The following is a 72,089-nucleotide window of genomic DNA, read 5'->3' as shown; positions in this document are numbered from 1 at the left end:
AAATTTTAATTTTTTTTATAGAATTTTAAATTTTATTCTTTACCATCCCACCGATTATGTGCCATCTCTAGCTGTGTCTTATAGTGCTGTAGAAAATGCAAGCCTTCAACAATTCACCCTCTCCCCAGTTAACTGCAAAATTTAAAATTTCGAAAAAATGTTCTCAAAGCAGAGTATTGTGTGATCTCACATGCAGAATTGAGGACAATGAGCACAAACTACAAATCGCTACACTCAATAGTGAATGTACATGCTGAATGTATGAAGAACACATGCTTCTCCAGTCCGAATTTTTATTGCACTCCATCTACAAAAGTGAAAGCAATCAGCAAATAAACTTGTTGACAATATGGATTTAAGAAGCCTTTTTTGAAGGTTCTTCTGCAAAAGTAAATTCCAAACAACCTGCACTGGCAAAAAACTTAAGTTACAGGCATGCATGCAAATGCACTGGTGTAAACTCACTGGAACCATCCACCCAGAAGGTTCTGCATAAAAATATTTTTTTATAACTTGCATAGATATATAAAATTATAATGCACACTGAAGGCATTGCCTGATGAGCTAAATTCAATGGCTTATCGTAAGCTCCAAGTACTGCCTTTCCCAGGGGTCTTTAAGACAGACAAGATTCCAGCAACCTGCAAAGACACAAAAAGCTCAAAATAATCAAACGAGCCAAAGGCAGTGGCAGTTCAGCTCCGTGCCTGGGTTTTGTGGGGTTTTTAAGAAAAGAAATATATGCACGGAAAAAGGAAACACTAAAATAAGGTGATACCACTAGCATCTATTCAAAATGCCCGGACCTACCATGAAAGCCATTGAAATCATTCACCAAGTAGGCCATGCATGAAAAAAAAATCCCTCATAGCTCGCACCACAAAACGAGGTCGAGGCAGTGGCCTTATGCTTCGGGCACTGACCTACCGTGAACTTAAAGAACAGCGTTTTCTAGTGTGTTAAAAGAGAAGAAAGCTTCATTCACCCTGTACATACACAGAAAACCTTAAAGTGAGCTGAGGGTATTGATTTGGAAACGGTACGGTACAAAGATGACAACAAAAACGAATAGGACCCCATATGCGCACAACTACAAACTATTTATTGGAAGAAAACACGAATATTCTACATCTGATGCCAGTGAAGTGCCGGAATTGTTTCGAATAGACTAATATAATTACACATCTTCAACACGATCATTAGCAACAAAATAACTCCTCGAGATATATTACTTCAGTTCTACTTTGCTACCACACCTACTTAGCACGCATCAGTGAAGTTAACAAAAGCCAATACAATACGCCTATGTTGCTTGTTGGGCGAGTTTGTTGGACAGTACGTTAAAACAGCGCTAGAAACATGGACAGATAGAAAGACGAACACGCAATGTGTGTTTGTCTTTCTATCTACCCGTGTTTCTAGCACGCTAGTCAGACACATCTGCGGCTCAGCTTAGGCGTGCTGCTTTCACCATACAAGAGAAGTGGAAAGTTACTCACTCTTGAGAAATATGAGCTCCATATCACAGCATTGCAGTGGTTATAAAATACAGTGCGGGAAAGCTGCAAAATCAGCGTAAATGTCCAAGCACGGGAAACAAAGACAGCACACCGAGCACACACCATCGAGAGCACGTCGAGTGACCGTTGAGCATGTCGAAAGACGAGAAAGGATGAGTTGAACAAACGGTGCGCGCGGGTAGCAAGCAGTCGCTAGCGACTGCAACGCCAAAATGCTAACAAAGCAATAACTGCCTACAAAACCCAACTATTACAAAAACAATTATGAGTTTATTTTTATATTTTTTTTCTCAATTTAAACTTTATGAATTTTGAAGAAACAAGAAAAAAGAGCCTGAATCAATGAAGCAATGTTGACAAATTGTAAATTGCATCGGTATCGAGCAAAGCGCCACCACGCTTTGCTAGGCACCAAGGTTGAACATGTGGAGAGCTGTAACTACCTGGGCATATGGATCAATGAAGGAAAAAATTACCTAGAAAAGCATGAAAGAATTACTATAGACAAAGGGAAAAGGAGTTCGGAGATTATGAAACACAGGGCCCTCTTGAATTGTAACAGGTAGGAGGTTGTTAGAAGGATATGGAAGGGTGTTATGGTACCAGCACTCACTTTTGGAAATGCAGTCCTGTGCATGAAATCAGAAGTACAGTCAGGCCTTGAAGTCAGACAGAGAAAGGTAGATAGATTGGCATTGGGAGCACATGGCAACACACCTAATGAAGGAGTCCAGGGAGATATGGGCTGGGCATCATTTGAGGTTAGAGAGGCAATTAGCAAACTAAAATATGATCAGGGACTAACCGAAATGGAGGAATCAAGGTGGGCACGAAAAATGTACAAGCACCTCTTCATGAAAAGCCTGAATACGAAATGGACTAACAGAACCCGAAAGCTCAGTTTTAAGTACCTAGAGTTTGGAGATGCACCGCAGCAAAACAGCAGCATTGAAAAGCAGGTAAAGGAGGCAGAAAGGAAAATGTGGGAGGAAAGAATGCACGGAAAATCAGCATTGGGTATGTATAGAACTCGAAAACAGGATATAAAGAAAGAAAGTTTATTCGACAACTCACGAGGGAGCTCATTGCTGTTTGAGGCTAGGACAGGGGCCCTCAGAACAAAAATGGACAGGAAAAAGTTTCAGGAAGTAGATATATTATGCGCGGCGTGCGGAACTGAGGCGGAAACAACGGAACATGTTGTTCTAAGGCGCCAAAAACTTCGTCCTGCCCTTCCTGCGGGAAAAGCGGCAGAGCTGGAGAGAGCGCTGGGATTTGCTGGGGAAGATGGACGAATGGATGAGGAACGCGTTTTGATAACAAAAGAGAGGTTAGAGGATTGGTGGAAAAAGTCAAGAGAATATAAAGAAGAAAAAAAGGGAGGGGGGCAGATACGGGCGAATTAGAAGCTAAAAATAGGGAAGAGATAAATATATTTCTTTTAATTTTTTGGCTAGGCGGCGCAAGCTGCCGTCCGATACAGAGGGCAGAGCCACTATCATTCATCCATCCATCCAGCAGTACGCTTCAGAGTGCGGAACGATGTTTGAGCGTACGATCGGCTCTCTTGCTGACTGCTCTCTTGCCCCAGCAATAAACAACAGTGCGGTGGTTTTCTCCTGCTCACAGGCAAGCCGGAGTAGAAGCATGTCATTCGCGTGCCTCCCGTCGCCTTTCAGGACCCGTATGCTACCCACGTGCGGCCTTACGAGCGGCAACACGGTGGTTTTCTGGTGTTGGCTAGGCAAGCTGGAATGAAGAGGCATTCGTAGCATGAAAAAAGTGTTGCCATTCGCGTGCCTCCCCTCGTCTTTCAGGACCGGTGTGCAATCCAGTGCAGCCTTACGAGCGGTAGGCTAGCTGGACCGTAAATGACGGGGCTTCGGTTCTCGCTAGAACGAACCGCAGTTTCAAAGTTCGAGATTATTTTAAAGCGGTCTCTTGTCTTCTGTTCCCGATTATCAAATAATCAAGTTGAGACATTGGAATAATGGAAAGCTGTCTAACAATTTATGTGCCATAATTATTGTTTAATTGCGTGGCTGCAATAAATCATACGTAGAAAATGTTTGCTGTGATTCGTGAACATTCTTTGAATAGGGATTCAACATTGTGAACAGATGGAACATGGAGTATTTTTTGCGGACGTTTAGAAGTTAGTAAACCCTTTCTACAATAGTATTTGTGGAAAGTCTGTGAATAAGCATCGCTGAGAAGACTTTGGAAAAATATCTAATTGACGTCTCCAAAAAACATATCTGAGATGTCTTTGAAAAGGCACCTTAGTATAGACATGCTAAAGAATTTTTCCAGGAAACTTCTTTCCATCGACGTCTGTGAGACATTTTGTTCTAGAACAAGATGTTTGTAGCCTTCCAGAGCTGTTTTAAGAAGTGTATTAGACGTTATGTGTTTCGTGGGAAAGATCTGGTACGGTCGACGCGGATATGATGGTCGCGCTTTTCAATGGCAAGTTCAATGGGCTTGACTTTACCTACGAAGTACCTGATAAAGGGATGATAAGGTTCCTCGATCTACAAATACAGGAGACCCCCATGCACACATGCTGGTGGTATCATACCAAAAACGAAAAAAGCCTCATGAGATTCGATTCGAGCCAGTCCAAGCTTGTTAAAAGGAGCGTTGCCCACTCGTGCATGTTGCAGAGCATTAAGAAGTCCTGCGATCACAAAATGACAGAAAGCATCGGCATGCAAATAACCCGGCTGAACGCCAGTGGTTTTCCAGATAGTGTCATTTCATCTGTGGCAGAAAAGCTGCTGAAAAACATAACGAAGAAAACGCAGGTGCAGAGAGAAGAGGGCAACAGAGAGCGATGTGTTGTAATTTCGTATATACGCAAAGTGTCACATGGATTAAAAATGGTAGCAAACAAACATAATGTGAAGGTGATATTTAGGGCGCCATAAAATTGATAAGCCTCTGTAACGCAGTAAATGAGAATGACAAGCGTGGCAAGGGGAAGGAATGTGAAATTGCACATCAAAAAAGGTTCATACCTTGTCAGGATGAAACCATTTACAAGATCCCGATTTCGTGCGGAAAACAATACATCGGACAAACGGGAAGATGTGTTAATAAGAGGCTCCTGAAACATCATAATCACTGTGGGAAAATCAGCCACCCTGGAAATGTTGCGCAACATTGCTCGCGGTGCGAAACTGGATGCAAACCATTATTCCGCAGGACTGAAATTATGGGCAAACAAAAGGAAAGAATTGAAAGAGAAATCGTACAAGCCTTCTTAATTGAGTCAGCAGAAAAAGATACGTGCGTTAGTACATCATCTGTGGCTTTCACAAAAGAGTAGCTAGATATGATAGCTGTGCAGATGCAGAGTTGTGGTCGAAGTGATAACGTGCGTGATCACATGCATGAATGATCTGTTTGTGATTTGACAAGAATGCTATATGTATATATGTACGTGTTTGTCGATAAAAATAAATAGTTGTAAGTTTGCGCTTCATTCGTTTGTCATCTTCCACTTGTCTCTGTCTATCAAGTAGCGCAGTATTCCCCAGTAAGTTCGTTTCACAATTTGCTTTTAGATCGTAAGATTAGCAATTGCCAGGTAAATGTAAATTCTGAATGTTTTTCAGAGAAGGCTTATGTTCTGGAGCCCTATCGTTCACACATCAGCTACTTCGCTAGATGCATACCTTTCCCCAGATTATGGGGATTTCATAAAAAGCCCCTAGCTGTGGCGCATTTGACTTAGGGATTGACGAGCTTTTTAGCATCGCCCGAGAGTCGTCCTCACATGCCAGCGAGTTTTTTCGGGGCGGAGGAGACCATTCCTGACACCGGGTTTGTTTGCGACCCTCTTCATATTATGTGATGTATATAAGGGGCAACAATAGGTCTGGATCACGACCTCCCTGTTATGGTGCCTTTCATGCAAACGTTTGTATCCCTTCATGTTCGGCAAAAAGGACTCCGTCACGTTCACCGCTAGGAATTCAGGATATCCAGCTGATAGAAGTCTCTTTATCTGTTACTTGAAGCTCTCTTTGATCATATGACGTCTAGATTCTTGCAAAGCACACTTTAACGCTTGCATCGTGATTGCTCGCTTAATAATCTAAGAGTGCGCCGAATCATAAGGCAGTAAATTCTTACAAACACTTGGGCGATAGCAACAGCAGCCAGCTTTTTCTGTTAACTTAAGATTAAGGTCAGGAAAATGTCGACGATGACTCTAGCTTCTAATGCAAATTTTGAGCCCAGCTCATCAGCTGTTTCAGATTTTCGATAGATTGAAGCAAAGAAATCGAGCAAGAGATGTATGTACAATTTCAGAGAACCTTTAGACAGGCGGTTCGCAGTGGCGAACGGCGGCGGCTATGTGTTTCGGATCGGGCGGTGCACATATCGAGATCAACCGCCACCGATCCGGGGCTCTGATTACCACCACACAGGGGTGACGGAGGAGGAGGAGAGATGAGAGCAATTAAGTTGTCGGAATGTCGCGGGAGGCAGTTCGACGCCGCTGACGCCGACAGCGAGTGATGTCAACGTGGCTCTTCGTTTCGGCTTTGGATGCACGCACCGCGATCCGCTGATGCCGAGCCGTCGCTTCGGCAGTTGGAGAACACCGTCGCGCCCCGTAGGAAGATGGGGGGGGAGGAGGGGGGGTACACGCAGCGGCAAGCGGTGGCGGCAGGAGCTCGCGCAGCAATCGGAGAACGGTATTTGTATTGGGTCATGGTGCTGCTCCCGTGTTATGCAGCATTTTTCTTGCGTGTATTGGCGCGTCTCTGTGTGTAACCTTAGACTCTGCGATAGCTTTCAAGGTCTTAGATATGTCGACGTCTCTTTAGCCATTTTGAAGAGACAGAGCAACGGGTCTTATAGGAAAACCGCTGCATAAATACTAGATGTTTTTCAGGATTGCGGGGAGGACTGCAAGTTCATGGCGGCAATGCCGGGGCATAATTGCTGCACTTGGTGCTTGCAGGAGCAATGCACCAACTAGCCCAGCAATCTCTGATCTCCTTTTAGATCATTTTTTCTTATTATTAATATCAACATGCGTAAATGTGAACATGTTTTGTAGAAATTACAAAATGTTCTCAAGTGCATTTTACTGGGTTACCAAATCTACGCTCCATTGTATCACTCTAAAATTTTTAAAAGCAAATATTTACTTAACCACTCCACTATGTTAAGGCTGGTAGTGCATATAAAGGACAAATGTACGCTTGTTTTCCGTCGTTTTAATTCATAGTTTTACAAACTGATAGCATCTAAATAAAATATTGATATGTGGCAAGGTAAGGCCAAGAGATTAGTCCAAGATGACTCCGCACACAGCACACAGAAACACAGCAGCGTTAACCGCGGGCACCAACCGACACTGCTCGCACGTCGTCTTCCCCAAAACTCACGAGCTTCTTCTTCTTCCATCCTTATGCAGATACCAGCGCATGCACCCCTAATGTAGCAATATGCTCGTTTTATCGCTACAAAACTCGCAAAGCCTGACTACTGCGGTAATAAATAGCAAAACGGAGTTGTAGCCTTCAGTGGTGGCTCTGTGGTTAGGGTCTTGCCTGCTGAGCCCGAAGACATAGGCTCGATCCCAGTAGTGACGCCCGTGCTTCCATGATTATCAAGCTGCAGCACATGTGCAGTGGCAATGTCAGAGCACGTCAACCCCAGGCAGTCAATATGTTCGAAGCGCTCTTTTAAGGCGTATCCCATAGCCAATTCCACTTGACGCTAGACTAGTTTTACCTTATGAAGACTGAGTTGTTAAGCTCCAGCTACCATTTACTTGCTTCTGCTTTTTGGAATGAGCGAGAATGTACAAGAAAGATATAAAAAGATGCATTATGCTTCACATGCAGACGCCACAGTTTGATAGGCGCTTTAGAGTTCCAGGGAAAAGAAGAAACTATTCTAATGCGGCGGTATTTATAGAGTGCAACAAAATTTGCCGGCCGTTAGCTTGTCAATTCAGACAAAACAAAGCAATAATTTGTTGATGTGACTAGCACACATCACGCAAACGACAACAAAGCATAATTGCTGAGGTTTGAAATTACTAGCCGATAGAAAGAACAGCGCATTGGAAGTTCGGAGATATGCGAGTCATACGCAAGAGTAAAGTTTGCAATTGTTCAGAAACTTTTGCAGCGGTGTGATGAGTAACTACAAAGTTAACGTGAACGTCAAACTAAACCCCATAAATAACAAGTCGATTTTAACTCAACGGCAATGGAATTAAAATTGATCCAACACAACCGAGCGGTGAAAATATTTCAGCCGATGTTCTCTAGCAACCGACGGTAGCTAAATGTGGCTACCATGCAGGCGCGGCTGTGGCAATACCACGACCTGCAGCCCACAAGGAAACGTCCGCGCGGCGGCTTGCTAGTCGGTAGAAAATGGTCGCATCCTGGAGAGGCTAAAATATCTGATCTATAAATATCGCTCGCCTACGTGCACTCTCCACGGCCAGCCCTTTGTGTGGCAGCAGTAATCCAGCATTTGTATCACGACTGTGACGCAAAAATTAGTAAAACTTCCCAAAGGTGATAGGTATTCTCATGGTGCCAAGAGAACAGTATAATAATAAAAGAAGAGTCTAGCTTGTGACAGGTATGCGATCCCGCAGAATATGCACAATTTATATCTGTTTAAATTGAGATTTCCGCGATTCTAGATGGCACCTTCGTGTCATCTTGAATCGTAAGGATAGTTTATTGATAGCTACATTCCCACTGTGCAGCGTTAGCTATGGCTATAAGTATCTCCCATTACTACCTGGAGTGCCAGTTTGAACGACGTCGCTAAACCTCTATACCTACGCATATCCTCCCTGTTTAAAATGCCCTCAACATATTCTCGTCTATGGCTATAAGTATCTCCCATTACTACCTGGAGTGCCAGTTTGAACGACGTCGCTAAACCTCTATACCTACGCATATCCTCCCTGTTTAAAATGCCCTCAACATATTCTCGTCATCTGGGCCCGGCTGTGGTGTCCATGAGATATACAGTTATTTACCTAAAAGTTACGCACTTTCCCTTTGTCTAATTAGCTTTAGCGATGTCAACTCTTCTTAATATTCTGCGTTCTATTTTACGTCATCTCAAGGAAACGCGTTACGGTCCCAGCATGACTTTAGGCCCCTGTTGTGTTTGCACGTATGTACTCTAGAGGCTTTTATTTAAATCAGTGGGCCGATATTGTCGGTCCTTTCTATTATCTATTCATAAGCTATGATCTAAACTGGATTCTTCGGCGCGCTGCTTTATCCAAAATGTCAACAGCACTTGATACCAAAGCCACTGTAGTCAGCCTACAAAAACCATTCGGGGCACACTTAAGATCTGCCGTTGAAGGTATGACCGGTAGTTTCACACTTCTCAATTCTTTATTTTTAAATTTTTAGGTTTTATGCATCTTTATAGGCCGATTCTTAGAACCAGCAACTAAATGCTTTCCGCTGTGAGCAGCCTAACGCCTTTTTTGTCATTTCAATAATTATTCAAATATACAAATAACTGCACTGATGCCACTACCTCATCGTCAGCTAGCAAACGTTTAAAAATCAATGACTGGTAGCAGAAATTACCATAATATGATTCTTTTGTGCGGCCCCAGATTATTCCCAAGTCGCCTTGGCGTAATCGTAACTACTATGACGGTGATGGCTTTTCTGCAGAAATGAGCTATACAAGCTATAGCTTAAGATTGCCAAGCTTCTTGGGTCGTGATAGATAGCACCGTTTATGGCAACGTAACAGCTTACCACATGGTGTTCATTGCAGCAAAAATGAATTGTGGACGCGCCGTTTTCATCTTAGGATTTCTCCCCTCCTTCCTCTTTCGGCGTGCCATTCGCCAAGCAGCCGCCACTCAGACAATACTTGTAAAACCTTGCTGGGCGGTAGAATAAATGACTATGGTTAGTGGGTCTAAGTGGGCTCCAAAGCTCATACACCCTATTGCCATCTCAACCTCCTACTCTACACGATTTACTCGATTTGCCAGTTTTCCTGACTAGGCTACATGACGTGTGATGCCATCCAGTCCGGCGACTAATCAGTCCCCGTTAATGCGTCATCAAAATTGTCACCTGCCAGAGTCCAGTTCTAAATTTCTATTTTCCCGACAAAACCGACACCTCTTGTTTAACTCAACAGGAGCCCCAAATCGGTGGCGTTAACAGTGTCGCCTATAGAAATGTTCACGCCACACGTAACAGTACTGAGGTCTTGGTGGCCGTTCAGTACGTTGCAGGGGATGCGAGATCTCGCTTCAAACAGTTGAGAATAGGGTTCAAGGACTTTCTTGCGCCTGCCATTATTGGAAATCCTGGGCGGGGTTGTATTTGTTTGGTTAAGTATCCCCTCTTCTGCTCGTTCCTTCGGTTATTGTTGCTTGTGAGTAACCTCTAGAGAAAATGATCGAAGTATTCACACCTAAAGCTTTTCCGCACACTCATCTAGTAACTGTCGAAATTAGAGCTCACAAATATTACGCATTTTTGTTAGGTTTAAAATAATATTCCTATTTGAAAGGATCACGCACCGAAAACGTGCACCGCCTTTATCTGTTCATATCAACTGTAAACACAACTTCATATTTTGGTTTGGTTTGGTTTGTGGGGTTTAACGTCCCAAAGCAACTCAGGCTATGAGAGACGCACTTCATATTTTCGTTTCAGAGGTTTTCAAATCAATGAAGCTGTTATTAAGGCAGTTAGTAAGTACTCTCTCATTTCCTCCATAAACATAACAATGCATGACAGTATTGTTTCACAGGTGTGAAGGACAGCACTTCTGGCCTCTCATTATTAGTGCAATATGAACAAAATTTAGCGGTAATTGTTTGAACATTTCTGTCAATGTACATAATAAGTATTTTTTATTTTGCTTTCAGAAGAAGGAAATGTAATACCCTAGAATCACATACGGAAAAAACTACAATCTCCGAAACATACACAACCTATGAATATATTTTTTTATAGGAATTACAATAATGGCCGGACACTTACCTCTATATAATAAACAACCTTCGTACAGAATACTTTCCGTGCCTGTTTGATGGAATATTTTATGATGGCAAGAAGATTGCCACGTCGTATGCTTCACTGTTTTCATAATATGTCTGTGTTAGAGAGGAAACAGATATGGATACGTCAGTGGAGAACGAGTATATAGCGCACATATCATCAAATACAAGCCTTTTGATACGTACGATGATGGTGAACGTTATTCTTGGTGACAAGTGTGAGGTGGAATGCTCAGGTTTCGTTACCCGTACCAATGCAATCCAAAAAAGGTGTCCTTTTTATCTCCATAAAGCTTTAAAAAATTCGCGGGAGGAGTAAACGCCTTGACATTCATAGCCGTCTGTGCGAATTCGCAGAAACGATCTTGCACACACCTTTCTACATTTTAACTTTTCTGTCAAACTCCTATGAGTATAGTGCTTCTAGAAACGCCAGTAACCAATATGCAGATTTTATCGATTGTGATCCTTAGAACTTACCTTTTTCCACTTTCGCGACTGTGTCATCAGAAATGGACGGTCTGCCGCTGCTTTATTCGTCATGTATTTCAGTGCGACCATCTGCGAATTTCATACACAACTCGCTGACATTGACTCTCTATACATTTCCGCCAACTGACGATGAATTTCGATTGGCTGAACGCCTTTTGCGCTCAAAAATTGAATAACTGCGCCAACTTCGCACGTGATGGTAGCGATAAAACGGAACTCCATTTCAATGGCTGCAATGCCAGGACTCACAGTGCCCTTAAAGCTGAGTCATGGCTTGTTTGGAACAATGGGAATAGTGAACATAGCTGTATGGCAATTGAAAGGCCTTTATGAGCTTCGAAGACTTGATTAGGCCTTATCAGAAACGTAATGACTCATGCCATTAGCATGATATGTGCCGCAGGGCGGTGTGAGAATACATAAGCATGCAATCCGATTAGCAATATGACAAAAAATGTGAGACACAGAGCGCCGTCGTATGGTACTATATATTCACGCCAAGTATCAAGACGACGATGTTCCAGGAGCCGAGCCTCTGCGATGCAATGCGCCATACGAACGCCTCCAGCTTCATTGTGAGCGCGTGAACATTTTCGCGGAGTTGCGATTTCAGTGTATGATGAATAACATGCGGTAGGACCTTCTCCAGCAGCAATCGTCGGAGAGACTGAGCGGGTTTCTGAGACGTGAGAAGCGTTCAAGTTGAAGACCAAGAACGACACCGGCAATTCGAAGCGGTTTGCCACAAAATGAGAGTGTAAAGTTGAATTGCTCCTCATACGCGCCGACGTCTTTCACATTCACTTATCAGAAACATTTGCCTGAAGGAACTAAAATGTGTATCCCTTGTTAATAGAACGTTGCAATGGAAAGCAATAAAGAAAGATTACTGTCTTGCTGTACAAAAAATGAAGCACAACAAAAAGGCAATTACCCTTTGATCCGAGCGTATCCTCAATACGTGCTTAGCAAGACTATACTTTGTGCTTTGTGAACAATAAGCAGTAGTGTAGCCTGCATGCATACCTGAGAAGAATTTTACACGAACATGTGCCAATCAAACATATGCTACGTGGGTACATGATAGATAAATTACTTTATCAAGAAATACAAATGCTCTTACTTTTTGTCCCAGTAAGGCCCTTAATCTAATAAACATTCCAGTAAGTTCAGTTTAGCCGTTCAGTCGTCTCCGACTCTTCGTGACCCTATGGACCATGTCACGCCACGCTTTCCGGTCTCTCACTATTTTCCTAACATCACATAACTTCATCTGCAGTGCCTCGAGGATGCCATCTAACCATCGCGTTCGCTGCCTACCCCTTCTCCGGCGACCCTCAACCTTTCCCAACATCAAATCTTTCTCCAGCGACTCCTCTCTTCTCATCAGATGACCAAAGTAGCTGAGCTTTAACTTTAAAATTTGACCCTCCAATGAGCAGTCAGGGTTTATGGTCGACAATATCGACTGATTTGATCTTCTGGCAGTCCAAGGAACTCTCAAGAGTCTTCGCCAGCACCACAATTCAAACGCGTCAATTCTTCGGCGGTCAGCCTTTTTCACAGTCCAACTCTCGCATCCATACATCACAACTGGAAAGACCATAGCACGAGTTATACGGATCTTGGTAGGCAGACTAATGTCTCTGCTCTTTACTAGGCGGTCAAGGCTAACCATTGCTCTCTTTCCCAGAAGCAGGCGTCTCCTAATTTTATGGCTGCAGTCTCCTTCCGAGGTAATCTTGGAGCCCAATAACAGAAAATCTGTCACAGCTTCCACTTCTTGTCCATTGATGCTCCAGGACTTGATAGGGCAAGATGCCATGATCTTTGTCTTTTTAATGTTCAGTTTAAGCCCAAACTTCTCACTCTCTTCGTGTACGCGGATCAGAAGGCTCTTGAGTTCCACTTCACTTTCTGCCATTAAAGTGGTATCATCCGCATATCTAAGGTTGTTGATACGTTTTCCAGCAATCTTCACTCCAGCTGAAGACTCGTCCAGACCGACCTTCCTCATGATGCACTCTGCATATAGGTTAAATAGGCAGGGCGACAGTATGCAGCCTTGCCTCACTCCTTTCTCGATCGGAAACCAATCAGTAAGACCATGCCCAGTTCTGACTGTGGCCTCTTGCCCTTCATACAGGTTCCTGAGGAGACATATGAGGTGAATTGGAACTCCCATCTCTTGGAGAGCTTGCCACAATCTGCTGTGATCTACGCAGTCAAACGCTTTCGCATAATCAATAAAGCAGAAGTAGATGGGTTTCTGGAACTCTTGCTTTTTTCATGATCCAGCGAAGGTTAGCAATTTGGTCTCTAGTTCCTCTGCCCTTGCGAAACCCAGCTTGCACGTCCGGAAGCTCCCGATCCACATACTGCTGCAGCCTACCTTGGAGGATTTTCAACATCACCTTGCTAGCATGCGAAATAAGCGCGATCGTGCGGTAGTTGGAACAATCTTTGGCACTGCCTTTCTTTGGAATGGGGATATAAACTGACCTCCTCCAATCCTGTGGCCACTGCAGGAGTGTCCAAATCTTCTGACATAATGTATGCAGAATGTTAACAGCCTCATGGTTGAGGTTTTAAAGCAACTCAGCTGGAATGCCATCAATTCCGCTAGCTTTGTTCTTAGCAAGGCTGGCTAAGGCCCAGTCAACTTCACTCTTCAGGATGCCCGGCTCGAGATCAGTAATCACAACCGTCTTGTGTTGGGTTTGCACATTCGGGTCCTTCTTGTACAGTTCTTCTGTGTATTCCTGCCACCTCTTCTTTATCTCTGAGGCTTCAGTGAGGTCCTTGCCTTGTTTGTCCTATATCATGCCCAGCTTAGCACAGAAGCTTCCTTTGATATCTTTGATTGTCTTATACAGAGCTCCAGTGTTCCTTAATTGGCTGTTGTCCTCAACGGCTTGGCACTGTATGTTCAGTAAGGCATTCTTATCTCTCCTTGCTATTTTCTGAAAATCCGCATTGAGAACCTTGTATCTTTCTCTTTCCCCCATAACTTTTGCCATCCTCCTTTCCTCAGCTATTTACTAAGCCTCTTCAGATAACCAGTTTGCTTTCTTGCATTTCTTTTGCTTTAGAACTACCTTAGTAGCAACTTCTTGTATTATATCACGAACATCAGTCCACATCTCTTCGGGCTCTCTGTCTTCCAGATTCGAGTAAATGAATATTATTAGCCAAACCAAACTGCTACCCGTCACGAGTGACACAAACGCAGACTAATGTGAGATGCAATAGAAATTTTTCATCTGCACACAGCGACTGCCTGCCCTGCTGTCCACATAAGCATCATGAGTCAGGCATAGTCCCGCAGTTTCTGTTCGTATACCTTGACGTTCTACCTATGACAGAACCAGACAACGCCTTAATATGCATGATCAAATGCATTACAAGAAGATTCTTCATAATAAGGTAAGCTTTATTACCAGTATGTCAGGAAAAGGACGACGGCCAGGGAAAAGCATCTTCACTTCATATTCTATACAAGAGGAAGAATGGAACATAGAGTTAGTACGGTGGTGATTGATGTCGCCAAACTACAGAGAGACAGACCTTGCGAAACAAGCAACTTAATTTATTTGCACTAAACAAGTAATTGTTTTTGAAAATATAAGCCTACTCATCAACTAAGGCATGTAACGCAGTGCTTTAACATGTCTCTTGAAATCGCGCGTCTTGTTTTCAAATAAAATTAAAGTTAGCAATATGGAGCTCAAAGAGAACAAGAATAACTAAACCTAAGACCACTAGAAATTATGAAATGTATTTCTATTGAACTGCATTATTTAAAACCTGGAAGAATTTTAAGAGGTGCTAGGGAAGAGATAAAATCAGAAACCGCTGCTATGAGTTTATTGTAGTAAGACTGCAGCGATTGATGCAGGAACATATCGAGAAGAGCACAAGCAAGCAGATGGATAATAAAAAAGGCAAGAGATTCAAGGCTGATGTGCAGCACCGCCTAATAATTGGGATGCAGGAATGAAGACAGCAACAGCTACCTGGGGAATGTGCTAGTGGGACAGGAGTATTGGCACGCAGACAAATATAGTGTCCCGCTGTCATTACTCACACAGTTGACGGTCAGTTCGGAAGGGGCGTATACTGAGTGGCTTGCACATAAACAAATGGCAACACAACTATGACCACAGCAATCAGGCCGTGAACAGGGCTGATTTGAGCATGGCCGAAACACACAAAGTCCGGTGTTTCAGGTCTTCCTTTGTGATTCCTCGCAGCGGCTCGCAGCGAAGTTTGTCTTTCACAGTTCCCGCCCCATACCACTCCTTAGGTTATCGCTCTTATCAACCGTACGGAAAGAGAATTCAGAAGCTAGTGGAGCCCTCTCAAATGTCCGTCTGACTCAACCGGTATGCTTGAGCTGTCCAAGATGGAGCAGACCTCCATTGCTGCTTTTAACAAGAACCGTAATACAAAAGCGCCTGCAGATCCTACCGGCTAGCTCTGAACGGACGAGCCTTTGTTGTTGCTGCGAATATATTTAATCTGACTACGCCAGGTTAACCCTGGCTCATCATGATAGCCCTATGTGTACATAGCCATGTGCTCTTGTTAGTGTGATTAGAGTCTCTTTTATTGATTATTGCCTGTAAAACCCAGACAATAAACAAAAACAAGACTGGTGTAGTGGTTTCAATGCTCGGCTGGGGATCTGATGGATCCTGCCTCGATTTCCGTTTGATGTGACAGATTTAGTTTTTTAAGTGCAAGCTCGAAGGAGATATTCTCTTCGCACTTTCTGTTCAAGGCGCGCGTGAGTCAAGAATAACTTTCGCCTAAATACAAGCTTGAATCAGGATGCGCGTTTTTGCAAGAATCAGAATGCACCGTGTACTCGGAAGCAGATGAGTAAAGTGATTCTAACGCAAGTATATATTAACCATGTACGCAGCTACACAAGCTTTCTGGGCGTCCGCTTTCGTTCACCTCACATAGCGCCATGCGTGACGACGCGAACGCACAAGCAGCTGGGAGAACAAAACGGTCACAATGGCGACAGCAATTTGTGACCAAATATGGCTGCGCCCAACACACCACACTTTTAAACCTCTATGCCACCTACTTGTGTAGCTTCTCGTAAAACGCTATTCCTACCTACAGGCTAATAAACGCTTTCCGTACAGCCCTATTTGCTTCTACGACAGCTTATAAATACATATGTTGCTGAAGGCTACCTGATTTTATGGCCGTTGGTTACTGAGTTTACTGGCACATTTCAGTGTCGCGACGGACCGTGTTTGCCAAATATAAGCAGCGTGCTGCGTCGGCGGCTAGTTCAGACTATGTACTAAGCCGAGACGCTGCTGTCATCACTAATGGCTGGCAACCTCTGGCTCTAAACATACATAGTACGTGACGCGAGCCTGCGGCCACACTGTCGTTTGCATGCTCAAATATCGCAGGTTAGGGACGTTCGCACGACACTCTTTTATACCGCATCTGTAAACTCGCGGGCTTAAACGCCTCATCTCCCATTCGGCTGTCGGGCAGAAGCGGCGTTTACGATCGCTTTCCTGCATGCTGCCGAGCAGTAAACTTTTAGCGCACCTATTTAGCCGAAAGCCTTTTTTTTTAACCGAATACTTACCATGTGGAATAGCATGGGGATGCCTTTTAACTAAATATATTTTCTTCTGGAGACTGGAAGCATGCTCCGACTCTTAAAGTTTTCCGTTAGCCACAAGCCTTCATGACTCGCCGGCGTGTCAGTGCCTGCACTCATGCGTCCGCGACAGCTATCAAAAATCTTCAGAAGGATTTGGATTGTTTCAGTACTGATAGTTAATCAATCAGTGATGTAGTAGTAGGTGGTTGAACATTATTTAGCGATAACTGGTTATTTAGTGGCAACAGAAATTAGTTAACGTGTCAGAGGCGATAAGCAATGAGTCAATGCAAATTGGTTATTTAGCCAAAGATAACAACGTAATTAGTTAACGAGAACTATTTAATTAGTCTACGCTCATTCCCTAATCGACTATTATTACTAAATGGTAAATGGTCAATTAGTAGGCTTTCATATCTCTCACGCATTATCTGCGCATTCGCAGTGTCCCGGTGCGCAAACCTCAACCGACACCTAGTATACAACTGCAACTGCGCAAGCACAATGACGTCACAATTGCACGATGGGCTTTTGCCTATCCGCCCTTTAGACCGTCAAGGTTCCCCAGACTTTTGTACAGGAATCGCATAGCCACATATGTAAAATATGGCGGTTGCACAAGTATGCATAGAAGCGAAGCAGGCGATATTGTGTTGTTGAAATCCATCTTGTGGCTGATGGCTCTTATTTTACCATATTTTTGTCGAAGGCAAAAACGTTATCACCTCTAATGGCTTAGGGTTTCTATGTGGTTGGCCATGATATTTCCGACCGAATTATGGTGAATGGGGGGGAGGGCTAAATATGTTAAACAATGTGGACCGTTAACAAATATATTTACCCATGTCTTATGCAGAAACTGAAAATAAAACGAACTCAATACACCCCCCCTCCCCCATTGCGATGTGAACTTTATCTCATTGTCCGCCGCCTGCGATTTTTTATCCCAGAATACAACGGCAGGGCTGTAACTAATTTAATCTCTTGCAAAATATGCAATAAGTAAATTGAAACTCGGTGAATTTAGAACCCAAGCTGATGCAATCACATGAGCTTCGCTTACCAAGCTACCAGCCTTCAATACTGCGGGTCCGATGTCACCGCTTTCGCTATGACTATCTCCTCTCACAAAGCCACTAAAGATTTAACTTAGGTCATTTTCATACTAACAAAAGTTAAAAATGTTACAAGAAAAATGTGACAAAGCAAATCAAAAAGAGGGACTAAATTCAACCTCTGTGTCTATATGTATACGTTTCTAACCAAAGGGCGCCCTTTATTTTTTTCTAATATTCGAAGACAGTCGTTTTTAATTTGGGAACCCTGGTGCCCCAGCTGTCTCACTGGTGAAATAGCTTGTGTGAAGCATGCAGTTTTGTCTAGTATTATAAGTATATGCATGTGGGTGTATGATTTATAAATCGAAGAATCAAGGATGGTAATTTAACACCCCAATGTCGATAGAAATGCAGACGTAGACGAGCCATTCATAGTGCTATTTAGTGTGGTAATTTTCGTCTTCTTAGCCACTGCCATGCATCGCGTGCTGGCGCGCTCGAGGACGAAGAAGTTAGTCGCTGCCTTGCTGGTTCGCCACGCCTGACGCTCCGCTGCGAGTTCCTCCTGAGCGGCTATATCCCCTACAATTGGTGCAGGTGCTGCTGGGTACATTCCCATCCACCCTGGAACTTAGAAGCCGCACGTTGACCACTGCTTCCACCATGCCAGACGAGACCACCTCGACATCGGCGCCCCTACCAACCACGATGCTGTGTTCTGGCGTTCTACGGCAGCGTGATCCATGCCTCTTCAGTGGCACGGCTGACCAAGACGTCGACGACTGGTTGTCGGCGTATGAACGTGTCAGCAGTTATAACAGATGGGACGACACTATTAAGCTAAGTAACGTAATCTTTTACCTGACCGACGTGGCGAACCTCTGGTTTCGCAACCATGAGGCAGACCTGCCATCTTGGTCTGCATTTAAGAATTTTTCGGAAGTGTTTGGCCGTCGTGCAGTTCGCAAACTCCGAGCAGAACAACGCTTGCGTGAGCGCAAACAGCATGCCGAAGAATCATTCACAAGTTAGAAGACATCGTTGACCTGTGCAAACGTGCCGACCCAGTAATGTCCGAAGCGGCTAAGATCGGACGCATCTTGAAAGGTATCTCCGAGGACGCGTGTCAGATGCTCTGGGTGAAAAATCCTGCCTCCGTCAGTGACGTGATTAAACTTTGCCAGAGCTACGACGAGCTTCGAAAGCAGCGCGCTTCTACCCGGCGGTCCGGTTTTAGAGACGACACCATTTCTACACTAGCACTGGGTTGTTTTACTTCATCCGAGGACAGCCCTTTGATTCAACAGATAAAAGCCTTCGTTCGCGAAGAGGTCGCCCGCCAGCTATCCCTGGTCCCTCAATTACAAGACACTGGTCGCCTTGTTCCTGACATGGCTCCGTCTTTGGCCCCTACCATACGGCGTGCCGTACAAGACCATATCGCTGATGTACTTTCCCCCAGTTCCGTGCTCTCGCCCAGCCCAGTGCTGCCAACCAGCCCCGTGCCAGCGCAAGTAACGGCACCACTAACGTACGCCCAAGTTGCGGCCAGGGCGCTAATGCCAACCGCACCTGTTTCCTACCAGGCCGCCCCTTCCAACCATCCTTCGCCATCGCCTGGGTCGGCGTTCCATGGCCCTATTCCAAGGCTACGCCAACGCCCTACGAACCCTTGGCGCACCGCAGACAACCGGCCAATCTGCTACTCTTGTGGGCTGCCGGGCCATGTAGCCCGTCTTTGCCGCCAACGCCTTCCACCTTCTCGCCCTGACCCCTGGAACTACTCGTACGACGCCGACCAGCCCTCGCCGAGAACTCAACCCGGTTCCGAGTTCGTTCCTCGGGACAATCATACGTATACCTCTCGCCGATCATCTTCCCCTCGTCGCCGTTCACCATCACCGCTTCTCCGACGTTCTACCGGCGCTGTTGAGGGAAACTAACAGTCGCAGTTCCCGGGGCAAGAACTGCGCTTGGTTCGAACTCTTCAAGTCCTCCGTCTTCTCCCGCAAACGTAATACAAGTGTTCGTCGACGGTGTCGCAATACTCGCTCTTGTTGACACGGGCGCTGCCGTATCCGTCATCAGTGAATCTCTTTGCCGTCGTCTTCGCAAGGTGACCACCGCGCTTTCCGACTTTTCGCTTGGCACCGCTTCATCCCAGCGCATTCATCCCTCAGCAGCCTGCACGGCCCGTGTTTCATCGAAGACGTCTTATACACCATCGAGTTTATTGTACTGGCTCACTGATCACACTACATCATCCTGGGCTACGATTTCCTTTCCACTCATCGTGCCGTTATTGACTGCGCCCGCGCGGAAGTTGCCTTTTTTCCTGTGTGTGATACTGTCTTGTGTGACGTTCCTACCCGGTCTGTAAAACTCCTTGTCGCCAATGACACAGACATTCCTTCATTTTCTGCTGCCCTCGTTCCACTTTCCTGTGAAAGTGTTACTACTTCGACTGTCTTGTTCACACCGTCCGAGGCCGCTTCACGCCATCCGTGCCTCCTGCTTCCATTTGCTGTTCTCAAGTTCGAAGAAGGTCTTAGTGCAATGTATGTATCGAATCCATTTTCCTGCCCATTCGTCCTGCTACGCGGCGAGTGTCTCGGTCGTATTGAAGAACTTGATCCTGCGCCTGTAAATACCTTTCCTGCCACGCCTACTTCATTAGACGTTAATGTTCTCAGCTCTTGCGATATAGCGACCGCTTCGACACTACCCGATGTTCTTTAACAGGCTATTGACGCAGATCTTCCACCCGCGCAACGCGATCAACCTTCTGCCCTTCTGCAGAGCTTCACTTCTGCCTTCGACCTTCCTCACACTGCTCTGGGTCGCACGTCTGTCGTTGCGCACACAATCGACACTGGTACAAACGCACCTTTACGACAGCGTCCTTACCGCGTGTCGGCCTCTGAGCGCCAAGTCATTGCTGATAATGTGGACGATATGCTTCGCCGGGGCGTCATACAGCCATCAAACAGTCCATGGGCTTCTCCGGTTGTTTTGGTCACTAAGAATGATGGTTCCATCCGGTTTTGCGTCGATTATCGTAGGGTAAACAAGATCATGCGCAAAGACGTCTATCGTCCTCACGTGTCTCGCCGGCGCTGGGCTTCAGTTGAATTAGAAAAAGTGCCACTTTGCCGCTCGAAAACTCACAATTTTAGGCCACGTAGTTTCTAAGGACGGCATTCTTCCCGACCCCACCAAACTTCGCGCAGTTGCAGAGTTTCCGAAGCCAACCTCCCTGAAGCAGCTCCGGAGCTTTATCGGCCTCTGCTCCTACTTTCGACGTTTCATCTTGAACTTCGCCTCTATCATCGCTCCTCTGACCCAGGTCCTTGCCGGCAGCTCCGACCTTTCAGCCTGGACTCCGGCCTGCGATAAAGCCTTCAACACTTTACGCCGCCTTTTGGTTTCGCCTCCCATTCTACGCCACTTTGATCCGACTGCGCCTACGGAGATTCACACTGAGGCCAGCGGTATTGGGCTTGGAGCCGTCCTTACCCAACGTAAGCCTGGTTACAGCGAGTATGTTGTGGCATACGCCAGCCGAACATTGACGAAAGCAGAGTCTAATTATTCAGTCACAGAAAGGGAATGTTTGGCCCTTATTTGGGCCATCGGAAAATTTCGTCCCTATGTGTATGGCCCACCGTTTTATGTTGTGACCGAGCACCACGCTTTGTGCTGGCTGGCCTCTCTGAAAGACCCATCCGGTCGCCTTGCTCGCTGGGCTCTCCGTCTCCAGGAGTATGACATCCATGTCATTTATCGATCAGGTCTGAAGCATACGGACGCGGATGCTCTTTCCCGCTCGCCATTGCCTAGTGATACCTCGTCTGAGCACGTCTGTGCTTACGATTTGTCGACTCGTTCCACTGTCGATATGGTTACCGAGCAGCGAAATGACCCGTGGATCAGTGCACTTTTGCATTTTCTTTCAAGTCCTACTCCCGGTCATTCATCCAAGGCGCTCGTCCGGCAAGCCCACCACTTCTCCATTCGTGACGGTCTTCTCTATCGCCGCAATTATTTGCTTGATGGACGAAAGTGGCTTCTAGTCATCCCGCGTCATCTCCACTCCGACATTTGTGCTGCGTACCATGGTGACCCACAGTGTGCCCACGGTGGCGTATTGAAAACCTACATGCACCTACGTCTGCGATTTTATTGGCGTGGAATGTACCGCTTTGTACGACGTTTTGTGCGTGCTTGCGAATCTTACCAACGTCGAAAAACTCCACAGAAGTCCCCTGTTTCGTTGTAGCCGTAATTGCCGAAATTACTTTTTCAAGCGTCAATGAATGTCGACATATTTAGAAACGTGATAAGGTATGTTCTGCGCTACTAAAAAACATTAAAAACACGTGTTAAAGTAATACACAAAGGCATGCTTATTATCTTTAAGATCCCATGCGTGCCTTTGTACAGATATAAACTGTAATAGAACGGGACAATAGCCGAACAGGTCGCGTGTAAGAAATTAAAAACCCAGCTTGAGCGTATACATGGTAACGGCTCTTTTTGGTGTTTGGAAACAATATTTTGCATACCTGGTAATCCCCACATTGCAGTAACATAATGCTACTAAGGAATGCATTTCCAGGATATACACTAAACTGGCATCGAACACTGTGAAATAAAAGGCAGCTACACTTATACAGGGCCTATTCAATATGCCCTCAAGTGCTTCTTAGGGTTTTCTGATCATTAGGAAAAAAGTGATTTTAAAGTATCTTTTAAATGAGCATTCGTAATTATAAGCAATGTCTGCACAAACGGCCCTATCTTGAAGTTAAAAATAATGTTTTGGGGCTAGTCAGTAACATCAGCATTGAGTAGGCACGCATTGTATTCTTAGTAGAGGTTTAGGGGTTAAAGTTACCTTCCACGACAAAAGTCATGAAAATGAAAAAAAAAGCATTTTTTTTTTTACCGAAGGGCATTGAATAAATAAGAAATCAGCAGTTGCTTGCGTAATAATTTGTAATATTTTAATCCAAAACTTTTTATTTTTTATTTTGCTCTAAACGGGCAGTCAATATAAGAGCTATTACTAGAAGGAAACTCAATACTTCTGTTTAGAATATTTCAGTACCTGGACGGTAAAAAAAAAAGAACACATACCCAGGAATCTATTGTTGATGAGGTTGATAGCCATTCAGTGTTCAGTTCAAATACGAACACTAAATGCTGCCTGTAATTCAAGCTGCTGTATACAGGGTTGATGTTTTTTGGGGTTCGATAGCAGGGTGCCTATAGCTCATTTGGTGACAAAACGCGAGGAAAGTGTGTTAAGGGGCCATAAACCAAAGACTGAATTGTTGGCTCGTGGTGTGTGTTCTTTTCGGTTATTAACGGCTTTCCTTGGTCATTAAATATATTGTCCCAGTGCCACAGGGCACGGTTTGAAGCATGTGGTATAGAAGCATAGTTGCCATTTTCAAGCGGCCATTATTTTCTTCCGGTGATCTTCTATTGCATACAAGATAGTCCAGTAAGCATACATACTTTACAGACCAGAGGTCACTTCAATCTGCTGAGGTATTAGACGAGAGCCAGCGGATTGCGATGTATTATAATGTAACCTTAAAACAAATTCCTTCAACAAAGGAATCACTTGCAATAAGGCCTACTTTGTCAACAGTCCATATGCGCGCTTTCTACGAGTGAGGAAACTCTAGGATTACCTGAATTGTTCATAGCAAAGCAGAAATGATGACGTGCACATAGATACAATGTGAATGCAAAGGCTAAGTCTTCAACGTTTATTTGGCAATCGAGTACATCATCCCTAGCGAATATAAAGGGGCATCCTTTCACGGGAATGTAATAACATAAAAGTATGAATGCAAAACCCGTGGGAGGTACGTGCTCTATACTGTTTCAATTTATGTTCGTCGTGCTACTGCATAAGAGGTATTTAAAGCCTACTAGAGCCATCCATTACTGTACCATTGATGACTACAGAGAATGCTTATTACTCCAGAGGTCCAAGACAGGCAAAAAAATTTTCTACAGCTAAGGAGTGACGTGATCGTGCTAGCATTTCATTTTACCTCTCTGTAAAAAAGAGCATTTTATGCGCTGGGCGAAAACTACCTGAACATTGTCACGAATATACCCAAAATGCCATCGCACGCATAAATGAAGCAGGAATTCATAGACTACTCAAGCAGAGCTCACGTAATACATTTGTGGGCAACCTTTTTAATGGGTTTAAGCAGAGCTGAGTTCACTTTAGAGCGCCTAGTCCTATTGACGTGCTAAGTTCTTTTTCCGTAAAACCGAGTATTACATTTCAAAACACAGCCTTCCAACACACAGTGTACAGACTGTTTAAAATTTAGCGAGTGTATCAGGTCTATTTTGTATTATTTTTCCTCAGGGGCCTGTTTTGTCGCGTTTGTTTTCTGCTTTTCTATATTTTCTTCCCCGTAAGCTTTGTGCAGGACTCACAGTTTCCTCGCGTGATCATGCCTTCCTGGTTGCTTCATTCCGCCGCTTGGAGTGTCGCCCTATTACGGAAGCTAAAATCCTAAGATCTTGGACGACACCTTCATCGCGTTGAGTTCTATACTTTAAGTGTAGGCTCCCTATACCCTCTACTATAGACTCGGGACACGTGACAGACCCTTCTCCTTGGCACTTTGTCTTTCCTTTTTTTTCCTTTGTTCCCCTCCCTACGTGTAAGGTAGCCTACTGGGAATCGCATACCTAACCTCCCTAGCTTTCTATTCTACTATTTCTCTTCTTTCTTTAGTTTCCTCGAGTATCTTGAAGCACATGCGTACGGAGTGCTCGCGTGCGCGCAGACGCTCGGCACGGTTCGCAGCAGCCGTTCAAAGCACAGGCAGGTGCGCTGCAATAAAAGTAGGCCGCGCATGTGTTACTCGGTCCTATTGTTTCATGTGCGCTATTGTGAGCTTCTATTCCCTGTCGCCATTAATACCTGCCAATCACTTTAGGTTTTCGTTTTCTCTTGGAGAGAAGATGGGAAAAGGGAGCTATTGCCGCCCTTTGTATTGAACATGCTATCAAGATTTATTTATACGTACTATATGATGGCGTGTAATATCTGGTTCTTTTTATTTTCTCGGCATATTTATTAGCAGTTATCATGTGTGTGGTGTGTTTGATCCAGATTCGAAAATAATGATATTGAGCGGAGCGGTTGAAATATCGCAACAGTTTCTTGTGCTTTGCCGTCTTACAACGCTTCCACTAGGCGTCATTTATTTATCAGTGGTCTGTATTGTTCAGCTGACTAAACTGCACGTTCTGGAAACTGTACCATGTAGACGGAATCCTGTTTCATACTCGAACCTTTTGTCGCTCCATAAAAGTACCGAACAAGCTCGGTTCGGGATTAATTGCCTTTGTGCGTGCCCATCGCCTACCAATGTTCTTTTGCGAGCGCTATACATTTGAACCGTATAGGAAACAACACGCTGAATCACCTGGGTTCTGAAATTCATATACTATGTGAAAAACGTTTTCATATATGTAGAAGACAATGAGAATAATAATCATAATTTTTAACTAGAAAAATGCGCCGGATGCTTGTTGACGAGGTTTGTGAGCCTAAACACATGCTAGGAGCACTGCGCCGTCAGAGCTAACAACTTCAAGACTAACCCGGTTTTAAAGAAAAACTTTGGTTACTTCCGTATGCCACTGAAGATAACACACATCACTGCATTTCTTCCAGTTCAGAGATTACGATTGCATTATAGACATCTACAGCTGCAATACACGCTGCATATCTGTACCAGCCCTACAGGAAAAAACGGTATTATTCATTTTTTCCACCGGAATCGTGCAGATTTTATTATATCGCTGTAAACTGGTGCATGTGTATGCAAGACAAGTAAACAGGTTTTTAGAGACAATCCCAAATATTAAAACTTTATATAGCATAAATTAGTACGCTAGGGTTTGAGAAAGCAGAAGTATCTGCTTCATATCAACAAGACGAAACGCAGAATCGCGCTTTTAAGGCAAATTTGTCTCTTTCGCCAACATGAAAGCGACAGAGTCGTTGGTGTTTGTTGTTTTTAGCTCTTTTTATGTGCTCGCTGTTTGAACTTGAGACTTTCTTTCAGCGTGAACATGAACCCTGTAATAATTTTTCTATAACTACAGTTTTCGGGCGCAAACGCAATATCACAAAGATTTACTCTGCTCGTAGTTGAATTGTTTTCTTTGCTAACTTGAAAATATACACTACCTAAACCTTGTAATGAACCAGGGATAGGTGCACTGTAGAAGTGATACATGCTAAGATATAACTGCTTTAGGGATGCTCCTATTTTTAGCCATACAGAAAGTTTAGGCCTAATGCCCAATAATTTTGAAACTCTACTTTGCAGCTTTTAGTGAAGAAAAAAATTGTGGACAGAATCTGCCAACTACTTTCCCTCCTCTTTTCAATGCTTCACTTCAGCACTTGTCGGGACTATGGATTTACAAGAAACACAGCGTTCACGTGTGTTTGGATTCTACAAAGCATCAATACGCCAAAAAAAAAGCGGTGGTTCATGAGGGAAGAGAGGGTAACCTATCACTTTATTAAAAAGTGCCCAGTGGGCTGGATTCAGTCTATTTGACACCGGCATCGATCCCACTCTAGCCGAGCAAGTTCCAAAGAAGCGATGCAGGGCGAGTGCCGTCGACTCCAAATACTTCCCTTTGTTATTGTCTGCGAATCTAATAAACACAGGCCTGTGCACACTTAATTGTATCCCGTATGTGTGGACAGCGCATCGCACCACACTTGAACGCAAAGAAGGTAATGACCACAGCCGCCGCAATCAGCCGACACACAGTTGATTGACGGCTATACAAGTTCGGACGACGTAAGCCGTGGATGTGATTTCAGTGGTTAAGAGCATAAAACCAAAAATACCGTAGCTGCGTTTGCACTGCCATGATGACATTGCGAGCACGTGAAGTGCGGAGACTAGAGAGCGACGGTCGCATGGTGGCAGCGACAATCGCGAATTCCAAAGGGATAGTCAGAAAAGATGGAAACGAGATAGAGAGTGAGACAGAAGGACGAGAAAGAGGTTTTTCTTTGCGCCGACAGATGAAAGGAGATTCCTCGATTTAACCGCAATGTGAAGCTGCCCGCGCTATTGTATCCTTCCCGTTGTCTTGCAGTTTCCGCAAACTTTTTCACGCACCAAGGTGGATGTATTTTTCCCACAATTCTCACCTTGATCACAGACGATATTCCGCAGTAATTTACTACATGCGAATAGGCCCCAAAACTGACTGCTTCACGGCTGATTGGGAACATGCCTTACTTGCAAGTACTGTACGCATAAATATTCGGAGTCGCAAAAGCATCAAAAACACGCCGACTTTCCAATACCTTTTTGCTGTTCTTGGTAAGGAGATGTTGTTAAATGCTTTTTACTTTTCTAGTGTATTGCTGGCCTTCATTGACTAATTTATATTATCTGCAGTTCAGAATGTTCTTGTCTATACGGGAAAGCATTTCCTCTTCGTTTTTTTACTTGGCTAGTTAGGCCCACTGTTTGAGAAATATATAGCTCAGCGCAACGTGGCAGAAAATGTAGCATACCTTGTATCTCATGCGTGTTGGGTGTTCATGGCACCATCTGTAAGCGTTCCAAAGGAGTACGAAGAGTAGCATTCAGATGTGATGAGTTGTCAAAATGCTAGGCTGCTGCGGCGCATTGCAACTACCTCGAGGAAGGATATGACCTGGATTTATTTTCATCATTGGCTTAGTTTCGGGTTCATGCCTCTCGGGTTAGGCACCAGAGCGACATTTCATCGTGATGTGAATTTCTGCAATGAGGCGCTAGCTCCACATTGCTCCCGTTTCATGAACCGCGCATATTTCTCCAATGAGATCCCAGACCCAACTACCGCAACCTATTATGTCCGAGCGTTTGCGTCTTTAATGGGGTGGAACATTACTGCGCAAACACGAGCAAAAGAGCAATTTGATACAGAATCTCTCTTCGTCCATTTGGTCGCGCTCGTAGATGGGTACATGTAATATAATGCGTTTTTACGAAAGAAAAGAACAAAATGTAGTAAAACTATTGAAAACGTTAGGACCGCCATCCTCTATTGAAATTTAGTTGTTCGAACCGATAGCTCTCCATCAATGTGCTAAATTCTCGCCTAGCTAGAGGATTTATGCGGCACTATGGATATCCTAGTAGCTGCACCGATCAAGATGTTACTTTCCTTTGAAAACGGTGATCTCCTTGAACAATTAACAAAGTTAAGGTATGCATAAATAAAGTACAATGCTGCACGTCAAATAAAGCATGCAAGCATAAAAGGAAATAAATTATTTCAGCCCGAGTAGTACGCACGGTACATAGAATTTAGAACTGACGTACAAGGCAATCTGTAATTCATGCTCATATGCTTCCGCACCAATAAGCCGAAATGCGCTAGTAGAGACGCTGAAGGATCATACACGATGGCACACAGCAGACTGCTGGCTAATAGCCAAGCAACTGACTGTGCGAATGATCGTGTCGATAGCGCAATTTTCGGTTCCCTTCGTGAACGGCCATGTGCAGTAACGCAGTCAGTGCATGAGCTGAATTGCGGAGGGCTTCTCGCAACCTGCGCGCAACAGCAAGGATTGCGACAGGAACCCCCCCGCTTTTGGGAAATCTTATCTACGCAGCGAAGCATCTAGATTTGATCCGTCTCTTAGAAGCTGCGCTAACAATATTGACCTCTCACATATCCCCTCGGGCTCACTGTGGGCGCCAGCAGGGGGCTACAAAGGGGGACTTGCCCCCTCAAAGTAACGTCAGCCATTGGTCTCCCCTCCAGCCACGGCGCCTCCTAAACTCGCGCGTCCTTATTTCTGTCTTTCTTTTTGCAGGAGATTCTACAGCGCAGCTCGCACAGGCTCTTTTTGACTGAAGGAACGTTCCTTTACAGAATGGCATGCGAAATTCTTCTGCAGGGATGCCTGAGTGGGACATCTTCTCAATGCAGGGCGCCTATACACGACGACAGCAACGTCGAACGCACTTATTTCATGTGAGAACATATTTATGCTGTTCGTGCCATGCCCAAATCCACAAAAAATTAAGGCAAGGGATTAAGCTACCATTCTGGACATGAAGTCGAAGGAAATGAGCGAGTCTGTCCCTGGGCATCGCCATTCATAATTTAGCTGAGCTCCCGATCATGTATCCAAGAAGCGGCGTTGGCGACAAGAAATTATTATACGATTCGCTGTGAGCTGAGGTAGTCTATTCCAGAGGAGGCGCCTGCGGTGCGGTCTCCACAGCTGTTCGAGCCTGTACAGGACGTGCGTCTCTGGGTTTGCAATTTTATGATTTCTACTGTGAGCGGAATAAAGGCCCTAATTTCGTCTTGATGGTCGTTGAAATAAATATAAAACAGGCGTATTTATATGTGGCACATTTTTACTGCCAACAGAGGCTAAAAGAGTTTATTGTTTATTGATACTTGATATATACTAATACTTGTTATCGAGGAATCCGGTCCTACGTCTCACTGTGCTGGATTCGGTGTAAAGAAGAATAATACACAACTCATGCCGTGGAAACAACAACCAGGTATTCTCGGAGCTTCAGGGCACATAACAAGAATTGAGGGCCTAAAATGGGCCGGGATTTTACATTTCTCTTGTCTTCTTCAGTCAAAAAGCAGGCACTAACCGGCTTATCTGAGGATCTTGATTTTCAAGCAATCACTTGGTAGAGATTTAAATGCAAAAGTGCGCTTGGAAGTCCTAAGGAATCACATCAGCATCAGCAAGACATTATTTGAAGGTTTGCATCTCTTTTAGGCAAGAACGAATTTGTGGTGTATAGAACACTCAATCAAAGGATCTTAGGGGAGATGACAATGAATAAACGGACATCAGGCAGCTTTGCAAAAATAAAGGTTTAGCAGATACGTGGTTGGAGAGATGGATATTATTAAGCATGCTTACCCGGCACCTGCTTTTTCAAAAATGCGCTTGTTTAGGTAAAACAACACAACAGTGGCATTGAAAGATAGAAGTGCTGTATGAATGCAGGCCTAATACTTCAGATCAGTATGTCCCGCGTAAATTTGCAATCCACTCGATGGTCTGGCAAAATACCAGCATTGAAAGGGCTTGTCAGAAAAATTGTGAAAACTTTAGCGAAACTTCGGAGTTCCTGTAAAGATCCGCAGAGCGTCCAGGCCCTTTTAAAAATGCTGAGACTAATGCTGTAGCTTTCACAAACATGTGCATATTGCATTTTTCATTGTCAAGACTTCTTTCTGCCTAAACTTTGAACAACCGAATGCTTCAGCTGGCCAGTTACTCTGAGACAGCTCTATTTAGCGATGATGCACGTCATTAAAAGATGAGATCCAAGAGCCAACACCTACACATTTCAGAAGGTCTGTACTCGTAAGGAACGCCAACGAGCTCGGTATATTTAAGGCTCACCTTTCGTCCGCGAACATAAATCGCGTTTTATTGCATATTACTTTGCCCTAAATAATGATATACCAAGCCAAATAGGTACACCGATGCGTCATGTGCTTTAGCAGACAAAGAGAAGGATAAGAAGTCATTATGCCGCAAAAAAGACAGCAACCCACACGTCTCGTTGGCCAGTGCATTATTTACCAGCTTCATCTCCGCTGCGGGCGAGTGTACATTAGGCCAAGGGAAAATGACTAAACGTAAGGATCAGTGAGCAGGGCTCTGGGTTTCTTCAGTACATTTGTGAACACTTGCCTGAGCAGTGCAAGAATTGCAAAGAGTGCGTTCCCTTTTCAACTGCACTAAGATTGTAAGACGCAGTGAAGATAAATCGGCGAGGGAAATCTTGAAGCCATTGAAATAGCAAAATGCAGTAGGTCCATCATCTGTATAATTCATAGAAAAAGAAGAAAGTTTCTAAAACGCAATAACGCTTTCACAACAGCCATCATGACCTTTTGCTAATCTTTTCCTTTTCATTTATTGACTGTCGTCTTATGATCTTTTTCTTTTCATTCTTTAAGCTTAGCGCACTTGTGTTGTTGCATAGTGGTCGCACGCTTTATCTTTGTTCGATTTCATTCACCTTTGAGTGCAATTTTGGTCCCGTTCTCGTAATTTCTTTATCCTGTAATAAGCTGTTTTCTTTGACCTCCTTTCAAGGATGAACAATCAACGCACACATCACACACAGACATTACACACAACACACACACAATGCACACATATCACACACACCACACACTCATTACACACACATCCCACATACCACACACATATACATATATGTGTGTGCGTGTGTGTGTTTGTGGCTTGTTCTTCCTTGAAAGGAGCTAAAAAAACAGTGTTTTACCGGATAAAGAATTAAGAGAACAGGACTAAAATTACAGCCAAATGTTTATGAAATCGAACAAATATAAAGCGTGCGACCACTATGCAACAACACACGTGCGCTAAGCTTATAAGAATGAAAAGAAAAAGACAATAAGACGACACGCAAAAAGTGAAAAGGAAAAGAATAGCAAAAGGCCATGAAGACTATTGTAAAAACCTTATTGCATTTTAAAAATTCACCTTCTTTTTCTATGAATTATACAGATGGTTTATATATATATATATATATATATATATATATATATATATATATATATATATATATATATATATATACACCATCTGTATAATTCATATATATATATATATACATTACTCAACTTATGCGATATATATATATATATATATCGCATAAGTTGAGTAATGCTCAGAACTTACGCACGCACCATGAAAGAAAAAGACAGTGAAATAACAAAACTCCGGGCATGTGTCCAAAGCTCTCTACAAAAACTGACACGAAAACAACTGTGAAGTACATGGTGTTGTCGGAGCGCTGGATGTTAATCTACCTTAGCAGCAAGACTGCCAGAGCGCTTGTGCTGTATGTCGTTACTCAGTCTGTGTGTGGTCGTTATTTGAGCTATGAATTTATAATTTATCATATGTACCAACTCGCCCAGAAATCAGTGAATGTTGCCCTACAAGGGGGCGGGGGGGGGGGGGGGAGGGTAGATCACTTTATGAAAGAGGCGTACAATTAAAAATTACAGGACAAAAGCACGCGTACAACTCTGTTCTAGAGAGCGTAAAGCTACAGTTTTGTAGATTAGAAGAAAAAAAAAACGGCTTTAAGAGCGGAAAAACACTTTCGTAACAACAACTTCATAAAATCAAGGAAAAAAAAACTGTTTCAGGGGTATCAATGAACTGAGCTGTGAGTTCCTCTCGATTTGTAGCACGACACTAAAATATGACAAACATCTCCGCTTAGGATGACCACGAGAATTTGATCAGATGTCCTCAATTATTTTTTTTCATGAATATGATCTTTCCGCTTGATACACAACAACTCAAAACGAGGTAAAACAAATTGTCTCTCTTAAAACACGTCATGTATGGGGAATAAATAAACACTAGGTTGACGTTTTGGGTTACATTCACTTAAAAATTAATGTAAGCAAACAGAGGTTCATCTGAACGCGAGGATAGTAAGTAGGTGTGCGCTGAGGAAATACGCTCAGTTCTTTTATTACAGAGAAATCCCAGAAAGGAAGAACGTATTTTAATGGGAAAAGTAATAAAACTTTGAAATTATCAAAGAAACGTTTTTTGCATACAAGGTTTTCTTATGTTAAGCACACCTGATGTTGCGTACAACGTATGAATTTGGTATATCCAAAAAAAGCAACTATAAAAACAGACATATGGTCCTAGAAGAATATACATTGTCTTTCCGAAATAAATGAATGCGAAGCGTTTTTCCAGGTACGGAACAAAAGTACTGACTAATGCAAATATTGAAGAAAGCTGTTACACGTTATCCTTAATATCAAGTAAAATGAATAGAACTAATTAAAAATGAAGAATAAAATGATAATAAAGCAGGCGGGAAGGTAGTAACCGCTTACATGTCTCTCATCCACATGTCGGCTAAGCAAACAGCATGATGCATGCGGAGTAATCATTTTCAAAGCACATTGCTATTACTTTCTGTATCTTGATTATATCTACGAGATCGGTGAAGATTATGGCACCAGAATAAAGAAGAAGAATATAGAAAACCATAAGGTTTACAGTTAGAATATATGCCCATTCAATAAAAACGTCAGCACGATATACGCGTCATCTATCAAATTGTTGTAGTCAAAGCAGGCACAAAAGAAATATATTATGCCTGATATTGGTGAGCTGTACATTTAGAGGCAAAGCAGGGCAACGAAAACAAGAACCTGCTAAAGATAATTACAAAGCATACTCCGAAATTTAAGAATCGCGGTAATGGTAATTTAGCGAAGAAGGAAAGTAAACAGGTGGTATTTGCACTGAGCGCCAATCACGGGGAAAAATTGTATTGAGCAGTTTAAATTGATGAGAAGATACAATCTGTTTCGATGCTGTTTAAAGAAACTGTCCGACGGAAAAACAACATATGCTCCATGGTAAGTTTGCTGAAAGTATTATCACGGCGAATGGTTGCTCGGTTGAACGGTTGAAAGATTGACGGCGAATTGTTGAACGCAATTATGCTGTCAGCCATTACAAATTATACATATGGATTAACAACACTTATCAGGGTATAAAAAGTTGCGGTGTCTGGGAAGCGAGTGATTTATGTTACATTAAAAGATGCTTCAGAGATCAGTGTTTGCTATCAAGAAGAGGGCTTTGTCGGGCTGGTTGTTTCGTGTTGAATGGAAGGAACAAACAGCTCAAACGGACGGGACGTGTTGAAAGGCGAGGGAGACACATGACCTAACAACCAAATGGTTCATTGCGACACAAGGAGCAATATATAGCAGAGAGCCAAAGCGCATAAGAAAAATCGATTGCTACACAATCATGGTCCTGATATCACGCATTAATCATCAAAACCGCCACAACCAAACTACCATTATCGCTAAATATAAAGATCTGACCTCACGCTTCATATTTGAGGCTTTATTCACGAACTTGGTGACACGTGTGTCAGCCAGCCGTTCGTTGCTCTATTCGCACAAGAGCTCACGTATCTCAATCGCGGACGGTTTTGATAATCGCTGTGTGATATCAGGACCATGATTAGGTCGCAATTGATTTTTCATGCGCTTTGGCTCTCTGCTATGTATTGCTTCTTGCGTCGCAATAAACCATTTGGTTGTTAGTCAGCTCATGTGTCTGTCTCGCCTTTCTGCACGTCCTATCCGTTTGACTGTTTCTTCCTTCTATTCAGTGGTTGCTACGTATGTGATATTGCTGTTTGTATGTGATATAATCACCATTTTTCTTGATTGTGAACTCCTGGGAGGTCATTTTAGTCCTTAGTTTGCAAAGCAACACTTCCACCTTTCCGCGGAATAGCAGAACTTTTACTTTGCACTTCTCCAGTCTCAATACCTCTCCACTCGCACATAATTTCACCACCCATTGCCGGTTTAGTAGTGACAGCGGCACATCAGGTGTTATTTTAGATATCCTGTTAATTACACGGGAATCTGTATTGCTGGGCCATATCTAACAATGTGGACTAAGAACACATACGTGTGTTGCTCTTGGAGTAGAAATAACCTTGAAGAGGCAAAACAGATTTTTCAGACAGAACAATATGCGCGCTTTTGAAATAACCAAGGATCCTGCCCCGGCACAAAAAGAGGGTGCAACACACATGAGGTCAGTAGCAACGTATTGTACCCATTGTCAAGAAAACGTTGGGAAAGAAGTGAGCATCGCAAAATATTTTGTGTATTGACAGACCGAAACAGCTTATAGAACGAAAGGGTATATTCGGTGTTGAGTTTCAGCAGCCAACGTGCGTTCATTTTTTAACCAGGCAATTCGAACTTTCAGTTCGTAGAAAGCAGTACACCTTTAGTATTTCTGTGCTGAGTACGGAGTGTATAACTCTTTTCTTTAGTTGTACTGCCCTGCAAATCTCAAAGTAATTTGACGCCTACTACCGCTCGATCTGCTTATGTGTTATGTGTGTCCGTGCAAGAATCATCTTCGGTGTTTTCTGTTAGCCTATTTTCGAAGACAAAAGCCACATTATAGCCCGGTAAGTCTGAAATAGATTTCGCCAAATATAACGTAATGTGGTTGGTTGCTCCTGTAGGTTCACATCCAGACATTATTTTAACTTATGCACATCACCATGCATGAATCACGTTAATATTGCGGCCCTATGGAGATTCCCTTGAAAAAGGCTTAAACGTTTATGATTTACAACACAGGATCATATAAAATAGTTTCACTCCTTTTTATTTATCTTTCTGAAGAAGCTGAGGGCAGCTTTGAGGTGCGTGAATAAAAAAAATCTTATTTTGTTTCTTGTCAAAGAGTGTGAACCATGAATTCTAAAAGGCAAGCACCCAGTTACAAACATATAACACTGAAGCTTAATGCGTAAACCCTTCGCATATTTTTTCGGAGAAGTCAATTTGGTAATTGTTTCTTACGTTTTATGTAGAAACGATTCACACGATACTCGAAAACATTCAACTAATTTTACCACAACACCAGATGCATACTACAACTTGTTTGGGTATGTAGGCATATGCCAACGTTGGTTTTAAATAAGGGGACTACAGTCATTCTCAGTTTCAGAATAAGTAATATTTCCCTTTGACTTTTGTATTCCACACATCGTTGGAAGATTCTAACTGTGGTATGTTTGAGTATTTGAGTTGTCAAAATCGATCTTTTGTAGCCTGGAAACGTTTGTAATCACACACCTTGTAATTTTGATAAGTGTGCATTGTTGCGGAAGCAGTGCGCAAAAATCATTCTGAAACAACTCTCATGTTGAAAAGTGGACATTCTGCTTAGGTGTGATGTCTCCTGTTTTGTACAAAGAGCGACAAGTAACATCCGGAAGGCGGAATGTTAAAAGACCAAGAGCATTGGTTCATTCACTGCACATTGCGGTTATTCGTCAGTCCTCAGTTTATCAGACGGGATAGCGACAGCTAGGGGAATGTCCAGAACAACAGATGTCGCAGAAATATGTTCGCAAATGCATCATTACATAAGCGACTACATCTAATTATTGGACTTATACTGAAACCTAGAGTCCATATTCCTGCAATGCTAAACACTTACTGCCCCATCCATGTGCTCAAGCTCGAGAGACTGAGATGCGCTCGTTGTTTTCGCTCGTAACGCTCGCTCACAAGGCGGTTCGCCAGCTGTCTTTTTTCTCCGGTGATTTTATGTTTTGTTTCCAGTAAGCCGGCATATTTGTCTCTACTAGCTTCAGTGACAATTTAGTGGAGGTGCTTGGTGCATCCCACGTACGAAAAGCCTCTGGGTGCTCCCAACGTCCAGCTAGAAATCTTGGATACGACACCTGTGCACAAGGCGGCCTGCCGCTTTCGAGGTTAGCTCCCGAGTGTGATCCACCATTGCGAACCATGACGACCACGGCGGCAAGTCAGACCCTTCAGCTCGTTAGTGCCTAGCCGGTGCTCTTCTAAACTCGGCTTATCCCCCTCCCCCCCCCCCCCCGTTCCATCGCGACAAATCTGAGGATGATGAGGTGTGGTGGCCCAGCTGCGACCGGGTCGGCATGTTTACTGTGTGGAATGAGGAGCACAAGCTGTGGAACGTTTATTTTGCCTTTGAAGGCACCGCCAAGATGTGATTCGAACGCCACAATGCTACCATCACCACCTAGCAAGATTTCCGACGGCAGCTCCTCCGAGCGCTTGGAAATGATGCAAGAAAAGAGATGGCAAAACTAGTTCTACACTCCCTAGTGCACCGGTCTAATAAGAGCATCGCATGTTTGTGGATGAAATGATTCGGTAACAACCACGCTGTCCGTTCATGTCAGGAGTTAAGGAGGTGCACCGTCTTATGTGAGGCGTTAATGAATAGCTGTTCATTAGCCTTGTGCATACCCTTCCATGTACTAGAGCTGATTTTACGAGGGAAGCGACCTTGACGACTTTGTCATTTTCTCTGAGACCTAGGAGGAGCTTGCGAAGTGCTTGACAGCAGTGCTAGATGCCCTCTGAGCGACCTCTCTATAAAACCAGAAAAAGTCCACTTTGCATTCTAACAGCTCATGTCTCTGGCCCACGTCGTCAGCGATGAGTCCTGATACAGAGAGTACGGCTGCCGTAGCTGCTTTCTCGATCCCCAACTGATAAGGATGCTGCGCGTCGGTTTTCGGGCCTGTGTCCATATCACAGACAGTTTGTGCACTTCTCCCGGATTGACGAACCAGTGACTCATTGAACAAAGGTCAACCATTCTTTGGTCTGAGTCGAGGAGTAGTAAATGGCTTTCGAAGAGCCTCGCAAACGCCTCCAAACAACGCCCCTACTTGGCCACTTCTACGAGTAGGCGGACACACAATTGCATACCGACGCAAGTAACGCAGCCTCTGTGCAGTTCTCGTTCTGTGGCAAGATGCTGTTGAGGGTGAGAATGCTTACACCAGCCGCATCTGCCTCTTTCCGGGAGAGAATTATTCTACTACTGGCAAAAGAGTCTGCCAGCTGCACGTCGATTGATATTTAAATATTTTCAACTTTAGCCTTGTCCTTTGTCACGATGCCCCTCCGGTTGCTTTAACTGACAGAGGCACGTCATTTACTTCAGCTCTACCCCAAGAGGTTATGCTGCTCAGTGACACTTGTCGTCGCTGTACAACAGCGTATTGTTGACTCCTTAGCTGCCTTACTGAGCAACTCAATCAGACCATTGTCAATATGGCTTCGATGTATGTCGAAGAAGACCATGAGAGCTAGGACCTGATACTATCATATGCAACATTCGTGTATGCAGTCCAGGGAGTGGAAGCACTGAAGTCTAGGAAACAACCCCTTCACATCATTTCGTTTGCTGCATGGTCGTGAATCCGTTACCAGGCTGGGCACAATACTCCACCAGATGCTTCCCACACATCCGTAGCCGGGGATGAGGGTATTGTTCACCACGCTGAGGCTGTCCGCCAGCTGGCTAGACTGAGAGTCCGTACCGGAAAGCTAAGGATGCTCAAATATAAAACCTTCGTCACAGAGAGGTAATTTACAGCCGTGGCGATCAAGTTTTAGTGTGAAGTCCTGTTCTACTTTGGTCATCTGATGAGAAGAAAGGAGTCGCTGGAGAAAGATCTGATGTTGGGAAAGGTTGAGGGTCGCCGGAGAAGGGGTAGGCAGCGAACGCGATGGTCAGATGGCATCCTCGAGGCACTGCAGATGAAGTTATGTGGTGTTAGGAAGATAGTGAGAGACCGGAAAGCATGGCGTGACATGGTCCGTAGGGTCACGAAGAGTCGGACACGACTGAACGACTGAATTGAACTGAACCTGTTCATTAGTGGGGTTGCCCGAGAAGCTGCTGCGTCGCTGATTCGGCACGTACAAAGTGTTACGAGACTCAGCGACGTCACGTACGAAGTAATCCCGTTAGAAATTATTCGTTCCCGACGATAGGCAAAATCAGAAGTCATTCGCACGGCCGGATTAAGCACTTCCACGCCCACAAGGTCAAGGTAGATTTTTTTTTCTACCTGTGACTGCTTCTTAATTCTCCCTGTGAACTTGGCATTCAGGCCGCATGCGTTTCTGCTTGACCTCGCCACGCAGCATCGGGACGAGGTCTTTTCCATCGGGAGGAGCAATGCAACAATGTTATTCACTTACTGGCGCGCCATGTGGTCGAGCTCGGGAGACTGGCACGCGCTCGTATTCGCTCGGGGAGCTCGTTCACAAGTCAGTTCGCCAGCCGTGCCTTTTTTGGCCTTAGCTTTTGTGTTAGCGCCCAGTGAACCGACTTACTTAGCACTAGTGGCTTCCGTTCTATTTCACAGTCGAACACAAATGTCAAAAACTAAAGGACCTATTCTGTGGCCCTCCAATAACATCACATGGTTTTCTAATTCTGTTGTAGTTATCAAGCGTTGATTTTGTGTTTTTTGTAGCTTATGAAGTTTCTGCTCCACAAAAAAATTGTACCACAAGTATAATGTGTCAAAGCCCGATTGCTGCAAAAAGTCGCTAAAAACATTATGTTGTAAGGAAAGAGCATTTTCTGTAGTTCTTCCAAATAGGTACTATCACAATTAGTGCATCTTCCTCCTGCGAACAACCTCTATGAAGAAGTAAATATGTTGTGCTAGAGGTAACCTCATGACAAACAAATTGCTGCAGGGTGTAGAGTAACATATATATTTATGATGCTTAAGAGCTATCTGAAATAATTTATGTGATATGCTTAATTAGAAATAAATGCCATAGGCATATATGCAGTCATAAAATCTGTAAACAAACAATAAACCGAAACAATATATGAAGCTGTCGGATTTATGGTTAAGAACTTCAATGTGCCCGTCTGCTATGCAGCGCTTGGTTATGCCAGGACCATATAGCATACGCGCATAGGCTACGAATTTTTTTTTCATACCGAAGTTCATTCTCCTATACATACGTCAAGAATTATTTCCAAATTGAACTCATTTTCCAACGAGCGATACATTTCTAGTGTGATATTTTAATTTTTTTCAAATTACAAACCCTTCCATACCAAACACTTTTCGCTGGATATGTGGGTGCCTATTAAGAAAGATACTTGAGTGCAAAATTGGTGCACGGCTGAGAAAGGAGACAAGACTAGTGGTCGTCCTTTTCCCTTTCTTTCTTTGTGCACCTTATTCTTCTCATGTATCATTATTTCATATGAGGTGTACAAGAAGGGTTTTACTTGCAGGCTGGACTCCTAGGAGACGAAAAATATTAAACAAGTCTAGTACTGTAGACTAGCCGTGACAATTAGAATCAGTTCTTACTTGCGGAGAAATTAAAGCACGCTTTTATGAAGAGATACAAGCCCATTTGTTTTTAAACAAACATTTGTAAACACAATAATTGCCTGTTTCTGTTTACAAATTTGTTCATTTCATTTGGAAGGGATGAGAATAGGTTCATATATGCGTGTTACAATCGCTGAAATTTGAGGACTTGCATTGGGCAGTGACTTCCATTACTCCTTTTGTTTCAGGCAAATTATCTTCAGTATGTCAGTAAGATGGATGGAGTGTCTCTGCTTTCTGCTTACGATATGTTTTTGGTGTTCACATGGGCAACGTAAGTGAGTTTGGATGCAGTTATTCACTACACGTTCGCCTTCCGGGCACTGGTAGGAATTAGCTGTCATGCGACACGGTGTGCCATATAAATGGACAAAAGCTGGCCGTGATGTATTTGCGGGAGAATTTAGCGTGTGTTCTCTAAGAATGTTGCAACTGCGTATCAGTACCGAGCCCTTGAAAATGCAGAAATAATGCGACAAATGTACGTTCGGTGCTGAGCAACTAACGTCTTTTGTAAACGAAGATTCCCTTTTTGAAAACTAGAAGCAGGAAGTTACACCTGCGATGAACCAAAACTATTACACCCCTTCTAATGAAAAGAAGTGAATTTTCGATATTTGCCATAGCAGCTCTCTCTTGACGAGGTTTCGCCTTTCTTCTGAAGAAGAGAACTTCCTTTTCGTTAATGGGGCATGTGTCGGCTTTTGCACGCAGGAAATTCAACTAGAACTCTTCCAGTTTCTCTGCGTACTGTTTTAATTTTTTCAAATTCTTGATTGATAAAAAACACTGAACTTCACTTCTGACCACAGAAAAAACATTGGAGAATGATTATGTGCTATGTACTGCATAGAATAACGTTAATCGTGGTCAATGCAAGGAATAAATTCCCCACTCTATAGTAGAGCAAACGCTATATTATTGTTGTGTGCCCTAATATTTCGTCAACAAGACAAGGTGGCCAGTAAAACTTTGAAACACCACTGCTGCGGAAAGAAATGTATCCACTGAATAAGGCTATTTACAATCATCTCAAGCAGCACATCATTGCAACACTGTGAAGCTAACAATCACTTCTTGTTATTCTTATGGTGCTTCTAATTTTCTCTAATTCACCGCTAAAACATCCAGCATTTCTAAACTCAATGCATGTAATTTTGATTCAATGTAATACTGAATATTTTTTATGTTTGCAAGCCCTATATTTTTGAAATTATAAACATGACGGCATTCATTGATGACTCAACATTTTAGTATTTAAATTTTTACAATTTAAAATGTGTTTTATCTTCTTGACAGCGTGGCACACGCCGAAGGAACCTCTACAGCGGTGTGGTAAAGCACAATTCGACTTTAAATGTTATACAAACGATTCGTTTGTCAAAAGTTTTGTTATTTTACAATTTGTTTCTTTCAAATTCTGATCCTGCCTTTTAGTTTATTAGGCTTGAATAGTTTTTGCAGTCAAAACCCGCAAAACCAAAATTCGTTTAGTTGGATAAGTCGGGGAAATTGCTTTTTATAGAACAAGATAGTTCTTGCACCTCACAGTTGCAGTTAAATGCACAAACCGCCAAAGGTGACTCTGTCCAATTGTAACATGTCAGGATATGCTGCGACAACAATCATGTGTAACAATGGTTGTGCACGTAGTTACAGCGTGAATAGACAAAGTACTCGCAAAACAAAAAATACAGAGGTTGGAACAGTACTTGTGAAGCCTCTGTAGGCTTCGTATGAATTTGTGTGCCAATAATGTGGTCCCTTTTTAGTCAGTCACGTCATCGCAGTACGAAAACCGATTAGAAGTTTAGTTCTGCTATCACCGGTGTGCATTCTGCATATCGTAAGTCACTGATATCTTAATATGAAATACGTGCATACCTTCGCGACGCTCAGCTGGTGATTGTGTTCGATTTTTCTGGTGTTTTGATGTGTTGCGATTCTATTACAACGAAGTAGCTAGGTATAACTAAGAGCAAGCACCACCGAGAGATAGAATTTCTTCTGGGAGGCAGTTTCGACCTTCAATGGCGCAGGGAAAGAATGAGTATTTAAATGTATCACAGCGCGACGAAAATGGTCTAATGCACCTATGATGATTAATTCTGCTTGAGTTTGGAAGGGTGACATGATGGACATCGTTTTATGTATGGTCATACGCTCGTGTTTATACTTTCCGGCACAACAGCGCCATAGCCACTGCGCCACGACAGTGGGGTAAACAGATTCAATAATTTCCGCGGCTCTCGCAGTTCAAACATAATAATCTCAAAAAATGGCAGCATTTCTCTTTTAGGCCTCAGACAGGCGGCATCCATTCAGATTAAAATGCTGCATGCCTTTTGTTTTAAACAGGGTGTCATACCGGAACCGAAAGCAAGACCCACACCGGACCAGAATTTTTGCCAGGAACAACAAATGAACCGAAACCTGATTTTTTCGCCATCTTGGAATTAAAGCTGAGCAGGAATGAATTAGTGAAACCATTCAAAACCAGTTCGCAGTACGGGTCCGGCACACTTTTGGTGGCAACTTTCCTTCATAATTTTCCATAACTCGCCACTCGCTCTTGAAGAGGGCGAAAGGCAAGGCGCCCGTATGCTTTGCAATGCCAGTGGCGTTAAAAAATCCAAACTTTGCCGAGCCCTGCACTAAGGCGCCTTCCATAGCCTAACTGGTTTTTAGACTTTAAACCGGATAAGCCCAAATAAATCAAATCTTTAGTATAATTCATTTTAATGATACTTTTAAACCGCTTTTTTCGCTTATTTCCAAAGTGCCACTGCAGGCTACAAAGATAGAATAGAAAGAAAATATCGTTACTTGTACAAAGGCGACGAGAATAAATGAAAATATATTGCCAAATATAAAGCAACAATCACTGTTGTAGAGCTTTGGTTCCTGCCCGAACAGGAGTGGTCGCTGCACTGCGCAAGGGCGCCACTCATGGAGAGAGTTGCCCCCCTAGAGAGATAACTAATGAGTGAAATTTTAGCATATAATTTTTAACTGGAATTACGTACTAAGATAAATAAATATATAATTATGTACTGGTCAAACGCCAAATGATGAATCTGTTAAGGAAATCACGCAATTGTTTTATTCTCATATAAGTTCGACGGCATCGTAATGAGTCCCACGGCACGTGAATGGCAGTAGTATGCGATGCGAAGCCAGAAGATGCTATTTGTTTGAAAAAGATTTTAGAATGATAAAGCGACGCTAATGGTGAAAAGACCGTCTTTGGCAGCAATTTACCGCTCTGTTCTTGAGTTGTATGTGAACTTAGCGCAAACTTGATTCCATAAATTGAATTCCCATTTTGTCATCTGTTCCTTTTGCTCGTTGCGATGTCTGCTGATTTTATTTCACTTCAAGTTACACTATGCCAGGAGCGAACCTCGAATGTTCAAATGTAAGTCAGCGAGGAACATGAAACTGAGTGAAATTTTTGGCAGAAGTATAAATTCACAAGATTTGTTTGGTGGAGTTTCGCCCCGCACATGCGGTGTCGAAAAAAGAATGCGTCTCGTCGCTCTAGCGCCATAACTGATGCTAATACCAAATACAAACTAGAAATGTGGCACTGATAGATAGAAGTCTACGGGTTACGCGGTGATGGTCTACGGGCTACGCGGTGACGTGGGAGGTCTGGACAAAACTCTTCAAAAGTGGAAAGAGATATGATATCAAGAGTACCGAAAGAACCTGCGACTGTTCCCTAAGAAGAAAATTGAGGAGGGAATTTAGAAAAGATAAAGCCTGTGAGGAGGCAGGAAGACGCTGGCTTGAAGAAGTATAAAGGAAAAAAAAAATAGAAAAGAGTGCTTTCAGTCTCAATACTAATGTCCCTCGTGTGGAGGAGGCCATTTTCAAAGCACAGGATCACTCAAACTGTCTCTGCTATCAGTATTGAAAAGAAAAAAAAAATGTTTGTTTTGTGGGGTTAACGTCTCAAAGCGAGTCAAGCTGTGAGAGACGCCGATCAGAGATCAGGCGCTCCTGCTTGATCTTTGTTTGCGATGTAGCTATATTCGTTTTCTTGTTTTTGATGCCGGCTGTATATCTACTGAGGTATTAGAACAATAAACCGTTAATTGTCAGTCAGCGCCTGTATTCGTCTCACCTTTCTGAGTCCTATGTGTGGTTTTTGCGTTGTATTACCTTGTGATTATGGAGGTGAAACCCAACCATAACCCGACAGGCGTGAGCCCGAACTGCACCAGAAAAAATTCCCGGTTTAGTACCCTGATTTCAAGATACAGTTGTTTTGAATCCTTCAGTGTGAGGCCGGCCGAGAGCGCAACAACAGACCAACTTTATGGTAAGGTATGAATGCGCTACGGAAAAGAAAGCTCGAATATTCTTTGCTGTTAGTTTTACTTACAATGCAACTCTGGGGTATGCGAATATACTGAAAATAAAGGTGTAACTAAACACACAGATGTTGAACGGCAAATCTGCATCTTTCCTTTGAAATTTCCCCTGAACTCGCAACGCGTTAGATTGCCAAAGAATCCTTATGTTTTACGCAACTATCATATGGTTTGGTTTTGTGGGGTTTAACGACCTAGAGCTGCTCAGGCTATGAGAGACGCCGTAGTGGAGAACTCCAGAGTTTTCGACCACCTGGGGTTCTTTAACGTGCACTGACATCGCACAGCACACTGGCGTCTTGCTTTTCGCCGGCATCGAAAAGCGGCCGTCGAGGCCGGGATTTGATCCCGAATCCTTGAGAACAGTAGTCGATTGCCGTAACCACTGCACCACCCCTGCGGGGATGCAACTATTTTATAGCTAAGAACTTTTGGCGTTACTGACGCTGTGCGGGGGGTAATATATTCATCGCTGTGTAAATTTTGAATAAATGAAAAAACAAGAAAATAATTTACCGGTAGAATACGTGGCTGTTAAATAGCTATAATTGTCAGTCTTGAAAAATTAGAAATTATTTTTAGTGTTTTCAGAATTATTTGGACCTTATTCAAAAATTACTACCAAAGTTCCTAAAAGAGAAAGAAAGGGAACAGCGCTTTGAAGCGCGTGTAAATGAAATGTCCACAAACAAAAACATTTTTATCACGCCACATCACTTTTCGTCATCGTTACTGTTGGTGTTGCAAAATTTAATGTTTTTTACCTATTGAAAAACGTTTTAGGCATCGCTGACAAATTGTTTTGAGGATTGTCGGGCAATAGGTGAAAGCGCCTTGAAGAGAAGGAGCCTTCTGGATAAAGTTTTTATATTCAGTTACACAAAATACTTGTCCTGCTCTCATAAGGAAAATCCTGAAATGTAGCTAAACTATTTTGTGGTGATAATATTCTTCCATAACGAAATACGCACGCACGTATAACGATGCTAAATAAACAACACAAACATAATATATATATTATATGTGTGTCTTTGCGTAGAGGTTAAATTCATCATTAAAGAATGCAAGACAAAAGAAAGACAGAAATTTGTGACCAGGTTGTTTCATAACTTCAGTTCTGTATATTATATATTATGTTAGCCATTAGCTTGACATTTTTCAAGCCTATGTCTGTTTATGGCATTTTCTTTATAGCCAGATGGAGAGTACTGAGCGGCAAATGGTACCTCAAAGAGATCACCTGTGACACGCCATTAATGGAGCCTATGGGCGAATGCACTTCAAATCTTCAAAAATACTTCTACAATAAGACATCGAGAAGATGTGACCGATTTCTGTGGAATGGTTGCATGAGCGAGGGCGTATTTGAAACCCGCTATGACTGCGCTTGGTGCTGCAACAAAGGTAGGTGTACAGCCGCCAACATATTTTGACTATATGCAATGAAGGAACAATTAAGAGCAGATTTGGGTGCACTGCAATAGTAGTGACATAGATTAGTGCACAGACATTACCCACCTATTAACCTTAGAACCTTACATAGTGTGGCATCTATATAGCAAGGATGGTTTCGATATTGATTACTTTCAGTCACCCAAATATTATGCATTTATTTACTTTCTTTGACAATACTGTGAGCCTGATATCCAGGCTCATACAGGAGTGCGTTGAACAGCTTTGTTCTGGCAGGCAGTGCCGGAGCGACTTGAAGTACACAGTCACAAAAACTAACAATAAACAATAAATATGTGCAATACGTCAGACAATATAACACTGCTAAAAATTCCAACAAACTACTAAAAGAGGTTTACTAATTATTCTAAGGCACTTCATTGATCGAACATACTCAAGTGTTTAACAAACAGTTAAGGCGTGCCCACATTGATGCAGTTCGATGGCAACTTATTTCACTCTTCGATGACCAATGAAAAAAATGGATATTTGAAGGTATCACAACGGGAAGCAAATGGTCTGGTATAGTTCTCGTGATTAGTCCTGCGCGAGTGATGATAAGGTAGTTTAAGATATATGGTTTATTTATGTTTATGTGATCGTGATACAAAAAAAAAATTCAAAGCAGAAACAGGACGACGATTCCACTTGCTCATAACGGGCCTTACATTCCGGCTTACAGTCTGGGTTACAGTTTTGACATCTCTGGTAGTGGTCAACCAAATGTGAGGATTTTGACCCTGATAGCAATTTTTTTATGTTCTTTCAGCCGTATATTTACACAACGGCCCGTCTCACCTATGGGCGTATTCCCATAGGAAACTGGCAGCTCGTATACCACTCCCGTTTCTCAAAGAATAAATCCTGAAGTACGGCACATGCCTTGGATCTTTTCTTATATTTATTTGGTCCCTTTTTATTTGCTGTTATTCTGCTTACTAATCCAAATAGTTTCGTGAGTTTCTTTGGAGCCAAAATATTAACTGTATGCCATAGCGCTTGGCCACCTTGCTGAAATTGTCTGAACGTCGGTGCTTGTATGGCATCACCACTTTTTTCTTTTTGCCTTACCATCAGATACATTCTTTGGTGAGTTACCTTTTACCCAGCGGGTACGCTTATAACATGCAAACCTGAATGTGCATTCCGCATTATGTTATGTTGTGTTGGGCTTTTTGGCGCATAAACAACTAAGGCTATCATGCGCCAAGAGCAAGGTTATTTTTTGTGTGTGAAAAAAGGGGGAAAACGGAATTCCGGATAACATGATGCCTTTATTCTACTTACCTGTTCATGAAAGCTTTAAGCCATGTCGTGCGTGCAATATGTTATCAGGTCGGAAAGTACACATGAAAGAATAATTCCATTTTTGACAACTTTCTAGTTGCTGGAGGCGATCTGTAGTAAGTGTTTGACTCATATCGGTTGATAGCGCCAATAAACATGGCTGTGGTTGAAGCATAGCAGCACATCCAGGAACTGCAATTTATCTCCCGTTGGCAGAGCAAATCAAAAGTGAAAACGAGACCACAACCACAATCTCGGAAGATATTTAAAATTTTCACAACGTTGTCTATGAAGCGCGCACCATCCACAAACACCAGATAGTCGTCCAAGTGTCTAAATATGCGGGGACACATGCCCTTTTGACTACATTTATGACATCTGGCCACGCTACTGAGAAAGATGTCGACGAGAACAGGTGCCCCGTATGAGCCAATACATACACCACACTACAGCATGTATGTTCTGCCTCTCCAAGCTTCATGGGTATACCTCAGGTAGAACGAAAGTAAATCAAGACAAATCTCCATCAGGATTCCTGAACTATTTCTGAAACTTAAAGCATCACCTGATTCACAAAAACATTGCTTCACATTATGTATAAAGGCTTAGTGGGGTAAAGAATAAAACAGGTCGGTAGCATCCATGCTAAAGGCTTTGCTTCTGCCAGGATTAACTTCAGTAACACAGTCGCTGCTGTGCACCGCTATAATGGCGTATTATGGAATTCTGAAATTCTATTCTCGCAACATTTGGCTTACATGGCAGGTCTTCTCTGTCTCAACGAAATGTGGAGAAATGTTATTGTAAAATATATAAAAATACGTTCTCAGCACTAGGTGCATCTTTTAAAATTTACAGGCTCTCCTGGAGAAAGTATCGAGGCCCTGAGGCAGTGAAATCCCTATAGAATTCGCTGTCGAGTTTTTTTTGTATTCTGTGATTGTGCGAATCCCCTTCATGGATCAGTGCCTTGCCATGGCGGAGGAGCTTGCGAAACTCGATGAAGTCGTGAGCTCTGCTATGTATGGCCAACCAAGATACACAGGTCACTGCAGAGAGTTCTGACAAATGTGATTCACTGGAGAAGGTAATTATTACCCACTCCAGTATTTCCTGCCAAGAAAACCCTATGGCCAGTCCCAATAGTATTATTGACATGGCGCCACATGATGAGCCCCCCAGGTTGGAAGGCGTCCCGCATGTTACTGGGGATGAAGAAAGGGCGATTTCTAGTAGCTCCAGGGCGAATGAAGCGGCTGGGCTAAAGCCAAAAGAACGCTCACTTGTGGATGTGTGGGGAAGCGACCGGAAAGTCCGATGTTGCAAGAGATATAAAACATAGCAACATGGAATGTAAGATCTATGACGCAAGGCAAACTGAATGTCGCCAAGCAAAAAATGGACAGATTGAACATTGATATGTTGGGTATCAGCGAGCTCAAGTGGACCGGAATGGGAGAATTTAATTCCGATGACCATTATGTCTTTTATTGTGGGCACGAATCCAGGAGAAGGAATGGGGCCGCTCTCATAGTAAACAGAAGAATGGGCACAACAGTGCTAGGGTACAACCCCCAAAACGACCGAAAGATTTCACTTCTGATCCAAGGTCACCCTTTCAACATAACAGTTATCCAAGTCTATGAACCAACCACTACTGCCGAAGAAGCTGACATTGAGAGATTTTATGCCGACCTGCAATGCCGTTTAGACCGCATTCGATCATCAGACGTCCTTTTTCTCACAGGAGACTGGAATGCTAAGGCGGGGAGTGAAGAAATATCCGGACTTACAGGCAAGTTCGGTCTCGGTGAGGCAAATGAAGTTGGGCAGAGGCTAGTAGAGTTTTATCAAGAAAACAACCTAAACATAGCAAATATTCATTTTCAAAAGCACAAGAGGCGCCTGCACACATGGACTTCACCGGACGGTCGCTACAGGAATCAGATAGATTATATTCTTTGCCGGCAGAGATGGAGACGCGCGTTACAAGCAGTAAAAACAAGGCCTGGGGCTGATTGTAGCACCGATCATCAGTTTCTTGTTGCCAAATTTAGGGTTCGATTGAGGAAAACGCAGAAAACCTAGAAGGCCTTTCAGGCATGATCTGGATCAAATTCCATCAGAATATGCTGTGGAAGTGAGGAATCGATTTCAAGAATTCGATCTCGAGGACAGAGAGCCTGAAGGAATGTGGACTGATGTTCGCGATATAATAAAAGAAGTTGCTACTAAGGTAGTTCCAAAGCAAAAGCAATGCAAGAAAGCAAACTGGTTATCTGAAGAGGCTTTGCAAATATCTGAGGAAAGAAGGTTGAGAAAACTTATGGGGGAAAGAGAAAGATACAATGTCCTCAATGCGGATTTTCAGAAAATAGCAAGAAGAGTTAAGAACGCCTTCCTGAACATACAATGCCAAGCAGTTGAGGCCAACAGCCAATTCAGGAACACAAGAGCTCTGTATCAGGCAAAGAAAAATATCAAGGGAAGCTTCCATGCTAAGGTGGGCGTGATATAAGACAAAAGAAGTAGGGACCTCACTGAAGCCTCAGAGATAAAGAAGAGGTGGCAGGAATACATAGAAGAACTCTACAAGAAGGACCCGGATGTGCGAACCCAAAGTAAGACAGTTGTGATTACTGACCTTGAGCCGGGCAACCTGAAGAGTCAAGTTGAATGGGCGTTAACCAGCCTTGCTAAGAACAAAGCTACCGGAATTGATGGCATTCCAGCTGAGTTGCTTCAAAACGCCAACCGTTCAAAACCTCAACCATGTTAACGTTCTGTACACATTATTTCAGCAAATTTTGACAACCCTGCAGTGGCCACAGGATTGGAGGAGGTCAGTTTACATCCCCATTCCAAAGAAAGGTAGTCCCAAAGATTGTTCCAACTACGCACAATCGCGGTTATTTCGCATTTTAGGAAGGTGATGTTGAAAATCCTCCAAGGTAGGCTGAAGCAGTTTGTGGAACTGGAGCTTCCGGACGTTCAGGCTGGGCTTCGCAAGGGCAGAGAAACTAGAGACCAGATTGCCGACCTTCATGGGATCATGAAAAACGCAAGAGAGTTCCAGAAACATATCTACTTCTGCTTTATTGATTATGCGGAAGCATCTGACTGCGTAGATCACAGCAGATTGTGGCAAGCTCTCCAAGAGATGGGAGTACCAATTTACCTCATCTGTCTCCTCAGGAACCTGTATGAAGGGCAACAGGCCACAGTCAGAACTGGGCATGGCCTTACTAATTGGTTTCCGATTGAGAAAGGAGTAGGACAAGGCTGCATACTGTTGCCCTACCTATTTAACCTCTGTGCTGAACGCATCATGAAGAACGCGAGTCTGGACGAGTCTTCAGCTGGAGTAAAAATTGGTGGAAAACCTAATAACAACCTTAGATATGCGGACGATACCACTTTATGGCAGAACGTGAAGTGAAACTCCAGAGACTTCCGATGCGCGTACAAGAAGATAGAGGTTTGGGCTTAAACTGGACCTTAAAAAGAAAAACAGCATGGCGTATTTCCCTATCAAGTCCTGGAGCATCAAGGGACAAGAAGCGGAAGCTGTGACAGATTTTCTCTTCTTGGGCTCCAAGATTACCCCGGAAAGACACTGCAGCCATGAAATTAGAAGACGCCTGCTTCTGGGAAAGAGAGCCATGGATAGCCTTGACCGCCTAATAAAGAGCAGAGATATTAGTTTGCCAACAAAGATCCGTATAACTCATGCTATGGTCTTTCCAGTTGTGATGTATGGATGCGAGAGCGGAACTGTGAAGAAGGCTGACCGCTGAAGAATTGACGCGCTTGAATTGTGGTGCCGGCGGAGACTAAAGTTAAAGCCCAGCTACTTTGGTCATCTGATGAGAAGAGAGGAGTCGCTGGAGAAAGATTTGATATTGGGAAAGATTGAGGGTCACCGGAGAAGGGGTAGGCAGCGAACGCGATGGTTAGATGACATCCTTGAGGCGCTGCACATGAATTTATGTGATGTTAGGAAGATAGTGAGAGACCGGAAAGCGTGGCGTGATATGGTCCGTAGGTTCACGCAGAGTTGGACATGACTGAACGACTGAACTGAACTGAACTGGAATGATTATGAGGATATATACTGCATAATCTTGTAGCTCTCTTGTTTAGAAGCACCTGCAACTGTGGCTGGAAGCAATGATATATTTAATCTAATTTCGAGCAGCACGCGGCAGTTAAGATTGGGTCTACGAAACGTTCGCTCAAACATTGTATTTTATGCATGTATGATCTAAATAGCGTTTCTACGAGTCTGTGGTATGAACATCTTAGCTACTGAAGCCACTCTGCCACCGTTACATTAAATTTCACTCACACAGCGAAACAATAAATACATATAGAATTCATACAACACAAATTAGGATGGAACAGCGCACACGGTTGCAAACCGCGATGAGGAGTGCAGGTCAGCATCCTCTTCAACATCATTGGGCAGTTGAGCAATCATGCAGCTTAAATGCGCCGGTTAAGAAGCAGTTTTCTCGCGGGGCTTATCGCCGTTTTCGTACGCGCCTATTCGTGCGCTCGTTGATAAATTCAAAAGCAAAACTTGGAAGGCACTTGGGCATGAGAGCCGAAATTGGTAGTCATAACGCTGGAGGAACTAAACTCTGTTTGGGCTGCTTTACGTCCCTATGCTTTTTGTCTCTTTTCCTTCTCCTATAACATTTCTGCAACTCCAAATATTTCGACCACAAGTGTGAATGAAATCTGTTTTATGCGCTATGCTGATACATTTGCTATCAAAGTGCATTTTTTTCTGCCTATCACTTCGTTATACACCAGGTCTACTACGCCGAAAATTGTCTTAACAAGATAAATATTGAAAGTCTTTCTGAGAAGAAAATTTACTTCGTTATTACCCACACACATTGTTTTTAAGCCAATGTAATAGGTCGCATTGCTGCATTTTACGTAGCGCACTTGAAAACCCGGCCATTTCGGCTCTTTTTCAATTAGGTGAAGGCCCCTCATTCTGCGCCGATCCGAGACCTGCCAGCTGCGAAGAACGAAAGGCCAGAGGAGACAGAGTGCCCAGTTACACCATGGATGCGTACTATTATAACTATCGCAATAGGTTCTGCCAGAAGTTTGTGTTCTGTGGTCCGCCTCAGCCAGTGAACAGCAATTTTTTCACCTCATTAGAAGCATGTGTCATGTACTGCAGGTACGTGCATCCGAAATATTTTCTAGTAATACAGCTAGCCAGTGTCAGTAAGGGTGAAATTAAAAGTCAGTTTTCTATGAAGTCAATTGAAATTATCTTTTTGTCGGGCTCAGGATATTAAGGTATTTTTTACTAAGCGACTGACAGAGCTTCGGAAGATACCAAGGCAGCAATGAAAATACAAGCTGAACCTAAGGTTTCAAAATCATTGGATAGCTATCAAACCGCCGAATTGGTTTAAAGCAAAATGTCCCACGAGAAGAACAACAAATAGAGAAAACTATAGTGATGCAACAGTGTTTCAATTGCGCTTGAGCATTGACATGCTTTCAGCTACTCAAGGCCGAACTAATATATATTGGAAACGCCAAAGTGGATTAAAGCAGGTATTAAGAAAGCAATAAATATCAGTGAGCCTAACCTGGAAAGGTTTACACGTCAAACGATGGGGAAAATCATCAGCACTGAAAATGTTTGAAAGCTGTTATCATTTACTACTGATGAGAAATCTGCGTTAAAGTGCCACATAAAAATTGATGAAACCGTACAGGATGAGACGAATCATGTCACGAGAAAACTACAGAACTAGCTTATAGTTCCAACGCTACTTGGCCTATAAAATCGTCAATAATATTGCCTTTAAGAACAGAACACCCAAGGAAAATTACCTAAAATCGCATCCACACACAGATAAAGAAGCAGAATGCGACGGAAAGAAATTGAAACAAGTGAAAATTTTAAAAGGTTATTAGTATTGACAAAAACGACAAGCATATGTTGCGCCTGGATTGGCAAAACTCTTAGTCTGTAGCTATGCTTGCTTTCACAAAACGCTTTTCTTCAGCCATAAAAGGTAATTCTATTTTTGTTAGGTGCCAATGACGAACTGTGGCAACCTGCTGTGCAGTTTAGTCTGCATTATTAAGTAATGCAAGAACTTTAAACGGCCTCAAATTAAAATTTGCAAGATTTAACACTAAATGCCTCCTAATAAATCTTAAGGTGAATATTGAAAAATACAGAAAGGAATTGAGAAGTGATCATTCTAAAAGCTAAACTAATTGGTCACAACAAAGAACAGTAATCTATTACGGCTAAAAAAAAAGCTCCTGCACCTATAGTTATATTTGCTTCCTCAAGGTCACTTGTCTTCTGTAATTAAAGCTTAATCTTGTGAGGCGCCAAGGACGAATTTTCGCGAAGTTTAATACACTTCAGCCTGCATTCTTAGGAAACACTAGAACTTTAGATGGCATGAAACTAAAATTTGCAAATTTAAGCACTAAACGTTTCATAATAAATCTTAGGGCGAGCGTAGATGTGAGCAGCAGGTAGGCACGAACTATCGTGTCTTTTTGGCGGTATTTTCAGGATTCTGAATTATACTGGTTATGTAGAAAAGCGACGCGGAAACAGGCATAATGAGCAACATTTAAATTGTGTTCTACGGTAAAGTAAAAGTATAACAAAAGCTGTAAAATTTAGAAACTCCTTCAGTACAAACAGCAACCGTAAATCTTACCTCACTGCAAACTGTTACTTTCTCTATATATGCCGGTATAGATATGAGCGGATGTTCTCTTTCTTTACAGAGGTTTTCCGATACCCGAATAGGTACGTCCAAGAGGAATGTGTCGAAGGGTTTTATGTAGTTTTGATTTATTTATTATAAAGACTAAGCCATTTCTTCTGTGGGTGCAAAATAACTACCATTGGCTGGATACTCAGCATACATAAAAAGCTTGCTTTTTTACCACATTCTTCTCCGCAGTTGTCAGGTGCTCAAAAGCATGCCAGTGTGATGGATACTTGTACACGTAAAGGATACCATATGGCGGTGTCTTCCATGAAGGCAAAACCAAGTCGGAAAAAACTACAAAACATTTTCTGATGTTACGACAGGATTTCTGTGCGGTTTTTGACGGAAAACCTGTTATGACAACAGAAAATTTTGTAGTAACATCAGAAATTTTTGTAGTTACAGCAGAAAAAGGCTACAGAACTACAGACAATGGAAATATACAACAAAAAAACTACAGAACTGCAGAAAAGTTTGATGATTACAACAAAACTACAGGATATTTTGTCGTATTTTTGACACAGTCCTGTAGTTTTTTTCGACTGGGAAATAAAAGGTTTGGACTAAAGTATTCCCATTTGTTGAAGTTATTCAATGAGTGGCTGTCAGAAAATACCTAAAGAAAATAGAAATATCCCATTTCTTCAAAGTGCGAAAGTGTTCTTGTCAACTCTACGGCTGAAATAAAGAATTGGACTGAGTATGTTAAAAAAGTCCACACACAAACAAAATTCATAGAAACGTTTTCGAGTGACACTCTCAGGCAAGCTTTATAATAATGACCGAGAACATACAATCATAATATTGTTCGCAGTCTATGCAAGGAGTTCTGATAACCTTCTGGAGGGAACATCTGAGGCTTAATAATGCGTTTGCAAAGTGGAGACGATTTCAAACAGCATATTTTAAACATAAAGCTTTCAAAGCATGTTTTGTGAAACTTTTGCTATAGTTGCCTTGAATATCAGGCTGTTCTCAGTTTAGTCGATATCTCGCTAGAGTTTCTAGGATATTAGACCGAGAAAATTATCTGTTCTGCTAAAGACAGCTCTTACGGGGGCAAGTAAGCGCAAAAAAGACAAGCACAAGAGAGGAGACAGGACAACGCGCTACTGGAAACTCTAATGGCAACGACAGGCAACGCGCCAGTCGCGCATTGTCCTGTCTACTCTTGTGTTTGTCTTTTTTGCGCTTACTGGTCTCCGTACGATCATGAACCAGCTAGCCCAGCAACAGGTTTTACTTCAGTGAAAGAGAGCTCTCTTCGCCTTCGAATAGCATGCTCCCTCAACAGAATTTGGCTTTCACTGCTGGCTGCTGTGCAAGCCATACAATTATTCGGCCTTCTCACTAAAATGCGCATCTTTTTTGTTTTATAATACAAAAATCATTTACTTCGGTCATAAATGTTATATATGCAAAAGAAGTGGCAACATGCGAGTGCTTACATTGGTGATATTTTCACATCTCGTCTTATGATCAGTTCATTGAGTGACAGCAAAAAAACTACATAAAACTAGAGAAACTCGCATATCAGATGAATTTAAAAATGTAGAGGTTGATTGTGCTGTACTCGACACATTGGAAAAATTATTATGTAAAATAAAAGCTATACGCAGCTTTTTTGTATTTGACATAACTTCAGCAAATGCAGTGAAGGGGTGCTACAAACATAAATGGCTATTCAATATATGTATATATACACATATTGTAAGGAAGAAGGTGATTCAGCGCCCACGCAAATGACGATGAAGACGGCTGAGTTCCTGGCCGATCAGTTGGCGCGCGCACTCGAAGCTCAGACTGTCTTGTTCGGACGAGATTGTACCTTATTCTACGATCGTCCTGTGTCACCGGTTGCCGTCTCCAGTACTCCTAGTAACCCCCAATAAACCCCTCTTCACTTGGTGGAAAGTCCCGGGGTAAGACTTACACGATCACCGTGGAGCTCCGGAGCCGTACGATACCTATGGCGACAAACGAGGTAGGCCAACAGCCAGTGGCAGCCCCTGCGCAGTCCATCTCATGCTCCGGTGCCATTCGGCAGCGAGACCTCGCTGTTTTCAGCGGGCAGGACGACCAGGACGTTGAAGATTGGTTGGCCTCGTACGAGCGAGTGAGTCGTCATAACAACTGGTATGACCGCATGAAGATCAACAACGTCATCTACTTGAGTGACGTTGCTAACTTATGGTACCGAATTCATGAGGCCGACATGCCAACTTGGGCTAACTTCAAAGCAAAGTTCGCGGACGTTTTCGGTCGTCCCACAGTGCGGAAACTACGCGCTGAAGAAGCATAGCGCGTACGAGTTAGGCATGAAGGTGAAACCTTCACAAGTTACATTGAAGACGTCCTGGATTTGTGCAAGCGTGTCGACCCATCTATGGATGAGGCTAAAAAGATAAAACACATAATGAAGGGCATTGATGCCGATGCATTTCACATGCTGTGACCAAAGAGCTCCACCACGGTGGCCTCAGTATACAGTCTTTGCCAAAGTTTCGGCGAGCTGCTCAAGCAACGCCTGTGCACTCGTCGCCCTCCCGCATCTGCTGCGTCCATCTCTGGCCTGGCTGTGAGCAGCGAACTTTTAACTCACATCAACGACTTCGTTCGAGATGAGGTCACCCGACAGCTTGGGCTTTTGTCTGGCCCACGCCCGTCATCTACAGCTCAGCTGCTTACTTTTTCTATCCGACACACCATCACGCAGGAGGTTGCCGATGCCCTTTCCAGTTTTGCCAGCCAGCGCCTGTCACATCTCATGCTGACCCTGCTCCACTGCAGCCCACACCTCTTGCTGCACCATTGAGTTCAGTTCAGTTCAGTCATTCAGTCGTGTCCGACTCTTCGTGATCCTGTAGACTATGTCACGCCCCGCTTTCCGGTCTCCCACTATCTTCCTACCATCACAAAACTTCATCTGCAGCGCCTCGAAGATGCCATCTAACCATCCCGTTCGCTGCCTACCCCTTCTCCGGTGACCCTCAACTTTTCCCAACATCAAATCTTTCTCCAGCGACTCCTCTGTTCTCATCAGATGACCAAAGTATCTGAGCTTTACTTTAGAATTTAACCCTCCATTGAGCAGTCAGGGTTTATTGTCGACAATATCGACTGATTTGATCTTCTGGCAGTCCAGGGAACTCTCAAGAGTCTCCGCCAGCACCACAATTCAAACGTGTCAATTCTTCGGCGGTCAGCCTTCTTCACAGTCCAACTCTCGCATCCATACATCCCAACTAGAGAGACCATAGCACGAGTTATACGGATCTTCGTCCGCAGACTAATGTCTCTGCTCTTTACTAGGTAGTAAAGGCTTGCTATGGCTCTCTTTCCGAGAAGCAGGCGTACGTCTCCTAATTTCATGGCTGCAGTCTCCTTCCGGGGTAATATTGGAGCCCAAGATGAAAAAACCTGTCACAGCTTACACTTCTTGTCCCTTGATGCTCCAGGTCTTGATAGGGCAAGACGCCACGATCTTTGTCTTTTTAATGTTCAGTTTAAACCTAAACTGCTCACTCTATTGTTGTAGGCGCATCAGAAGTTTCTTGAGTTCCACTTCACTTTCTGCCTTTAAAGTGGCATCATCCGCATATCTAAGGTTGTTGATACGTTTTCCAGCAATCTTCACTCCAGCTGAAGTTTCGTCCAGACCGGCCTTCCTTCTGATGCATTCAGCATATAGGTTAAATGGGCAGGACGATGGTACGCAGCCGTGTCTGACTCCTTTCTCAATCGCAAACCAATCAGTAAGACCGTGCCCAGTTCTGACTGTGGCCTCCTGCCTTTCATACAGGTTCCTGAGGGGACAGATGAGGTTAATTGGAACTCCCATTACTTGGAGAGCTTGCCACAATCTACTATGGTCTATGCAGTCAAACGCTTTCGCATAATCAATAAAGTAGAATTATATGGGTTTCTGGCCTCTCTTGCTTCTTCCATGATCCAATGAAGGTTGGCAATCTGGTCTCTAGTTCATGTGCCCACGCGAAACCCAGCTTGCACATCCTGAAACTCCCGATCCGCATACTGCTGCAGCCTACCTTGGAGGATTTTCAATATCACCTTGCTAGCATGCAAAATAAGCGCGATCATGCTGTGGTTGGAACAATCTTTGGCACTGCCTTTCTTTGGAATGGGGATGTAAACTGACCTCCTCCAATCCTGTGGCCACTGAAGGGTTGTCCAAAGTGCTGACATAATGTATACAGAACGTTAACAGCATCGTGGTTGAGGTTTTGAAGCTACTCAGCTGGAATATGCCATCAATTCCGCTAGCTTTCTTCTCAGCAAGGCTGGCTGAGGCCCCAATCAACTTCACTCTTCAGGATGCCCGGCTAGCGATCAGTAATCACAACCCTCTTATGTTGGGTTTCCAAACTCATTCGGGTCCTTGTGCAAATCTTCTGTGTATGCCTGCAACCTCTTCTTTATCTCTGAGGCTTCAGTGAGGCCCCTGCCTCATTTGTCCTCTGTCACGCCCAGCTTAGCACATAAGGTTCCTTTGATATCTTTGATTGTCTTATGCAAAGCTCGTGTTCCTCAATTGGCTGTTGTCCTCAACTGCTCGGCACTCTATGTTAAGGAACGCATTCTTATCTCTCCTTGCTAATTTCTGAAAATCCACATTGAGGATCCTGTATTTTTCCTTTTCCCTCATAACTTTTGCCATCCTCCTTTCCTATCATTAATGATAGCATTATTGATAGGGCGCCGGAAGATGCGCCCCCAGGTTGGAAGGCGTCCTACATGTTACAGGGGATGAACAAAGGCGATTCCTAGTAGCTCCAGGACGAATGAAGCGGCTGGGCTAAAGCAAAAAGGATGCTCAGCTGTGGTTGTGTCGGGAAGCGACCGCAAGGCCCGATTTTGCAAGGAGATATATCACATAGCAGCATGGAATGTAAGAGCTATGACGCAAGGTAATGTGGATGTCGTCAAGCGAGAAATGGACAGATTGAACATTGATATCTTGGATATCAGCGAGCTCAAGTGGACCGGAGTGGGAGAATTCAATTCAGGCGATATTTATGTCTTTTAATGCGGGCACGAAACCATCCCTACTGCAAAACCCAGCCTCTCCAGTGCGAAACCAGTAAGATGTTCGCGCTGGTTTTGCACTGGATCTGCTGGGCACGCTGGAGGTCTGCGATATTCACTGGAGCAGTAACGAGAAGACACTGGCTGCCTGGTGCGATGGCAGAAAAACGCTGGAATTAGCTTTTTGACGCTGGGTTTGTCGCAGGCATACGCGATTCAGTGGGAGAAGCGCTGTATGTGCGCTGAGACCGAACTGGTCCCAGTGCCCCAGTATAGCCGGTGCGGCCTGCGGCGTCAGCCGCTGTTGCACTCTTCAGGGGCCAACAGAGCAACAGCGTACTCGCAATCGACCATCGGGGCGCATATGAAAAATGTGGTTCAAGCAAGCGCTTTTTGGTGCGAAGTCGTTGCGCATTTGTAAGAAAACAAAGGGAGTATCTGTTTTCTAGAGTTTCCATGTTTCGATAGGCTGTTTCGAGCGATTCGAGAGAGACCACGACCGCCGCGTCTCTATCTCATGATTCACTGACGATTAAAGCACAACTAAAGCTGAAATTGAATAATATGGGCTACCATGCATAACCAACTTCACAGCTGGTCTTAAGAGCACTCTAACACAATGATTACTCCCAAAATGTTCAATGCGGGCTCAATCCCAGGCGAGCGTAGCCTGCACCACGGCCCAGTATAACCAGCAGAAAGTAAAGCTAAAACGAGGAAGAGCGTAGTTTACCGAGTGATGAGTCCATGAGAGAAACAACAACAACATACAGCGCTTGTAATGCATAATATTTGGCGTGCTTCTCAAGCTTTTGCACTCCTTATTCTGCGTATGAAGCAGCCGAGCCCTTGGTCATCGCAACGCTTCCCGAAATGTTTACATGCAAATAAGGTTTAGTTACACGCAATATAGAGTCATCGCTGCGGTGCTCGCCAGTACTGAAGCTTGGTCGCACTTTCTTCCTTGAAGGTTTGTACTAAAACTCAGTGTTCAGCGAAAATTACGCCCACGGTAGCAGAGCACCACCGAAGAGCCTGCGTTGGTAAATTTGCCAGCGATGTCAAACTCCACATGTTAAAATGATTCCAGTGCACAAAACACGCGCATAGGCACCCAGAACATTAGTTGCAAGTCGTGAGAGCAGACAGCAAGCTCCAATGATGAAGATGGTTAGAGCGGTAGCGATGGGGGAGGGGGGTTGGGGCTGGAGACTGTGAAACATGAAGTCCCAACCTTATAAATCCTGGTCATGACATGAAGTGCAAAAATGTTCCAAAGGACTGCAGTTCTCGGCGTGGCCGAGTGGTTACTGTGCTGAGCTGGTGTTTTATATGTGCCTGGGGACTAGTTCGAAGCGCGTTTGGTGCACCAATTTTTTATTTTTTTTAGGTTTTTATCACACGCCTTTCTTGCTCCGGGCGAACAGTGCCGCCAGTGCAGAGCGTCCCAGTATGCCGAGTCCCAGTGCGCCCAGTTTCCAGCGTCATACTGGAACCATAATCAGGTATCGCGCTGGGGCGCTGGGATCCAGTGGCACTGGTTTTTGCAATAGGGAGGGGAAGGAATGGGGTCGCTCTCATAGTAAACAGAAGAATTGGCAAAGCAGTGCTAGAGTACAACCCCTAAAACGACCGAATGATTTCACTTGGGATCCAACGTCACCCTTTCAACATAACAGTTATCCAACTCTATGCACCAACCACTACTGCTGAAGAAGCTTGCATTAAAAGATTTTACGCTGACCTGCAATGCCTTTTAAACTGCACTCCATCACCAGACGTCCTTTTTCTCATAGGAGACTGGAGTGCTAAGGTGGGGAGTGAAGAAATATCCGGAATTACAGGCAAGTTCAGTCTTGGTGAGCCAAATGAAGCTGGGCAGAGGCTAGTAGGGTTTGGTCAAGAAAACAACCTGACCATAGCGAATACTAATTTTCAACAGCACAAGAGGCGCCTGTACACATGGACTTCACCGGACGGTCTGTACAGAAATCAGATTTAGTATATTATTTGGCGGCAGAGATAGAGAAGCGCTGTAGAAGCAGTTAAAACAAGACCTGGGGCCGATTGTGGCACCGATCATCAGCTTCTTGTTGCTAAATTTAAGCTTCGATTGAGGAAAACGCCGAAAACTAGAAGGCCCTACAGGTATGGTCTGGATCAAATGTTATCAGAATATGCTGTGGAAGTGAGGAATCGATTTCAAGAATTAGATCTAGAAGACAGAGAGCCTGAAGAGATGTGGACTGATGTTCGTGATATAACATAAGAAGTTGCTAATAAGGTAGCTTCAAAGCAAATGAAATGCAAGAAAGTAAACTGGTTATCTGAAGAGGCTTTGCAAATAGCTGAGGAAAGGGTACTCTACTATCGATCATATCCATACCGTTAATCAGGTGATGGAAAAGTGCTCGGAATATAACCAGCCCTAATGCATAGCATTTTTTGATTACGATAAAGCATTTGGCTCAGTAGAAACATCGGCAATCACAAAGGAATTGCTAAACAAAGATGCATGCAAGCCGTACAAGAACGTGCATGGAAGATATCTATAGTGGCAGCACAGCAACCATAGTCTGAATATGGAGAGTAACAAAATTCTCATAATAAAATGCTTTCGGCAAGGAGATACGATATCCCCACCATTATTTACAGGTTACTTATATTAACTATGCAGATACTTCGAATGAGAGCAGTTAGGGAGAAGGGTCGATCAAAAATACGTCAGAAATTTGTAATTCGATGATGGCATTGCATTGCTAAGTAACTCAGCGGATGAACTGGTAAGAATGTTTGATGTCTTCGATAGGAGTAGGCGTGGGCGGTGGCAGTAGCGTGAACTAATGGCGCTGCAGTTGACTCAAGTGCTCCTTGCCGGGCGCGGCGTCTGCTACATGCGGCGAGGAATCATGGAGCGGTCGGCATACACGTAGCTCTTGCGTGCTGTCGCTGCACTCTACACGGCTGCAGTGCAATTTTGGCCAAAGTGTAAGAGTTTTGGCTTCAAAGGCATGCATTTTCTCAGAAAACGCTGCTGTGTGATGCGGAATTTTTTGCCATGTATCAAGTATGACAACGTTGTCGGCATGCTTGCGAGAACCATCTTTCTAGTAACGTCGTCTGATCTTCGGTTTCATTTCTTTTTATTAACGCGATATCGTGACGCGCAAGTCATTTGTATTAAATTATGTATTATGTATTAAATAAAATTCTTTGCGCAGCGTTCAGCGTGCTGTCATGAAATTTTTCTCTTCTTATTTAGCATCTACCTTCTTTTCCAGGTTCAGTCCAATTTGTGACAGGGAATCAAGCCGCTGACATGTGTGCCTCTAATTCTATGCCGTTCTCTGTTAACGTAGGGTGTGCGCCGAGAAGATGCTGCGTCTTTACTCAAACTTAGAAACAAATAGGCGTACGCTTCGCCAACTACGTGCTATCCTCTAGATGCCTGAAATTGGCGGAATGAAGAGACGGCGTTCCTCTCTTAAAACGAGGGTTTCAGTTTTTGTTTTTCTAACAATATGCTGGCCTGCATGCAAATTTGCACCGGAGGTAACGAAGCTTATTGAAACGATTACTTGGAAGTCCGTTATTCGTTCGTGTCACTAATAGATTTGCTCGAGAATAAAAAGTGGGCACAATCTCTGTACATGAGAGATAACTTACATCGAAGTGAACAATTTCTGATCTGCATTTAAAAAAGGAACTATATTCAAGCACTCTTGTGATAGTTCGTGTAGCAAGGCGCTTTATTTTCTTGCTGGCACATATTTCGAATGCAAAAGGCATTATATGCCGAAGAGAAAGCACCATAATAATCGCGCTGCCCCGTGTGTTTTGACAGTAATGCAAGTAGAGAACTTGCAAGATTCCAAGAGCCTATCAGTGCACATACGCAAATCGGCCCAGCTGAGCTAGCTGCACAAACGGATTTTCAATTGCTTCATTTTGCGTTTATCGCAGTACCAGCAATTCGAAGGAAATTCCAGTTTTCGCGACGAGGAAATAGACGAGCCAGGAGGGCCATTAAGTATGCTTTTTGAGAATTTTGTCATTGAAAGGTTCATTGTCATGGTAATGATATGTTGCGCATAATGTTCTCATATGATGTGAATTAAGCGTTGATTATAGCTCTTCTGAAGCATTTTAGTGAAGCGAAATTGCGTACGGGGCTTCCAACTCAGAGCTAATGCGAACAGAAGAGACCATAAAAACTGCAGAGAAATTCGACAAGCAAGGTGACCACAAAAATTGAAATATCTTTGAAATAACTGAGCATGCGGTGTAGGAAACGCAGCGAGCTGCAGCACCTGACAAGAACAAGAAAAAAAGATAATGAAAGAATAAAACCTTTATTTAATTGAAGGGATGACTCTCGGCCGCTGTTTGAGTATTTAGAGAGTTAGAAGAGCTGGAAGTGTAGCTTGCCGCTTCTTCACTAATCTTCAAGCTGTTTCTCATAGTTAAAAGATAAGCGTCCAAAAAGCTCAGAAGATGATCTAGATCGGTATCTACAAGCTAGGCCTTCCAAACATGCAATGGCTGGTACATCAAGCTCCTGCCTGGACTGAGGTATGATATGTCGAACGGCTGCATTTTTTGAGGCGGGCAAGCACGAAAGCTTATAAGCTACTGAATGAGCTCAAGATGTGCTACCAACTAAGCATGTGAACTCCTTAATGCATGCATTGAGGTGAATCCGCTGCAAATATGGTTTTCGCTGCTGAAACAATACAAAATTACATGAAAAAAGATGGTGAGCGGAAGTTAGGAACGCTAACGCTCATTTCCCACTGGACACAAAAAAGGATTATGCTGCCACTCAAACATTTCCCAAAAAAAGGAAAATGTTCTCCTCTTGATTGCTTCTAACCTTGCAATGTTTGTCTATGTTGATGAAGTCAACTTCTGAATGTTTGCTGCATTTAATTAGCATTCAACATTAGCGTTGTTGATAATATTGCATTTTGCTTATTTTTCTTGTTGCATTAATAAATAACTGAGGTTCATGCAAGGCACTTCTAATACCCTTTCTTTCGCTTTAGATATCTTGTATACCGTGTTTCAAACTGCAGTCCAGTGGTAGTTTGAAATTATCTTACCTTCCCCTACAAGTAGCAAAATTATGTTGTCTTTCTTTTCTGTGTTTGCCAGTGTGTGTAGAGGGGAAGGCGAATAACTCAAGGGCGCGACTTGATTACTCGCAATATAAGCGTTTTGAATGGACTCATGCGCTTGTTCAGTCATTTCTTCTCGCAGTGCATACGCCCATTCTCACTGATTCGTCTTTTTGTAAACTGGATATATAACTGGTCACATCTGACGTCGTTTTAGACTACAAAAGAATATATTTTTTTTTAGATTGCTATTACGGCAGAGCGAGAGTGCCGATTCGGAGCTATGTTTCACGCCATACTTCGAAAGTGAGACATTAAGAAAAAGGCTTCTGAGTAGGCGATGACAGAGGCTGTTTATTTGTACTCTGTGTTCATTATAGCATTTGACGTCAGTAGCCAGACTTCATGCACTGCATGAACAGGCTGCCCAGGCTAGCAGGTGTTTGCCATAATAGAGACAATCTGTTTCAACGCAGCAGTAAGCTTGACATCCACTGTGTTATCATCTAAGGATAGAGTGCTGCTATGCACTGAAAATTTCAATAATTTGTTTGCATGGCAGGATAAATGCCCTGAAAGAACATACTGAAAAACACAGGCAAGCCAGAAACAGTGCTTGTGCGCAAGCCGCGGGCGTTCACACTTGTTTCACAGCATGAAAAATTGAATTTCGCATGACACAAACGCTTTCTCCATGGTAATGCGTCACTTCGAAGCCAACGTTGTCGAAATGTAGCTATCATTATACTGCAGCCATGTACAGTGCAACGGCAACACGCAAAAGCTACGTGTGTGCTGGCCACTCGATGCTTTCGCGCCTGTGTTGCAGATGACACGCCCCGCCAGGAGCAAGAGTTGACTGACGCGCCGCTAGTTCTCGCGACCGGCACTTGGGACACACTCCTACGCTGGGCGGTATGGGGAGCAGTGAAACTGAGTTTGTCCTAGTAAAGTTGGTGGTGGGCGAATATCTGGTGGTCGAAAACATGTAGTAATCGCAGATGCTGACCATGAAAGAGAAATAACTAGGAAAATAAGCTAAGAATGAAGCGCATTTTGAAAGTATTCGAGAATTAGCACTACCAGCTTCTTCGTATCGCTCAAAAGGAAATGATATAACAGGTACATCTTACTTGTAGTCACCTATGGGAGCACGTCCCATCCATTGCTGCGGTATTTTGCCTTCCCAGGCAGGAACCAAGCCTTTTCAACAATACCTGCATCAGGCTTACGGGGACTGGATTGGCGGCTGACGTCACATTACCGACGCGCTGGTCGTGCTTTGCTCTTGGTGGCTGTTATCGCAAACGAGGCATTTTGGCGGCAGCGGCGGCAGCGGCGGCAGAGCAAGGACGCCCTCCTAATTCGCACCTACTTCGTTTTTCAGGTTCGTGCTATACGGAGGTTCTTATTTGCTTAATTTGATCTCTGTACCGCCGCCGCTGCTGCCACAGTGCTTTATTTTCTATGCTTATTCGTGCACTATGTCTCAACATGTCTGAGATATGCCCATCTTGTGAAAAAGCTGTACCGCCTGGTGACTGAGTCCTGCTGTGTGCTGAATGTAAGTGCAGCTATCATCTTGGTAATTGCTCAGGGTGGTCGGAGGCAACCTTCAAATCTAAAGGTGAAGCCGGCCGCAAAGCGTGGCGATGCGTGCCTTGCCGCAGTTCGAAGGCAAATACAGGGCGAAAAATGTCTGTTGATGTAGAACTCGCTGCATGTCTTGCAGATATCGTTCAAAAGCTGGACGCGCTTTCGAGTTTGCCGTCCCAAGTCGGCGAGGTAAAGGCATCTATCGAAATGATGTCAGCTTAATACGATGCCATCCTAGCAAAGCAGGAACAGCAGGACAAAGAGATAGGCAGCCTTAAACAACGTGTCCAGAAGCTGGAGCAGACAAGCTGTGACAAAAATACCATTGATCAACTGAAAATGTCATTAAATGAGCTGCAGCTATACATTAGGAAGCACAACATTGAGGTTCACGGTGTTCCCGTTTCCCCAAATGAAGACTTGCTAACCGAACTGAACAGCGTCGCTAAAGCAATCAAATTGCCAGATCTGCAACCGAGCGATATCGACAATGTCCACAGACTTCCTGCTAAGGCGGGAAAAATTCCCACAATTCTGGTTCGGTTCTCTAAACAAGCGCTTCGTGACAAATGGCTCGAAGGACGAAAAGCTTTGAGAGCTGTGGAGGCATCTGCTTCCATATCCGAAAACCTGACTACGTACAACAGAAACCTTTTGCAGCTAAGTCGAGACTGGGCAGCAGCAAATGGTTATCGTTTCACGTGGCATGCTGGCGGTCGTGTATTTGTCAGAAAAGCGGAAGGGGGTGAGCGCAGTTGTAATCCGTGTCCCAGATGATATTGTTACGTGGCGGCATGACAAGCGATGGAACACGGCGACACAACAGAAACAGAACGACGTGATGACATGACGATGAAATATGCTTTAATGGCCAGCGGGCCTGGCGCGAATGCTCCGCCCTACGCCACTGCCCGCTTCGTCATCTTCGTAGCATTACCCGGGGCCACCGAGCGATCGTCCCGATCAATTGCTAGAAGTCCAATGCATGAAGCGACGATGAACACAGACACACGATTAGGACATAAAACGCTGGACACCACAATAAATGGAAAGATGCGATGAATGCTTGCCCCGGATCATCAGGTCCAACCTTCATCGTTTGCCCAAGGCCAAGGCTCATGGACACGCCGAACGGCTTGGGCGGGGGTGCTGTCTTCGTTCTAGTGGTCGTGAGGTCGCTTCGTCGTGGGGTCGGTTGGGTCGGTTTTGGGCTCTTCCTGGTCGTCCTGTGTTGTGGTCAGGGCTGGGGACGGGGCTGGGGAGAGCGGCTGGTCGAGTCTGTCACAAAGGGCTGGGGTAAACCTGGACGGCGATCTCCACGGGCTCTCGGCCGATGGACCCGGCGTACGGTTGGCTTCGACGGGGCACAGCTAGAATGGGGATGAACCGCACCTCCAACCAAATGTTACGTGGTGGCATGACAAGCGATGGAACACGGCGACCCAGCTGAAATAGAATGACGTGATGACATGACGATGAAATATGCTTTAATGGCCAGCGGGCCTGGCGCGAACGCTCCGCCCCGCTTCGTCATCTTCGTAGCAATATCTTCAAACTGGAAAATGCATGATGCAATCGTCATTTTGACATTTGTCTAGTTATTGTTTGTTTCTCTTTCAATGTCTGCTTTTCTGTCAAGCCCAGTCTGTACATCGGACCTAGCTTCCTTCTGCGGAAATTCCCAGCAATCTTTAAATATTGTTCATTTTAATCGTCGCTCAGGAAAAGGGAAGCAAGAAGACATTGAATTTTTTTCTTGCTGAAGTGAAGTTGCCAGGTCTTGTTCATATGTTTTCGGAAACTTGGATTTGTAACGAAGACGATCCGTTCAGCATACCAGTGTTTAAGAACTACTGCTTGAATCGCTAGGTTAAACGAGGTGGTGGCGAATCCATATTGGTTAAAAATGACATAGAATGTGAACTTCTTGACGAATTTTGGTAGTTAGCGCCCATTACGAGATACTTACGCTCAAAGTCCGCTCATACCTGTTTGCTGTGTGTTACCGCCCTCCTTCCGGCAATACGAGTGTTCTCTTTTCTTTTTTAGATTCTGTTCTTGAATTTGCGAATCAGCACAAGTTGAATATTGTCCTTGGAGGCGACCTGAACATAAATCTCTTGTCAGGTAGTACTGCACCGCGGGAATTACATACACTGTTAAATGTTCACTGCTGTATGAATACTATAAATGCCCCAACCAGAATAACAGAGGAAACAGAAACATTATTAGATGTTTACATTACAAATAACCAAAATCACTTAACATCCGCAGTAATCAGTCTGCCGATTAGCGATCACCTCCCTATATTTCTGTGTGTCAACCACGTACCTAATCTCAGAAGGAGCTTGAAACAGTATGCTTATAGGGTCATGAATTCATTTACGCTTTATAACTTTCGTGAGCAGATAGTCGGTGCAGACAGGAGCGAGGTTTTCAACGAAAGCAATTCTGAAGCAGCGTACGATAAATTTATCGCATTATTCAAACACATATATTCTACTTGTTTTCCCCGCAAAATACATAGTCGTCCACGGCGAGCTCGTAAGCCTTGGATCAGCAGAACGCTACTTAACCGAATAAAAGAACGTGACAAATTGTACAGCCAATTACTAAAAAAAAAATGTCCTGATGCGTTGAAAGCTTTCAAATCTTTCAGAAACGTAGTGACAAAAGATCTTCGAGTTACAAAAAAAAGCTGTATTATGAGCTTTTGTTTGTTTTTTCGAGGAATACTCCCGGAGGTGACTTGGAAGAAATTGAACTCTATCGTTGGGCATATAACAGAACCAATTATCAAACTTATTCTTGATGGTATAGAGGTTGAGCGACATGAACTCGCTAACGCTTTGAATTATTTTTTCACTTCTGTTGCCTAAACTTCGGCATCTTGCGAAGAGGTACCGCTCAACTATTCTCGCAATAACTCAACAATATTTTGAATCCAGTTTCAGAGGGAGAGGTGGTGGCGGCTTTCAACAGTCTTAACAATAGCAAATCTAAGGATAGCGCGGGTGTTCAGATAATGCCAGTAAAATTTGTTATTCTTGATATATCAAACTGCCTGACACATATTTTCAACATAAGTTTATCAAAAGGCGTGTTCCCACGTAACATGCAGTCGGCGAGGGTCACAGTATTATACAAAAAGGCGATAAAAACGACTTTTCCAACTATCGCCCAATATCTATCCTGCCTACCTTCTCAAACAGATTTGAAAAGTTAACTCTTGCTCGTCTTACGTCCTTTAGTATTCATCATAATATTTTAAACCCCGCTCAATTCGTGTTTCGGAAAAACAGATCTATTGAGCTTGCCCTTCTCGTTCAAAATGTGTATATATCAACTAATTTGAAGAAAATAAACTCATCTTGGGCATATTTTTAGATTTCTCGAAAGCTTTTGACCGCATCAACCACAAAACTTTACTCAATAAACTAGACAGGCATGGCATACGTGGTACACCCTACTCTTTAATATCTTCCTACATAGCCAATAGGACACAATATGTTGAAATAAGCGGTTTCTCCTCTACAGTCAAGCCAGCCATCTCGGGAGTTCCACAAGACAGTTCTTTAGGCCCCCTTCTGTTTATTCTCTGCATCAATGATCTTGTTTCCATAGATTCATCTGCAAAAAACATTATTTATGCTGATGATACAAGTTAGTTTTTCTTTTGTCACTCAGGCATAGAGCTATCCAGTCGGTCTAACATAACCTTGGAAAAACTAGAACACTGGGCGTCTCAAAATAGTCTAAAACTCAATGTCAGCAGAACAAAAGCGTTCTCTTCCATCCCAGAAATAAAGCGTTCGAGCTACCTTTTCTTGTACTCAGTGACACAAAAATAGAAATTGCCCACTCAGTGAAAACGTTAGGCGTGTACTTCTCAGAGCACATGGCATGGAACGTTCACATAGCATATTTAGTCAACAAATTATCACACACAATAGGTTCTCTACGCCGACATTTCCGTGTATTTCCACTTACTATTACCATTATGTTTTATAATTCACTATTTTCGTCTATTCTGAACTACTCCTTGCTAGTATGGGCAACAACAACAGCAGAAAACATTACAAATTTACTACTCCTTCAAACACGTGCAATAAAAAATATTACTAAAGCTTCTTACCTCGAACATACAGGACCAATATTTAAGCAGCTAAAAATAGTTAAAGTAACATCTTTGTATAAGTATAGGCTTTTGTGATTATATAAACAAGGCATCAGCAAAAAGGACAACACACTAACACTCATAGCAGCGCTTCAAGACAACATAAACACATACGACACCCGTAACCCGGAGCATTGGCAAGTTACAGCGTGCCGGACGAGCTATGGCAAGCAGATGCTTCACTTCAGGCTTCCTATCATATTAATACTTTGCTAATAGTGGTGAAGATTTCTCTCTTCCTCCCATTAAATTAATCCGCGAAATGTTTCTATAAATACATAATTTTGAGTTAGGTGTTCTGTCTTGCGGCGTTTCTGTTTTATTTTCATGTATTTTTCGTGATTTACCTAGTGCTTTTTTGTAGTCTAATTATTTCTCCATTGATTTTATATTCACTCTGTGGGCGTGACTTTCTCTACTGTGAAATGCCGTCATATGCAAGGGCAGCCGCCCCGTCAAGCTACTCTTCGAAGCAGCTTTAAAGCGGCTGCTCCTTCCCTTTCCTTGTAGTAAAGGAAAAATAAAGTATTCTTATTATTATAAATTATATCATTATTATTATTAATATTACTATTAATAATATTATTTTTATTAATGAGCTGAAATATATACTCGCAAAAAGCGACAGCACAAAATGTATTCTTTCTGACTGCAATCATAGCCATGTAATTGGTATCCTCATATTTAAACAAGCTGAAGACAGAGTGTCTTGTTTCCTTACCGATAGGGCCATTAAGCTAAGGAATATGCTTCATCTGTGTATTTCCAGTGTCGTAGGGGGCTAGCTTATTGATTAAATAGCAACCATCTTAACCGATGAACTCTACCTGCATTGTCTTCAGAATCTTCTCTGGAATGCAACTGTTTGTCCAAACCGAATAATCCTTCTGTAGCGAGAACTGCCGAGAGAGCGAAGAAAACAAACGCTTCCACATTTGACCGACGCATCTCTCTTCAGTGCCCCCCGATTTTCAGCTTTCATATGCAGCGCGGCCTATTTAAGCAACCCCGCCGTCAAAGCTGCAGATTTGCATGCCAAAGAACAATGTCTTGCTGGCAAAGATTGTTTTCTTTCATTTTATTTGAATGTTGCAATCATTCGACTATCAAGCTGAAAAAGAAAGGAAATTGCATTCACCATGAGCTTTGATGGGATGTTCAGTTTTTTCTATTTGATCCCTTGAACATTCCTATCGAGAATGAGCATATTACATTTCAGATGTATAGCTAGTTTCATCATAGAGCGCTCATTTGCGGCTTTTATTTTCTGGCGCTCTTAAACCATGACAAAAAAAAAACTAAAAAGAAAGTGGCTTTAAGTTTAAAGGAACGATTATAACATTTATTTAGGTCTTGAGACTACGTCCCCATTAGAGTCTAGAGAATAAATCACATATGCTCAATTATTAACTTCTACGCCTTAAAATCAATACCCTCGAGGTACAAGAGAGAATCATACTAACGCCTCTAGGAAGTCTGAAGAGAAGAAGAGCTTACAGCTTTATCAAAGGGAGGTTGCGTAAATTCTAGCCTTGCTAATTCCTGGATACAGATCAAACATTCTTCTTGAAATTATCGAGTAGAGTGTATTCTTACAACGTACCATACAGAGAGCAATACGGACAATCTACATCAAAATATAGTGGCCCGAAAAACCGACACGCCGAGATATCGTAGTGAGTGCTTCCGTCGATACATTTCTTCAGTATCCTCTGGGTGAATCATGTGCGTTTTATAATGCCCGATTAGAAGATTTCACAAACAAATTGGTTCTTATGGTACCAATAACGCAATAATACTAATATACCACACCCAGATGTGCGGAATACTGCGAAATTTTGGCAATAACGAAGATCATGCGCCAGCATTATATTCATAGATTCGCACAATATTGGGCGCGAAAGGTTTTACTACCACCTCTGTAGCTTCGCCATGTACGCCGTTGCGCGTGTTTTTATTTTTCAACCGAGGAGAAAATACGTGGTAGCTATGACGTCACTCCGCTTCCATCGCCAGTGTAGCTGCCGAACCCGAGCATAACGTTGCTCAAACATCACATCAGTCATTCACAGTTACGTTGGAGCAGTGGCGCTCGCCTTGTCTGGATTACTTTCGCTACTAAAATAATAAATGTGAAAAACAGAAAATTTTTGAATACAAAGAGGAAGGAAGCGCCGCCTGTCCCGAACTAGGGCGCTCGCGCATGCTCTCGGTCATATGCTTCTATGAGTGGCATAGGCGAGATATCCGAATGCGTTAATATTAATTCCGCAATATCTCCTAGTGCCGAATCCTGGGAGCGAACTAAGGATGTTTAAAAACGGTTTAAATGCCAGTTAAATGATTTTAGCCGGAGCCAACCGATTGCAACAGTTCTTGACAATTGACATCAGTCGTTATGGATGATACAGTTTGCAAAGATAAGCCAAATCGGATTATCTAGTAAACGTATCTTGTCCAGAGGCTGCCGCACAGAGACGAAGAAAGGCGAGTCGAGTGAAACTTGCCGCCAATTTTGATTGTTTTCTTATGTTCAGCAAGGCAAAACCTTTTCTTATTTGTTTCAAAAATTGCACAACTGTCGATTTATTAAGATTGCTCCTATGTCTGATATAACTGTAATGGTGTCGCTTCGCAGATAT

General features: G+C 43.4%; 1 protein-coding gene and 1 long non-coding RNA gene across 2 annotated transcripts; one reads left to right on the top strand and one right to left on the bottom strand.

Annotated features, from left to right (window-relative positions):
• Window positions 1-39,808: 39,808 nt before the first annotated feature.
• LOC146176930 (BPTI/Kunitz domain-containing protein-like) lies at window positions 39,809-54,069 on the top strand. The gene is made up of 4 exons (XM_084581057.1): window positions 39,809-39,888; window positions 45,188-45,397; window positions 51,725-51,932; window positions 53,525-54,069. Exons 1-4 carry the CDS (start codon window positions 39,819-39,821, stop codon window positions 53,544-53,546), a joined length of 510 nt encoding a protein of 169 aa, XP_084437183.1. The 5' UTR covers window positions 39,809-39,818; the 3' UTR covers window positions 53,547-54,069.
• Window positions 54,070-68,725: 14,656 nt separating this feature from the next.
• LOC146176929 (uncharacterized) lies at window positions 68,726-70,405 on the bottom strand. Its single transcript, XR_014701235.1, has 3 exons — window positions 70,275-70,405; window positions 69,406-69,435; window positions 68,726-68,900 (listed from the first exon to the last, which is right to left on the bottom strand). It is a non-coding gene; the product is annotated as an uncharacterized LOC146176929 (long non-coding RNA).
• Between the last annotated feature and the right edge of the window lie 1,684 nt (window positions 70,406-72,089).

The sequence above is a fragment of the Amblyomma maculatum genome, chromosome 10 (genome assembly GCF_055883805.1).
Source record: "Amblyomma maculatum isolate TAMU_Amacu chromosome 10, ASM5588380v1, whole genome shotgun sequence".
NCBI classification, from domain to species: Eukaryota; Metazoa; Arthropoda; class Arachnida; order Ixodida; family Ixodidae; genus Amblyomma; species Amblyomma maculatum.
Note: the sequence above shows the minus strand (reverse complement) of the source record. Positions and strands in the feature narration are given on the sequence as shown.

Excerpts from the sequence above, each read along its gene's own strand:
- LOC146176930 (XM_084581057.1), top strand. The coding sequence starts at position 39,819 with ATGTCAGTAAGATGGATGGAGTGTCTCTGCTTTCTGCTTACGATATGT. Across the intron at positions 45,398-51,724 it reads CGCTTGGTGCTGCAACAAAG|GTGAAGGCCCCTCATTCTGC; the intron begins GTAGGTGTACAG and ends TTTTTCAATTAG. Across the intron at positions 51,933-53,524 it reads GCATGTGTCATGTACTGCAG|AGGTTTTCCGATACCCGAAT; the intron begins GTACGTGCATCC and ends CTTTCTTTACAG.